This window comes from Malania oleifera, chromosome 1, assembly GCF_029873635.1.
Source record: "Malania oleifera isolate guangnan ecotype guangnan chromosome 1, ASM2987363v1, whole genome shotgun sequence".
NCBI classification, from domain to species: Eukaryota; Viridiplantae; Streptophyta; class Magnoliopsida; order Santalales; family Ximeniaceae; genus Malania; species Malania oleifera.
The window spans coordinates 40,773,107-40,831,196 of NC_080417.1; the positions used below are offsets into that span (position 1 = coordinate 40,773,107).

Below are 58,090 nucleotides of genomic sequence, written 5' to 3' on the forward strand. Positions count from 1 at the left end.
CTGAATATCTAGTGATACAAAGATTGTTTGATTGATACTCTCACGCACTTATTACACTGATAGTAAACATATATATCTGAGAGTTGAAATACAAGGCCACACTGAGCTTACATATTATATCATTTGTGGTGCATGTAATTGCGCGTATCTGGGTACATATTTGCTTTACTTGAAAGTACATTCATTGTACCATTTGGTTGTATTTTAAATATTGTTGTATTTCCAGGCACAGGCCTGAAGAGGGAGACTAGCCCTGAAATAGTTCCGGATTGGCTTAAACCCGGTTAGGAAAGTTAGGTGCGCCATTCTGTTAAGGCATGTAGGTTAAGATCAACTCCACTAATTGACCTGGTCAAGGTTGAGGTCAGCCCTGTGCTAGTTGACCTGATTGTAATCGGTGCCGCTCCACCCTTAAGTGAGCTATTAGTGGAATCCTCGGGCTTACTGCTAGAGGCGGGGACGTAGGCACAGTTGGTCGAACCTTGATAACATATCATGTGTTTGTTTATATTTCTGCATTTTATATTTACCGCACATGTATGTTATGGGTGAATGATGCGTACGACTTAATTTCCACATTATATTTAACTATGCATTTGAAAATTGCACAGTCTGACCCTAGGTTGTGTATATATTGTTGTTGGATATATTAACCTATGAGAAAAAGTTTTAAATTCCAATTCACCCCCCTTCTTGGGAATACACCAATTCTAACCATGATTTTAGATTACCAAATGGGTGTGGTTTGTTTGATTATATGAGCATGCATGTATGTGTGATTTGTTGAAATTCTAGTAGGAACGCGGTTCCAAATTGTTTCATGTACTGAGAGTGTCCGGCTCTATATCCGAGGGCGTATGAAATCGCTGGCCATAGATTGGCAGAGTGTCCAGCTCTATATCCGAGGGTGTGAGCCTATCCCGGCAGATCAGGCCAAAGGGTGTGGATCCACTAGTTAGCGCCGGTACGATGCCATAGGAGTCGGGGACTTACCATATATCAGTAGCCCCGTGTTACGCAGGTTGGCTACAAGCCAACGCCATATGTCGCGGGCCGGCTTCGGGCTGAAGGGTGTGACAACACCGGGATTGCTGATCATGTGTGTGTGTGCTTGTAGGCACTATTGTGAAATTAGTACTGTACTGCATTTAACTGCGTGTATGTTGCATCATGATAACACTCAAATGTCACACGCTGATATAACTTGTGTTTTTCCTTACTGAGAGGTGTCTCACCCCTACTGTACGTACATTTTTACAGGTCCTTCGAGTAACTGAAACTAGCGTCTTGATGTAGGGAGGGTAGTGGCCGATGTACTTCGGTTAGCACTTAGGTAAGTGCTAGGACTATGTTTTGGTGGGTTGCCATTTTGGGATGTGTTGGGCACCCAGTTGTACATTGTATGATAGAGCCTGTTTCTGCTCTTATATAGACTCTGGTATGGTACTGCATATATATAGAATGACTTTTTTCCGCTGCGTATATGATTGTGTTTGGATGTGTTAAGGGTGCTTGGGAACCCCACGGGGTTGGACCCTCATCCTTTGTACTGTATCTTTGGATGATTTATAGGATACAAGAACTAGTTGGTTTACATTTTCACCCCTGGGTCCCATTTCCGGGTTCGGGGCATGACAGTTAATCCCACCACCAACAGGAATTATGAGGATGCTTTAGTGGCTGAACTTACTAAAGAAGAGGAAGATTTCAATTTGGTTGAACATAAAGAATGTGAAATCTCCTTTTCGGCCAAACTCAAGAATTATGGAGACTCCTTAATAGCCACTATATTCACGAGGAAAATAATTCTAACTCAACCAAACATGAAAAATTCAAGAATTCCTTTTCGACCAAGGACTTAAAGCTTGCTGAAGGACAAAACAAACTTGAGAACAAGAATGACCTCAAGTTTGACTTAGACTTTGGAAAACTTGTCAAGAAAAATTTTGAGTTAGGCAAGGATCATCCCTTAGTCTTGCCTAGATCTAGTATCAAGTGATTGTATTTTATTTCCCATCATTAACCTGGCCAAATATTCTTTAACAAGCTTGGAACATCATTAAAAAATAATTGATTGATCAGGAAATTGTTCGGCCTAAGAAAATAAAAACACGCTTCAGCCCGAAAAGAAAGGAAGAAAATTACTGTTGCTTATTTATAAGCTTTAAAAGTATATAAATGGAGTGCCTGTGAGGGATCATTGTTTGTATCATCATTGTTCACCCCCTTGGAATGTGATGGTGATCACTTATACAAAGTAATCGCTTGAGAAACTGAAATGGAGGTTGCCTAGGCAAGGTATAGGCGGTTCGCTTAGGCAAGGAAAATCAAGCGTTACCTAGTCACCCTAGTGATTAAGTGGAGAATTACCTAGACGAGACATAAGACAAATATCACCCAAGTGACGCAGAAGTCAAGTAAGGGATTAAAATATTGAATCATTTGTTGCCTCAGCAACTAAGGAATCACAAGTCGCCATCCAAGTAATAAAAATCATATAGCCATCAAGTGACGATGGTCACCCAATCATTTGGGAGATTGCCTAGTCATCAAATGACAAGGAGGATAAACATTGGATAAGCATGTCAACTGTAATGAAGTTTTTGTCAACTATAACAATTGGACCTTTAATGTTTAGAAATGGTCCTAATTTATAATTAGGATTTTAATGTATACAAATAGACTAAATTTATGATTAAGATTAATGCCCTGAAATTATTATTTATAACTTTAGAATTGATGAAGATTTGACCTCAAAAGACTAAAAATAGGTGTACAACATGTATTGTAAAATACTTTCAACACATTCAACTCAATTCATGCAATATGGCAAACAATTATCACTTTGGTATTTGTGCCACTTTATTCCTCTATTTTTATCTTTTATTCCCTTCACTTTGTTAACTCTATCCCCTTTTCTCTCCCTCTCCTTATCTCTTGTAAGCTAGTTTTGGCAACCTTCCTCATTTTCTTTCCCCTTTTTCATGATTTTTATGACTTCTATGATTTTGTCTTTGTCCCTATCCTTGTACCTCTTATGCAGGCTACCAAAACAAGTTCATTCACAACCAATCCATCACCTCCCACTACAAAAAAGAAGGCTTTTAGTGACGGTTTCAAACTGTCCCTAATAATAGCAAACCATCACTAATACTTATTAGTCACGGTTTAGTGACGCATACAAAGTGGTGACTATAATGGAGGTCTCAGCTAACTATTAGTGATAGTTTATAAAACCGTCACTAATAATTGAGTATTAAAAGCTGCTTTAAATCAGTCACTAAAAGTCTAAGACCGTCACTAAAATTGGTACATTTTCTCAACTGAAAATCGTCAGTGAAGGCATACTATTAGTGACGGTTTTCTAAACTGTTACTAAAAGTCATACTATTAGTGACGATTTCAAAATTATCACTAAAAAAGTCACTATTAGTGACAGTTCTAAAATTGTCACTAATAATATGACTTTTAGTGAAGACTCAAAAAATTATCACTAAATGATATATTTATAGGTCATGGCTGATTGGAGCAAGTGTTGCTTGGCTAAGACCGAAAATTCAACTAGAAAGAGTCGAGAGAAAAATGTTGGTGGCAGTTTAATTTGGTAGTTTAAAGAGACAGCAACTATGGAAATACATTCATTATTCTTAGGTATTCAATGTGAAAAAATACATCTTTGGTTGTTTAATTTTTTTACTTTAAAATAAAATACTAAGGAAACACCCAATGTGAAAAATAATACCTTTTCTCAGGCATCCCAATATTAAAACACACCCTTTCTTTGTCTTTTTATAAGTTTTTAAATTTAGTTTTTAATTAAAAATAAAATACAAAGGATACATCTAATGTGAAAAATAAAAATTTCTTAGGCACCTCAATGTGAAAACGCACAACCTTTCTTTGCCTTTTTATAAGTAGTATATATATATCCTCTCTATCTAAGGGATGGAAGGACAGTTTTTATTTTTTTTCATATTATTGGAAAGTTGAACAATGAAAATAGATGGTGAATACCTAATTGAATTGACCGGATCATGTAAGAACAAGGTTCGAGTCTACCAATATATTATAATGCCCGCATACATCCCTATGTGCACTTCTGCTTGACACGTCATACACACATATATAAATATGTGTGTGTGTTGTCCCTCCACATGCTTTAAATGTTACCTACAGTGAAATCAAAGTCAATAATTATGGGCCATCGCTCACTGTGGATGGGCAAGGATGAACCAAACCATCTATGAACAAAGGGTAGGGCTAACCATGGTACATCTAAGCTCACTCTTCTATTTACTAGCAAAAAAATTAACTCTTCTATTTGCGGGGCATTTAATTTCGGTAACTATAAACTTGAGATTATGAATAGAATGCCCTTTCTATGAAAATGTAAATTTTTAAAGAGAAAAAAAAAAATGAGAGTATTATTGGCATAATAAGTTTTCAAGAGTTCTCTAATGCATATCATGTGGCTAGGATTTTCAAAATAAGTATGTAGTGGATTCTCAAATCTCATTTAGAGCAATCCTCAAACATTTTATTATGTTTTATTGACTTAATTTAAAAAAGAAAAAAGAAATAAAGAAAGTAATATATATATATATATATATATATATATATATATATAAACACCACTATTAAATTTTATAGCTACACTAACCTTATGTTTAGGAGTTTAGATTTTACACCTTACATTTGAATGTATATAAATTTCAATAGAACATAATTAAAAATATACTGAATTTCTTTAAAATTCATATTTTCAAACACAACTTTTAAAAAACATTCCTCATTTTTTTGGACAAAAACAAAATAGGTAAACTCTCTTTTGAAATCTCTAAAATTTTGAAAATTTTGCACTTATAGAAAAATCATGTTTGAGAAAGTGTTCGTTGGTGTGTGTGTGTGTGTGTACACGGATATATTTGTTGAAGTCAAAAATCAAACTTGATATCCACATTCATAAAACCTGAGAACTATCTACAACCAAGAGAAAAATAAGAAGCTTGTGAAATTTCTGGTGACCTCTTTGAGTTGTTTTCTAATATATTAATGTATGTCCAGTCTCACATTATTTCTGTGAGTAGTTTCAAAGTCAGTTCTCTTAACCCTCCCTTCTTAATACCTAGGTTTTGAGGATGAACTATCTAACATGGTATCACAGTTAAGCCTTGGGCTGCTTGGCTCCTCCATGGATTGGACTTCTCCTCACCTCATTTCCTCCATGGGCTCGAGGGGGAGTATTAATATACGTCGGTTCCAAAACCACTATAAGATCATTTTAGCCCTCTCTCCTTAATACCTAAGTTTTGAGAATGAGCTCTCTAACATCTAATGTTCGAGTCGATATTAAATATACTATGCATAAGTAATGTAATCATTGTCTTCTTATAAAAAAAATTTTAAAGGTGTCCCTCATTGTGTGATCCCTAGGTCTTTTTTATATGCTTGAATAAATATCTCAACTAAATGTGAAATGAACCTTGAGATTGTGGGGTTACACTTTCATAATTTCACAAATTAATGGACAGATAAATGGCAGTTGTTAAATGGTCTTCCTACACTTTTCTCTTTTAATTTATAGGACCAGCCTTAACTTTGCCTCCATCAAATGATCCTCTTCTAATTTTTTTCTTGATTGCAAATGGACACAATGATTTATGGATGCGAGAAGGCAGTCAGATTTTTGGCGCCGACCAATATTTTTGCTTCCAGACACTGATTTTGTTCTACCCCAGTGATTGTGTGTGTGTGTGTGTGTGTGTGTGTGTGTGTGTGTGGGAGAGAGAGAGAGAGAGGACAGGCTTGGTGAGATATGGATATGGTAGGACTGGGTGTAGGTAGCTAGGTGGGATGAGGGGGACACGAGGCCTTTCTCCAGATTTCAAGCCCTTCCATTATGATGGTGGAGAAGCCCAAACGGCCCCTCCAGATATATTTACTAATTAACAAAAAGATTTTTAAAAGAAAATAATTGGTGGGGGGCATGGTGGTACCGGGTTGCAATTGGGGAATGGCCCAGTACAGATACAAAGATCTGGGCCTTCTTTGATGTTGAGTTTCCATAACATTAGCAGTTGCGCCATAGATGTCCCATGGCTGGCCTGTAGTTCTCTCCACGAAGCTGATGAGAATGATAATGATGATGGCTGATAGATTGATGGCATGGCGATGGGTAATGGTTATATGGACTGGGACCTTAATTAATATTGCATTTCAACCAGACCCATTAATACTCCTTTCAAGAGCAGCTGGCATTTTGGTTGGACCAAATTAATGCTGAACTACCCACACCCCCCTCCCATCCCATCCCATCCCATCCCATCTCATCTCACCTTTCTTTTCAATCGCACTCCTTCATTCTGTTTTTCTTATTTTTCACGTTCCAAGAATTTCATCTCTCACATCTTCTGTCAAATTTTGCATTTTCTGTTGTCTTTTATGTTTCATACCATTAATTTTAAGTTTGAAATTTTTAATTGGTGAAAAAAAAAAACGGGTATAAAGGTGTCCGAAGCTCTCTTGATACTTAACTAATCTACCAAAACAATGAATCTCAAATGACAAGCTGAAGCCTCCAAACCTAAACTCTAACATTTTAATCACAAGAGTCTTAAGTTTAATTTATTAACGCATACATTTCATTGAATTTAAATAATAAATTCCTTTGCACACTTGAACCTACAAGTAGTTTTTTTTTTCTTTTTCTTTGGAGTATATGCTCATTACATTAAGCAAGCCATATGATAACCCCATCAACATTAGCACTCAAGCTGCATTCTAAATTAAAACAATTATCCATATAATTTAAGGGGTTGTTTGTATCATTGTCAAAAATTATAGAAGTGAAAGCTAAAGATGAAACCAAAAATCACATAATATTATAAATATATAATTAAATTTATAAAATTACAAAATAATATACATTTAAAAAAATACTATAATGAAAATAAAAATTATTATAAATGTTTTGCTTAATTGTTATAATTTCATATTTTACTTTACGATAAAAATTTTATTGGACATTATAACTAAGAAATAGTAAAAATATTTTGTAATTGAATTTATTATTACTATTTAAAAATTTATGTATATTTTCATTTTAATCATATTTAAATTTATTTGATCGTTTTATTTAATTTAATTTTTAAGTGTATAAAATGGAAGATTCAATCAAAAAAATATTTCTGAATATTAAAATCCCTAACAACAGGTTGCTAGAACAGTTGAAAATCATAAAATCTGATTTTTCAGTTTTTTCACAAATAGCCAAAAATCAATAACAAAAATAGAAAACTAACAACATACATAAATATAATTTTATAATGTGTTTCTTGACTCTCTAGAAACAAAAAATTAAAAATAGAAAACAACAGCGATACTAAATAAATCCTAAATTTTGGATAATCTGGTTTTCAATAAAAGTAATATTTTAGCAACTGCTTTTTAACAAATTTTTAGTGACTCTTTGGCTTAATATTCATTTGTGCAAAATTAATAAAAGTCATACCATTCAATAATATTGCATCCTAAGAGAACAGTCAAAGTTGAACTGGTACTTGTCAATCCATGAGCTCAGCCTCAAGAGCAATTGGCTTAAATTTTCCTTAAAAGAGGGTTAGATCTCTTTGATTCAACCTAATTGAGTGTTCATCTTTTTATCCCACTTTCCTTGTTACTTCTATACATTTGAACATTTCACGACACTGAATCCGTTATATCAAATCCCTATTTGTGTTTTGCCCAATAGATAATAGAGGCATCCACGTTACAATGAGAGAAATAAGGGACTAAAATTTCATAGGAAATGTCATTTTCTTTATGCTATCTTTAAATGAGACCGCTAACCATTTCATACATATATGCTTGACCTTTCTCGATGCTTTTTTTGGGTGACTCACCAACCAACCCAGCAGTGATCGATGACAGAATGGTGGTATACAAAATTTACCTAAAAATAAAAAATTGATCCGAAACCGAACTGAAATAAGTTTCGATTCGATCTTATAGCATTGTGCCTAATAATAAGAATGAACTCAGAAGAGTTATGTGTCAAGGGGACGGAGGAGATGGTGGTGGTGGCTATTTATAGCTGGGGAAGTATGAGATAGGCTGTTCATTTTGGTTTGGTTAAGTGTGAAGGTCTTATTCTTCTTCTTCTTCTTCTTGTATTTTTTTGTGAAACCCAATGAGACCCAGTATTTATAATTTTCAAGATTTGATCAAGGAAATTGACCAAGACATGAAGACTGCAAAACAGCAGGGAGAATTGCTATCCTTTAATGAGAGGTTTTACTTTGTTCCTGTGAGAACACTTTGCAGCTCTGCAATTTTCAAGAACTCTGGTTATCTTGGATCAATTACTACTAATTTACTGTTACGTTTAATATGCAAATTCAAATCTCTGTTTAGGTGCATTCTTTAGTGTTGGAGTTATCCCACATCGGTTGTGAAAGGGGTCAATGGTCAGTAATTCAAGTGTGAGGGAAAGTCTTACCTCCATGAGCTAGCTTTTGGGATTGAGAAGGTCCTGAATCGCTCATCCCTAGTATTAGAGCCCTGATTTAACATTCTTCCCGGCATGTTAAGTATATTGTGCTGCCGATTTGGACCCCGTTGTGTGAGGGAGAAATTATTGAGGTTATCCAACATCGGTTGTGAAAGGAGCTAATGGTCAGTTATTAAATGTGAGGAAAAGTCTAATCTCATGAACTAGTTTTTAGGTTTGAGAAAGCCTTGAATCGTCCACCATTTAGTTCATTATTAATAGACGCAGTCCAATGCAAGCTTCAGGAAAGGGTGATATGTAAAATGATTTTTGGTCCTCAAAAGAAAAAACACTAAAATGCATGCTTTTATTCTTTTCTGCATTTTCCTCAATTTCATTTCTTCCCACTTCCCTACCTGCCAGTGCTGAGCGAAATCTCAATCTCACCTCTTTGCATTTAGTTCTTTTTGAATATTTATACGTTTTACCAACCTAATAAATCCTCACTTGCTTCCGACTTTGCAATTTGAAATTCCTCCCCCAGCTATTAATAGAGGTTCTCCCCATGAAACCGAATGGAAGAAAATCGAGTACACACGTACCATGAGGTGCCGTAGTGCATTTCAGATAAATTAACAAGCAAAGATTGGAACTGTTCCAATTATAACTTAGTATATCCCTATCAAATAAATTTTTTCATTTCAGAGATATTTTATTTTAGGAGCCAACAGTAACTTATTATTAATTGGCATCAAATGCACGACTGCTGTACTACTTGGCATCAAGTCAATCACTGCTGTTCTCTCTCTCTCTCTCTCTCTCTCTCTGCCTGCCAAAAGGTGTTCAACTAGCTAAAAAGTTCAGCATTATTACAAAAAAAGGGGACAAAGAACTGCCCTTGCAATGACAAGTGATTGGTTTCCATAAATTGGGGAGACCAATATGCAAGGACAACTATACAACTAATTACTAAAAGCATCCAGATTAAATGGTACCTTGAATTTCACAGGGCTGCAATGTCAAACTATACATCGGCTAGTTTTGATAAGCTATAGAATGCGTGTGAAGTGCTTTTATTAAATCGAACAATGACAATGAGTACAAATTGGTACTTGCAAAAGTATGGCCTCAAACCCACTGAGATCCTCAGGGTGCAAAAACAATCAAGGCTGACCTAATGAGGTTTATTCGGGGTGCTTTCTTGAGCCAAACAAAAACTGGCCCAATTTTTCTTTCCCCCTGGAGCAACGAACAGCTTCAAAAAAAAACCATGAAGCTGAATGCTGTTTAAACTTATGGGCTATGCCACCATTGGTTTTGTGTTGCAAAGCTCCTACATCAGAATGCGAACTACAGCTATACCGACAGCAGAAATGGAAACCAGGCTACCTATGCAGTATTTGATCACATCATATTTTGCTGCTTCCAACTGAGCCCTTAGTGTATGGATTTCCTGCAGATTCAAAACCATCCCATAATGTAAAATGAAAATGAAATGCAACACCATAAAAAGTATAGCAAGTCCAATCAACCAAAACAAAACCATAACTCAGAATCTTTAACACTCACCCGGTCAAGTTTGTTTGTTAGGTTATTGGTCTCTACATTCTGACTCGCTAGATAATCCCGTATTCTCCTGCACTAGTCGTGAAAATTGAAACAGTAAGGAGTTGTGATTATGCGGAACAGTTCATTTTCCATTTCCGGCTTTCTAAAGAACTACAAAAAATGACAACTTTCCAGGTTTTATATGAATTTGAAAAACACTAAGATTTTTGCCAACTTTCCCACACAAATATTGGAGAAAATGGTGGCAGTTTTGTAATCATTGAACCTGAAAATGGAAAATGAAACTGTTTTCTACAACCAAACAGGCCCTAAGATTGACATAATGGAGATGTTTAACTAACAAAGAAGGGCACTGCTTGAGATTACCAATAACAAGAAATTGCATATTTTTCACTTCCTTACCCCCTTTCAAGATTAAGATCCAGACGCTGTCCAGAAGTTACTTTGTCAATTTCATACCTGGTCAATCATCAATATATTTGCACAATGAAATACACAATGAAACTGCAAATTCGCACATGGAAACATGCAGAAATATGTGCATAGTAGATCTAAAATCAGACCTCAATTCACTGCGCATCTTCTCCATATCATTTCGAAGTTTTTCAGTCTCATGTTGCAGCAAAGAGAAATGATGTTCCTGCATCATAATTTGTTCATACATGTAAACAGCACAGCTAGTCATGGAAACTACAATTATAATATAATGTCATTACTCAACATCTCAAAAAATTGTTCAGAATGTTCATACAAAAAAAAACCACCATAAACTCTATTGCAACTTCTAATTAGTTTTCAATGAAATTAAAATGAGTAGGGAAAAATTATTAAAATAAAGAAACATAGTCTCAAGTCCTCAACTACATTCAGGTTTATCTCATGTTAGCTGGGTGGAGCTTTTGGCATTTAGAAAACATGTCTCCTAAAATATACTGTTCCATTGCTGACTAGTAGTCAATGTGTCAATCCGGAACACCACACTCTACAAATTCCAATCTCAATAAAGACAGGCAAAATCAAAGAACTCATCTCTCCCAAGCATGCAAGCATTTCACATACACAAAACTTGACCAGCCCAAAAACAAAAAGATAAATGGAAAAAAAAAAGATATCATTTTAGATATTCGCCCCTTCTTTTGGAACCATGGATGTTTTTTTCAAGTACACTTCTATAAAAATGCACAAAATTTCAATAAGAGATTCAAAAGAGTAATACCCACAGTATGTCTATACAGGAGGAGACTTTAAGATGGCAGGTGAATAGTGCTGGCAAAGCCACCATGGCACCACCTCACCTACCCGAGGCCCCAACTTCACCAAAACTTTACTGGTTGTATGCATGTAACCAACTTGGTAAAGATTATCATTAATATATTCGAAGCAGTCAAAGTAAACCACATAAAAAATTGTTCCATGAATAAAGTAAATTTTACACTTTCATTAGTGTTCTAATTAAACAAAACTAGTTATTTTTAGTTGGTGTTTAGAGTAATCAAATTTTAATAAAGTCATATAGACACTTGTCGGACAAGCCAACCTTACTGACATGGATTTAGGAGACTGCTGATTCTTGCCATTGATGGGCTGTAATACCCACTATATAAGTAATGCTACTCAATTTGAACATATACAGTAAGGTTGCCCAACCAGCTACTGCGCATGGAGGCAAATCAATATTTCGAGTACCAAAACTAGCACCCTCCTCCTTTCTTTCTCTGGAGGGACATTTGGTGTGCAGAATCTTTCCAAATTCCTAGGAATGTGATGTTCGGATCTGACAGTGGTAACTCTCACATTCCTATAGAATAAAGGATTCCCACAAAACGTAGAATCTCACTCCCATATTCACAATTGGTAAGCTCATTCCTATGCAAATTCTATTTTTGGGAACAATCGCACTCACTATATTGTCTGGTTGGACATTAATGCCTCCATAATAAGGTATTATTACATGCTGTTATTTATAATAAGAAAAATAAAAATCAATAAAAATGGAAATATTATTACTTATGAGAATATATATATATATATATATATATATACATATTGATTGAAATTTTGAGACCAAATTGGCCCCAATTATTTTGTTTAATTAGTCTATTAATTGTTGAATTTTTCAAATTTATGAAGTTGAAATTTTAGGGCATGGATATAATTAGACACATACTCTTTGTAGGTTTCTGTACTTGAAATATGATTATTGTTCATATATTACTTATATGTAGCCATACAGGACAAGGATATCATAATCATCTTCTTAAAATACCCACTCTTATGTTTAACCAAAACTTTATTTGAGCACCCCATGTGCACTCTTGGAATCTTACAAAGCAAACCAAACTAAAAATATTTGCAAGAGGCAAACATCCTATTCTCAAGAATTCAAAATGTCATTACATGAGAATATTTTTTACTATGCAAACAAACACCTCCTAAGAAATTTCTACTTAGGCCACATTGTGTTCACTTAATAGCCCTTAAATAAAGGCTAGGCTCTAACTTGTTCATAACTCAATGAACCAGCCTTATGTGGTAAGCCTCTCCGTTGATGTTGAATTATCTTCAACTAAACAAGAAATCTTCAAATTATTTATTTGCTAAAAAGTTCATTTAGAGGCTTCATCAAACATTTTTGCACAAAAATATACAATTCTACAATGCTCCACATCTCTTATAAAACATCTCATCATCTTCCAAATCCTATCTCAGACACATTTAAAGGTTAGTTACCTAGTGACAAATAATTCAACACTTAGATTTTTTAGATGTTGTTTCAATTATATTCAAAACTTGATTTATATGTTTATTTAGTACCGATTACTTAAATCCCCCTCAGTAATGAAAGCAAGTAGATTCTCTAAAAGCAATTGTGAGACACGGTTGTCATTACGGCTAGACCATTAAAAGGAGGGGTTGAAGGCCTTGACCATAGGCACTATGCCACAAAGTGACCACTAGGGATGTAAATGAATTCAAGTTAGTGGATATCCCACCCTGATCCACAATTATAGGGGCATATTTGGTAGTTCCTAAGAGAATTAAGGGTAGTACTAGGGATGAAATTTGTGACCCGCAGTAGATTTGGAGCAATAAATGGGAAATGTAGTTTCTACGCCCTGAATCTGCCCCACCCTAAATATCGCTGTTCTTAACCAAAATGCACCCAAAATCTGCCCCGAATATGAACAAATCAACATATGTGTGTGTGTGTGTGTGTGTAAAAGAGGTATCAGGAGCACGCCACGCGCACCCCCATTCCTGCACTCCAGTGTGTGCGGAAAAAAAAAGAATAAAAAATAAAAATAAAATAAAGAGGTATCAGGAGCATGCCATGCACGCTCCCATTCTTATATGCCACCATCTTGACCTTCCATTTCCTTAAAATATCGGCCATCCACTGAAGTTGTAGAAATCCTTTCCTGCTCCCAAGCATTTGCTTCTCTAAAAACCCATCTGATTAATGAGATTGTCTCTGCTCAGCAGTCGTCATCACCAAGTTCAACCCCCTACTCTTACTGGTGCCTAAATCCATGACAAATTCATCCTTGCGACAACTCAAATCTTGATATGCATCCATAAAATATATCTGGAAACCACCAGAGCAATTGGCGTTCTTCACTGTAATCAATGGCAATATGACGTCGGTATGGAGGCTACAAGATGGGTCTTCGGAGAAGCAAATGTCTGGCGCAGGAATGGGACTTATGCAACTTCAGTGGATGACTAAGATTTTAAGAAAATGGACTGCCAAGATGCTCATGCCCAGGAAAGGGAGTGTGCGGGATGCACTCCTAATACCTCTTGTGCATGTGTGTGTGCGTACATGTATGCATAAATATAGTATTTTTGCTCACTTGTTCATAGCTTCTCTATGTATTATTTATGTTTAACTTTACACTATTCTACTATGTTATCTTCAGCTATATTAAAATAAGAAGTTATGTTGTTTTAATAATATAAAGACATTGAAATTGTTTTGTTTTCAAAATTTTGTATGTTCTTTTTATAGTTGAGGAGGCGGATTTGAATCCCAGGCAGGAGGCGGATTTCCTTATGAGGCAGGGATAGGGATATAAATAATGTTCCTAGGCGGATTCGGAGCAGTAGGTGGGGCAAACAATTCTTAGCTAGGTAGATTCGGGTTCTGCCCTCCCGCTCCAAACCCACCCTGTTTACATCCCTAGTGACCAAATACGTTTTCGACATATGGTTCACAAGGCAACAATGAATATAAATTTTGAATATACAGATATACATTTCCCTTCACAAGTTAAAATAGAAGCAAGGCATTGATATGTCCATACTTTTGCCAAGGCCTTGATATATCATTCTATGCTTTGATGTTCAAACCACATTATGGTTTGTAAATTTTAACCATCACATTTCACTACAGCAACAATAAAATTGCCACTGAAGAGCTTTTAAATAGAATGCATGCCACAAAAAAATGACAAATTGAAAAACATGCCTTGCATTAAGCAAGAGCAGGGCAGCCCATAAGACAAAATGACAAAAGAGAATGACATTAACGGTAATAGAGCTTGGATGGTAAAATTGATGTACCTCGTCTTTACAGCAACTAAGATTTGTAGGCTTATGAAGCAAGTGAAAGGAAGAAAAGGCAGAAAGTAACATTACTAAGAAACTTATTGTGGTTGACAAAAAAACCAATATTCTACATTCACATTTTTGGCAGAGCACTACATGCTTTATAGCAATTTTCATCAATTTGGATGATAAATTCCATTAACTCCGCCTGTGATGCACTTAATGTCCTACTTTTTTCACACCCAGCCGGTCCCAAGCCCAGATTAAGGAGGAGGGTTGCATTAGGTAGCTAACAGTTAGCGTAAAATTTGTTAGATCAATATGATATAAATTTTTACCGAATATTTGTTGGGACATCCCCTACGAGCGACACATTGCACTTGAACCACCCGGATGTAGCAAAAAGTGGGCGAGAGTGGGCTAGGTCGTCGCCCCGAAGCGACACGCTGTGTCGGTGCCCGGGTACGGTGTCAAATATGTGAGGGTTCCTGCATCATTCTGGACGTGGGCAAGTAAAGACATTAGTTCAAGAAACTATGATTAGATTAGCAACTTGGAATATAGGGACACTTACGGGTAAAAGCATGGAAATTGTGGATACAATGATTAGAAGAAGAAATAATATAATTTGCCTTCAAGAAACTAAGTGGGTGGGGGAGAAAGCTAGAGAAATCGATAAATCAGGATTTAAACTTTAGTACACTAGAAAAGAAAAACATAAGAATGGAGTAGGGATTATTATATAGATGTAACTAAAGTAAGGGATAGAATTATAAAAATCAGGATGGTATTAGGACAAGAGATAATAAATAACATTAATGCTTATGCTCCTCAAGTTGGCTTAACAGAAAATCTTAAAAGACAATTTTGGGAAGATATGGATAGTATTATACAAGGCATACCAATTGAGAAAATATTTATAGGAGGGGATCTGAATCGACACGTTGGAAGAGATAATAAAAATTATGAGAGGATATATAGAGGATATGGATATGGAGACAAATTATGAGAGGATATATAGAGGATATGGATATGGAGACAAAAATGAGGCTGGGGAGATGATCTTAGACTTTGCTATGTCATATGATTTTAGTATAATGAATACTTGCTTTAAGAAGAGAGAAAAACACTTAATAACCTTTAAAAGTGGACAAAATAGAAGTCAAATAGATTTTTTTTTAACTAGGAGGGTAGATCGTTTATCATGCAAGGATTGTAAAGTTATTCCAGGTGAAAGCCTAACCACACAATATAGAGTCTTAGTGTTAGATATATGTATTAAAAAATGGAAGAAAAATGATAAAATAAACCAGTATAGGAGAACTAGATGGTGGAACCTAAAAGGAGAAAATATAATAAAATTTAAACATAAAATGATCAAAGATGGGGATTGGACCTTAGAGGATGGGATAGATACAAATACTCTTTGGAATAGATTAGCTAGCTCTATTAAAAAAATAGCAAAAGAGATATTAGGTGAGGGGAAGATTCTCGAATAGCAAAGAGAGTTGATGGTGGGTTAAAGATGTACAAAAAATAATAAAGACAAAAAGACTTTGGTATAAAACGTGGCAAAAATGTAGAAACAGAAATAACTTTGAAAAATATAAGGAGGCAATAAAGGATGCAAAAGGAGTCGTTAGTGAAGCTAAATATAGATCATTCAATAGTTTGTATGATAGATTAGGTACAAAAGAAGGGGAAAGAGATATATTTAAACTTACTAAAGCTAGAGAAAGGAAGAGCAAGGACTTAGGAAATGTAAAATGTATAAAAAGTGAGGATGATATTGTCTTGGTTAAGGACGAAGATATTAAAGAAAGATGGTGAAATCACTTTAGTAAGTTGTTTAACGAAAACCAAATAGAAGACTAAAAATATAAGATTTATTCGCAAAATTAGAGTTAATGAAGTTAAGTTTGCATTAAAAAAGATGAAAAATGGGAAAGCTATGGGACCAGATAACATCCCAATTGAAGTTTGGAAATGCTTGGGTGATAACGGAATTATATGGTTAACTAATTTATTTAATACAATTGTAAATATTAAGAAAATGTCAGATGAATGGAGGAAAAGCACTTTAATATACAAAAATAAAAAAGATATTCAAAATTGTAATAACTATCGTGGAATTAAACTTATGAGTCATACGATGAAACTATGGGAAAGGGTAGTTGAACAAAGATTAATGTTAGAAACGAAGATCTCGGAAAATCAATTTGGTTTTATGCCTGAGAGATCTCCCACAGAAGCTATTTATCTTTTAAGAAGATTAATGGAAAAGTTTAGGGAAAAGAAGAGGAACTTGCATATGATATTTATTGACCTTGAGAAAGCATATGATAGGATACTTAGGGAAGTTCTATGGTGGATTTTAGAAAAAAAGGGTATACGTTGTAGGTATACCGATATCATTAAGGATATGTATGATGGAGTAATGACTAGTGTAAGGACCATAGATGGAGAAACTAGAGAATTTTCAATTACCATAGGTGTACATCAAGGATCTGCTTTGAGTTCTTATCTTTTTGCTTTAATGATGGACCAATTGACTAAGAGTATTCAAAAGAAAGTTCCATGGTGTATGTTGTTTGCAGATGATATTATATTAATTGACGAAACTAGGGACGGAGTGGAGGCTAAGTTAGAATTATGGAGAGAATCTTTGGAATCTAGAGGTTTTAGGATAAGTAGAAATAAAACAGAATATATGAAATGTAATTTTAGTAATGATAGGAGGAATATTGGAGACAAAATTAAACTTGATGATGAAGAAATAAATAGCACTTGTAGATTTCAATACCTTGGATCTATTATGCAAGTTGAATGAGAAATTGAAAATGATGTAATACATAGAGTTAAAGCAGGTTGGGTAAAATGGAGAAGTGTTTCAAGTGTGTTATGTGATCGTAGAATACCCTTAAAATTGAAAGGAAAGTTTTATAAGACAGCTATAAGACCAGCTATTCTATATGGATCGGAATGTTGGGCGATGAAGAAACATAATATCCAAAAAGTAAAAGTTGATGAGATGAAAATGTTTAAATGGATGAGTGGTATAACATTGAAAGATAAATTAAGGAATGAACATATTCGTGGTAAGTTAGGTGTAACTCCTATAGAAGATAAGATAAGGGAGGGACAACTCGGATGATATGGACACTTGCAACGTAGGCCTTAATAGTGTACTGTGAGATAGAATAACTCAATTACTGTGGGGGGCAATAGAAGGGGTAGGGATAGATCTAAAATAACTTGAGAGGAAATAGTAAGTAAGGATTTAATATCCTTGAATCTATCAAAAGAAATAGTCCATGATCGCATAAATTGGCGGAAAACGATTCATATAACCGACCCCACTTAGTGGGACTAAGGTTTGGTTTTATTGTTGTTGTTGTTGTTGGATGATAATTTCCATTAGTTCATACACTGACAACACCTGTCACTATTAAGAACAGCATTATATCATATATCATAAGTGTTGATAGTTCTGATACGGCTGTTCATCAGTCAATCGTTCTCTACCCATCTCAAACAGATGTTTGCAATCCAAAATTTTCTGTTTTAAGGTTTCAAATCATCACAAAAGATGTTTTGTATTAATGAGAACATGGGAAAATCCTAACAGTACCAGATCAATGGAAATTCATATTAACAAGGGTAGACAGACCGTGGAAACCCACATTATACCCAGACAACTAAATATACATAAAATAAAAAGCTCCAGGCTCACAGACTAAGATTTCAAATAGATGAGCAGAATAAGTCAGAACCTGCGAGCTTTGAACTTCAGATTTAAATTTGGACAAATTGGATTCTTGAATCGTTTCAACCTACATATGGATAACGAATACACAATTAGATAAACGCAGAGGAAAAAAAAAAAACTTTCCTATTAGATGTCGACTAGAACAGAACAAAGCAAAATATAACAATAAACAAAAAAATCCTGTTTACTTTCTGCATCTCAACCGTTGAAACAAAAGACTGAGCCACATTTTCCAAGCTGTGATTCAAGACTTCGGTAGTGGCAGCTGTTATCGCCTCGGCTTGGTTCGAGGGCACGCCTTGCGCTTCCAATCTCCTAACCTATGAATGGTTAGAACACGGAGTTAACACTATAAAAACAAATTCAAAAAAGATAAATGAATAAATTTTAAGGAGAAGATTCGGAGACAAATTTTACCAGTGCCAAAGTGTCGATGACGAACAAACGCCTTCCATTGGATTTCACCGGCTGAGAGCCCTCTCTACAGTGGAAGTGGGAAATTCGCAAACCAGAATAGGCCAACGAAGCAGATGGACGAATCATGAACGCGTTATATGAAGCCCTTTCCACTTTCGGAACACTAAAGTCTCTGATGTTGGCCAATCTGAAACCCGAATTCGAGCCGAATCGCCCCACCCGCTTGCAAGCTGCGGAAGCGGCCATTATAAATCCTGCCACCAATTAACAGCGTTATCCAAAAATTTTGTAAACTTCAAGCCCTAGCATTCCGAATAAATCAGCCGAAGAAGAACCATGCACGTGGTGAGAAAAGAAATAATCAGAAGAGGCAAATCTCAAAGTCCAGGAGATGAAGCAACAGAGAGGAGATTATCGCTTCAGATGCGAATGACTAGGAATGCAGGTGAAGATATAGCAGATTGAGCTTGCAGCAACTGTTGAAGACGGCGATGGTGTTCGGGAGCATCAACAGCCATTGCTGGAGCTTGCGAAGAGAGGGAGGAATAGGATGAGGAGAATTGAGTGGACTTCTTCTGGTTATGACAAAGAGAGGAGAAAAGGGGAAAAGGTTGCTTGCTCGAGAAACGGAGGGATGGCCGGAGGCGACGCAGCCTCCCTGCGACGCACATTTTTTATTTACGGCTTTCTGCTCGCGGCTTCGCTCATTGAACGTACGGCTTTCAGCGCTTCTCACTCGCCGCAACGCAATGCACGTTTCCCTCCGATTTTCGGTTGGAAAATGCATGAGCCACGTGGCAGGATGATGGCAGTTCCTTATTTTATATATTGTGAAATTGAATAAAATTCATATAAACGTTGCGACTTTGGTTAGCTGCATCGCTTCAGATATGAAATTCTAAAATTAAAGATTCAGTATTTTTCAATTTACCGAAGTATAAGATTCTAAAATTAAAGATTCGGTATATGTTATTTTTTTTTTCTCTTACTTTGTATTCTTTTAACCATAGTCAAATTAATTTAAGATTTAAATTTAATTCTTACACTTGATCTATTAAAATACACTAGCAATGCCATTAGGTTGCTGAACACCTGAGTGACATAATTGTATAGCAAATACAAGATGTAAGATAATTGATTATTGTTTAGTTTAAAAGCAAAAATAGACATACATTAAATCAAATTTTAACCGTGTTGATTTTAGCACTAACCAAACACCCCTTTTCAGTTCTTAATTTTTTTTCTTTTTAGTAGTGAGACAAACAGCATATCATAATATATAAAGGGGCTGTGGGCCAGCCTGAGTGAAGAGTCCAAGCGCTCGCACTCCAATGCACCGAGAGGATGATATGGGTCAAGGTGAGAAAATGTTGCATGGCAACCCTCTGTAAAAATCATTTTGTAACTTTGATGATTCCAAGATCACGAATTTGATTCTCCTTTGAGAGTTTATTCGATAAATTACCAAGGATTTGTAACAAACAGCCCGCTTTCACCTCCCTAAATTTGGTGTCATCTAAAATGACACCATAGTCACTAGAGTCCCTAAGTTATTAAAAAAAAAATTGGACAATAAGGTGCTTGAGTTTGTGTCCTGGCTAAATCACTGCACTTGGAAAAGTAAAATTCTGACTTCAATTTTGAATGCAACTTTAGAGAAATTATAATATGATATGATCTTAAATTTTTTTCAAAATCATATAAATTTAAATTCAAAAATCCAGAAATCCAATTCTCAAATATTACCTAAATTTACATTTAGTATAAAGGTGAATAACAAATAGGCTGACCAAAGAAAGCCCTAGCCCTAAAATTCCCTAATGAGAAATTTGAATTGCTTTCTTACTTTTTGTATTATATTATTTTTTTTTTTTTTTTTCATTAAAGATATTTTGAGTAAACTGCAATCTAGTCAACCTTTGCTTCTGAAACAATCTCATCATAATTGCCCGCTCCAGGCTACCCAAGCTTCGTCACACCTCGGCTCTAGATATATCGTTCACATCCGGCCACACAAAAGCTCCCAAACAGAGTTTAGATAATTTGGGCAAGGTAACCCCCAGGCTTATGGCTACATTTTTTATTCCCCTCGTCCTTTGGGAAGCTAGGGTTTTGTCAAAATATATTATAATATTTTAAATTTATGTAAGGCTATGATAATAAATATTGTGTTTTCAAAAATCAGAATATAAAATAAAATGTAGGTCAAAGGAGAAATCTGCATAAAATAGGAATCAACCATTTGGATTCTGATTCCTAGAATTAATTTTCAATTACCGAACACCACCTTACAGCATTCACGGTACATAAAATAAGAAAGGAAATCTGGCAATCACAGGTGTACCATATTTCACCCCAAAAAGGGGAAAAACATGCATTCAATTTAGAATGATAACAGAAGAGTATAAATACAACAGATGTCGACCAGCAAATAATGCACATAACTGAATAAAAGACATAAAACCCCAAAAACTTCTTTAATAGACCTATACTTATTGCTCAAATAAAAAAAGAGGGGCTTAATAGAAGAATAAACGAAAGAGCATTGGAAGGTGGATAGGAAGCTAGTTCCCACTGCCTCCTTTTAAGAAAGGCAAGAAAATTGGAAAGGGCAAAAAAAAATTACATCAGTATCTGCAGTCTTACTTTGGTCGCCTTCGGTATGGATAAAGAATGTCGTCAACATTTTCTTTTATGTAGTTGCCAACTCTACGCATGTTCCGGGCCACCCCTGACGCAACCAGGTTTGCATTCCTTGTAAACCTGCAGTATCGCACAAAATACAAAATTTTAACCTCATCTGTACGAAGTTCTGGAAAATAAGGTGTCAACAATCATATCCAAGGAGGAAGCATGTTGTTGGCTTGCCTGGTCAGGAACTCATTCCCTCCCGAATGTACTGGTTTATGTGTTCTCGTCTGAGGATATCCATGACCATCTTCCAAAAACCAAAAGTACCATAAATCAGTTGGACAATAATGAGGAAAACATGCACAGAAAGAAGTCAAGGCACCAATTTAATTGGGAAGCATACAAATATGTTCCTCATAGCATATGGCCTCAAAGTGCCACTAACTTCAATTATCATTTCAATCATAAAGAACTTGCACTCTCTACGGTTTTAATTCAGCATCACGAGTTGCTCCAAAAATAAATAAATAAATAACATCAGGGATTAAAATTATTATCGGTGGTTGAATTCTTTGTTACCGCATACTATAGTTGAAAGCATGAAGAACTAAGGTTCAAACTATGTTCATGATCCAGGATGCAACTCCCAATTGTCTGGAAAGGTTAAAGTCCAAGATTTTGGAGATTCAATTATATTAGTGCATCTCTTAATCTTTCATATATACATCTGACTAGCTTTTGCCAAGCTTAGTTTACTAACAAACTTTGACTTTAAATTCACAAATTCCAAATGGGAAGCCTCAAACAAAAAGCCCAAACAACCTACATTTTGCACTAATACGTCACCCTTAGTGCATTGTGTGTTTGCCTTTGAAGAGTTTGGTAATTTTTTAGACTGCCACAGGCATTTTAGGCAAGCTTCATCTCGAGACGAGCCTTTGTTGTGCCTTTCAAACATTGATGTGTTCATTGATTATGTTATTGATTTAGAATTTCATTACATGTTTTCTTGGCTTGAAAAGATATTCTTTTGTTTCATTTATCTTAATTTTATGATTTTTAAGCATTTGAAATTGTTTGGATCAAATTAAAATGAGCAGTATTATAAGGTCGTCAGAAGTCCAAAGATTGGGTTGATGTAGTCCAGAACTTGTCGATGGAGGAAAAAGGCATGCTAGACCAAATTTTATCAAGCCTTAAGAACTTTTCTTGGGAGTGACAACCTCTATCATACTAGTTTTGAAATGCAGGGGCTGACCTCTATCATACTGTTTTCGAAATGCATGGAATATAACACTAATTTCAAAATATCAGGGGCATTAATAAAAAATTTTAAGTCTAATAGTAAGCATTAGACAATGTAAATGTGAATCCAAGGGGTCAAGTGCCCCTGCTGCCGATACACAAGCCTTGTGCCTGCACCCAAGTGTGCCTCAGCCACACTTTTAACGATGGCGGACAATTGCTTAAGAAAATCAAAAGCTTAGGTCCTGATTTATCAAAAAAAAGAAAACTTAGATTCCAGGAAAATGGGTTAAGCACAAATATCAAAAGGCACCCAAATTCTCAGCATGATCTACAGGCTACGCATATATGACAATGAGAAATCAGGCTATAAATTACCTAGAGTTGAGATTTAACATGTAATAAAAAATAAGAATTATAAGGAAAAAAAAAACTACTTCTAACGCTGAATATAAATTGATCTCTTACCTTCTCTGTTATGGACATGAGCAGAAGCATGGTCTGCACTAGCAACTCTTTTGTCAACTAAAAGCTGCAGCAAAGGTAAGACGATGCTAGAAAGATTACATTTTTGAATGATTAGAGCCCCAGAAGAAACCAAACACTTAACGTGCATGGAAAGATCACATCTTATTGGCCAAAGTCAAATTCTAAGCACAAAAGCAAGAATTTAAAGATCCCACACTCCCACATCACCCAGAATTTGTAACTTCCAAAAATAAAATTAGTTCATGTCCATAATATGATATAGCATCAAGAGGGAAGAAATGAGGAGGAATGAAAGAAATACACGAGGAAAAGACGAGTCAGCTTCTCAATTCAAAATCACATTAACCACCTATAAAAATATTTACAGGAAAACTTTAAAAAAGGGGGGGGGGGGGGGGGAGCCCGATGCACAAAGCTCCTGTTACTAATTAAATTAAAAAATCATAAAATACATAAATTTTAAAAGAAAGAAAAAGAAGAAAAAAATAAACACCTACATAAACATAATCTTAATTAAGTACCCTTAAATTTATTGGGCTGATGACCATTAATTTCTTAACTCAGTTCTAGAACCATCCTCCAACAAGGGTTCGTGGTCGGGCTTCTTATTCTGCATCAAATCTCCCCCAAACAAGGGGGGTGGGGATGGGAATCAGCCTTCAATTTCGAAATGGAGGATCAAAAACAAGAAGAAATGAACTTTGATTCTTCGAAGGCTAGCGATTGAGTGACGCAAGAAACCTTGTTCCTTTTGTAGACCCAAAGAAAGAAAAGGAATTAATTGAGGATTGGCATCAATAAAGACATCATGAATGACAAGCTCAACAATACTAATGTTTTGAGGACTTTAGATGTCTTCAAGGCTTCGAGCACATGCATGCCCTTGCTTATAATGTCTTCTTGTTGAGTTACTTTGACATGATCCAAATTGTGGTTGGTTGGTTGAGCAGGTTTCAAAATAATCTTCTTATTAATTACTATAGAAAGAGTTTTCATGCCCTTGAGTCACAACCAAATCATCCAACCATGGAGAAAAAAGAGCAGATGGCCAATATCCATGGGTATGATATCACATCAAAGTATTATCAAAATAGTCACCCATTTGGGGAGGAACTGAACACTCTTCACAGAGATGTAAACTCGTGTTATAAGCTGAGTATGGGGTTCAGGATCAAGCAGCAAACGATATACACCATTTCTAGAAACCGCATTTACAGGGCATCTTCCATCAAATAATGATTTTATAAACATTTTCTCCAAACTGAAGTGTGACAAAGCTTGAAATTGTGCCCAAAGGATGACAAAAGGCATTCTCCTTTTCCAATAATTTGTCAGCATGTCTACTTTTTAAATAACAATATGCAAAGGGAACCTGGTTCGAATCAGCAACCAAGTCATGGCAGTTTACTGGCAGGTCAGCGCTTATGTGTTTGAACTTTGATGATGTGGCTGAAGAAGGCACTTGTGGCAGCTTAGGTAAATTGTGGACTCCATACAAAACGCGAAAAAGAGAGGCTGGGTCATTTGATATTAAAAATAGTGGAGCATGGTTTTTTAAATGAAAGAGGCCTGAGGCTTCTTCTTTTGGGTGTCGGTGTGTGGCTGAGTAGGGGTTCTATTATAAGAGCACAAAATAGCCCTACCTGAATAAAATGTTAAGGAGATGAGAGATGGACTTTTCTCTCAGGTCATTTTCAAAAATAAATAAACAAAATTGGGTTGAAAAAAAAAAAATCAGGCACTGTTCAAAAGTGAAGCCATGTCTGTTACAGTATATAGGTGGCAGAAAAAGATTTTGGGAAGGGGGGGGGGGGGTGTGGGGTTGGGTGGGAATTGAACCTGCTTCACAAGACCACAAGCAGCAGCATGTGTGACAACCTGTACATTATTTTCCAGGGACTTCTGGCAATAATTTTTGGTATTATGGGAGATCAGAGGATGGGGAGTTTGATGGTGTCAGTGGCATGTCTAGAGAACTCCATCAAAATGACCAACCAAGAAGAGCAGCCGCAGGTGGAGTATATGGCAGCATGTGGTGGTGCGTCAGCCAGCCAGTGGCACTTCAGATTCTGGCCAATCAGCAATCTCTAATCATGAGGTCACAGCAGATTTTGTGCAACTGGTTTGAGAAGATGAGCAACAAAAAAGAACTGCAACAAGCTTTTTTTTTTCTTTTCTTTATTTGACAATTTGCGGAGACTGAAATTTGAGGACAGAGAGAAATGGGTGAAAGATCAGAGTTTGAAAATTTGGAACTTTTTTGGACCCAAAATTTACAGCAGTGAGAGGATGACTGATTTTAGTTGAACTAAAGGAACTGCAACAATAGTTTCAACTGATTTTTTTCCAGTGGGGGGCAGGGAGGGGAGGAGGAGGGAGGGAGAGGGTGGTTTAATAATTTGACCCTGCTCTAGTTTTGGTTATGGAAGGAAGAATATCGGAGATTAACACGAAGGAAAGAAGAGAAACAAAAGATTAAAGGAGAAAACAAGTGGGTCAAAAGTGGATGAAAGAGAGATTGAACTGGGCCCCAACACCAAATGACATAGCATCAAGAGGGAAGAAAGGAAGAGAGAGAGGAAGAAAAAGGAAGAAGAGAGGAATATTAACTACCTAAAACAATACAACCTACTATTATATATAAGAAAAGTAAAATAAATAAAATTGCAAATGAAACCCTTAGTAATTAAATTTATCAAAAAAAAAAAAACTTGAGACACATAAATTCGGAAAAAAAAACCCCCCACAAAAACATAATTCTAATTAATTACTCCTAAATTTATTCATTCAAGGACTCAATAATTTTTTAGATTGAATTCTATTGGGTCCAGCTTATTGTGCTGCATCACAATGCTTCATAGAACTGACAATAAAATAGAGTTTGTGAGTCCACTTAGGGATGTTGTGCATGTGCACACATTTACCTATCCAAATATTTTAATTTTATTAAACCAACAATTATTTACAGATTGTACTTGTACTCTTTTTGCCTTCCCAAATTGAACCAAAACATAATTTTCCACCTGCTATTTATATTTGCTCATAAAAGTAATTTGAGAAATAATATTAGATTTGTTCAAATTTTCAAACCTCTTATCCCACAAATGGCATCTCTGTCAATCTACAGGGACAGTTTACATTGCTGCATGTATGAGTGCGGCACCACTTTCTGAAAAGCGTTTTGACTAAGTATGTATGATATGGAATTATATTGAAAAATCAATTATACATTAAATGAATGCTTTTCATGATCAAAATCATGATTCAATTTTAAATGAATGTTTTTGATAATCAATCATGATCATAATATTCCTCACACATTAAGCATACTACGCTCTTCCATTATAGCAGCAAATAAAATTCAATAATGAAAAAGGAAATTCTTCCATTAACAAATATCCTTCTTCCTCACTCCCCACCCCAACAATAATAAAAATAAATAAATAAATAAATAAGATAATAACCTCAATGCCAACACAGACTGGCAATTCTGCTTGTGTCTCTTGCATATTTGCTGATGGATCTTTTCCATCCTTGTACACTGAGTAACCGACACATGCATACTTGAAATCTGTAAGACTCCGACCCTCTTTGGAAGCTTCTATTTCCGATTCTCCAACAACATACCTAGGTACTAGTAATCAAACAGAAAAAAGAATCAATCATGTGTAAGAACATAAATTTCAAAAGTAAAATTAATACTTATACTAAATGACCATGTCCCAAGAATATGAGTTACATCAGGCCTGTTACATTAGAAAATGCATCTTCTCAAATTACATGCAAGAGATGCAAAATTTCCTGCTTTTCATGGACTTAGACTGAAGACTGCTTGGTTCTTAAAAGAAATGATGATCTATGAGCAAATGAACTTAGGTACCATTTGTAATTGGGAATCAACTCTAGGAATCCGAATCACAACTGTTAATTCCGATTCCTAGTGTTTGGTTTGCAGTAATCTCATTCCGATTCCTATTCCATCCAAGAATGAGATTCCCCTTTTAGCCCATTTTTTATTCCTGCCTCTTAGCCAATAATCAAATTCCAATTCCAATTCCAATTCCTGAAAACACAATATACATTGCCTTACTCACCATAATGCATACATATTGTAATATAATAATTTTTATATATAAAATATATATTTTTTATAGCAAAAGAAAATCATTAGAAAGAATAAGAATGTACAATCAGGAGAAGAGACATCTCCTAAACAAAGTCTAGGAAACCCTAGGAAAAAAAAAATAAGAAAACCAAGAAGTGTAAAAAACAGCCCAAGGAAATCAGCACAGCCAAAGAAGTCAACAGAGTGCCAATCCTGCTGAATATCTGAGAAGCATATCCCCTTGAAATTACCATTACCCATGCACCACAGAGAAGCCAAAAAATGAATCTTCTCCCACACCAACAAAAATGCTAATTTCTTCCTCGAAAAATATACGTGAGTTTCGTTCCTTCCACAACCCCCAAAATACTGCAAATAAAGCACTAATCCATAGCTCTTCTCCTTCCTTCTTCCTACTAAACCCAACAAAAACTCCTCCACTATCCCTGGACAAACTTAACTTTCTCCAAAATAACTAAATAACTTGTTCCAAACCTTCCAATGAAAATTACAATGCAACTAGGGGTGTGCAAAATTTACCAAAAAACCAAAAACGCACCAAGATCACACCAAAATCACAAGTAGTTAGGTTTTTTGGTATTCGGTTTCGATTTTGATTTTTAATTTCAAAAAATTTCAGTTTCAGTTTCAGTTTCAGTTTTAGGATATAACTGAACCGAAAAACCGACTTAAATATAAATTATATACATCAATTAATGAAATAAATGTGTTAGAATATTATTGGTCCATGTCCCAGCTTTAGTAGGGGGTGAAACAATGGAATCTGAACCAATATAAATTTCCAAAACTCATTTCTCACTTCTCACTTCTCACTTCTCATATCTGATTCATCTGAAGGCCTAAGGGAGTTAGGGACTAAGGTTTCTCACTTTCTCAAATCTCACATCACAGTGCGAGTCACACTGTGCAAGTGGCGTCCACTGTACAGACCCACCGCTGCTGCCTGCCACATCAAGTCATCAATGCAGGTTGCAAGTTGCGAGCATCATGCGAGTCGCGAGTATCACGCGAGTCGCGAGCATCATGCGAGTCACGAGCATAGCAGCTCCGCGCCGCGCCGCCGCATCCCTTCATCGCCACCTGTAAGTCCAGACCTGTCACAGTGCAGCAGGACCATCATGGCGCCATCAGCCCTCAAGGTCGCCTAGCTGCCTCAAGGTTTGCTGCTCAATGCTCATCTTTGGAGTTCCATTGCTTGGATCTTCCTGTTTTTGTTTTTGGTTTGATCGATTTGAGCTCTTCGATGAATTGATCCGGAGTCTTTTGGAAAATGGAGCTTCATCATTACAAATGAAGAGATGAAAGAGAGGGAACTTGATAAAGTTCTCCAGTAGATCAGTTTTTGCTATGGATAAGCCATGCTAGCTAAGAACACTGACTAGGCTTTGACTTTTTCTTATTCAGAATATTCATCAAACACATTACACATGCTCCGTGAAAGCAAGTCTTCCTATTATTTACTATTTCTTTCCCCCTTTCCTTTGAATAAAATTTAAAGTATAATCTTGAAAGTTGACAGCTGTTGTTGAGGACTCAAATGTCATTGAGGACTCAGATTAAAGCTGTTATTTTAAAATCCATTACAAGTCTGCTTTGTTGGGTGAAGCTGCTGGCTGAATATCGATTTAGTCTTCAAATGTTTCGATAAATTAGTCATTTTCTTTTGAAGTAATGGTAGGGGCCTTACATTTAAACTTGAAGGCTATGGTTGAAATAGTAAAGATGTTACATTCAAACTTGAAGATCACAGGTTCAAATCACTAACAATCTGTTCAAGCGACCAAGTTGGACTCTTAATTAGTTTAAACTTTAATAATTCAAATTCTAAATAAACCTACACAGAAAATATTTTGCATTAAAATTGACATGTGTGGTGCTAGAGGAAACAAATCCACATAATTTTTGAAACCATAGACAACTAAGGGCAATAAATAATACACCAGTTGGTTAGAGGTCAGTATTTCTCAAAAGTGATCACTGAATAAGATCACTTGTACTCTTTCAACTAGACAAATACATAACACACGCCCGCACGCGCACCCACACACACATACATTTCCATGAATTACAGGACCAAGGGATCTCCTACAATAAATTTTCATCTACACACACACACACACACACATACATATATATTTTCTTTAGCCTTATAAGCTCATGTAGATCACTTCTTAACATGTTTTAATTTTCTTCATTATATTTCTCAGTAAACTAAACTGCAGTCTGGGTTTCTAGAAAAACATTGAATAAAACCATTTGCTCCAATTGGGGTAGCCTCACACCCTTTGTCACTCCCCTTTCAACTGTTCCCAGTTAAGCTACAAAATGAGGGCAATGACATGCCCACAAGGCAATGGTGTGTGTTTTCTCAAAACTTGTGAATAAGCTTCATTCCTCCGTTTACTTATCTTTATATTCATCAGTGTTTGAAAAGGCATTCTTGAGGTGCATCTTGATGCGTTTTCAGCATAAAACGCCCTAAGGCGTAACGGGAAAGGCGTAAAGCCTAAAATGCGTATGCATCAGGGGAAAAGGTGTATGTCTCAAGAAGAAAAACACACATTTCACGCCTCAATTGGGAATGCGTACGCATTTCTGGAGCGTCAAAACCCCTCAACGAAGCTTCTTTCCTCCCTCTCTCAACGAAACTTCCGTAGGTCTCCCACGATTCCTCTAGCTCCTTCTCCCTTTTCGACGACTCAACGAAGCTTCTATAGCTTTCCTCCAGCTCCTTCTCCCTCTCCGACAAGTCGAAGAAGCGTCCGTAGCTTTCCTCCAGCTCCTTCTCCCTCACCAACGACTCGACAAAGCTTTCTTAGCTTTCCTCCAGCTCCTTGTCCCTCTCCAACGACTCGACAAAGCTTCCTAGCTTTCCTCTAGCTCCTTCTCCCTCTCTGACGATTCCTCCAAGCTTCTCATCTCTCTCCGATGAGTCATGGATCCCTTCCAATTTGATCTGCCTCTAAACTTTGGTCATTTAGTTTTATATTGAAATTAGTGGAGGATGCTTTAATTTGGTTTTTCTCTTCTTTTAGTAATGTGGCCCATGCTTATATTTTAACATGTGTTATTTGTGTTCATAATGTAAAATTGGCTTATATGATATTTAAAAATTATATTTTATTTTTTTTCTCCATTACTCTAATTTTTTTCTCATTTTTTTACTATATATAAATTGATATTATTTATTAATTATTTTATAAAAAAGAATACAGTCCCAAAATGCTTACGCCTCAACACCTTGAGGCTTAAGCCTCGCCTTACGCCTTTGCCTTTTAAAACACTGATATTCATCATCACCAAGCTTAGGGCTGTGTCGGTTTGTTTGTCTTCACACAATCCACTTCTTGCTTTTCATTTGAAGATATGATTTGAACTCTCTAAATATTTCATCAAGTTACCAAAAAGGCATCATACATGCTGGATCTATAATTTTATTTGCTAGATTTCATCCTGCACAGAAGCATTATTAAAATGGTCCCTTGCACATATTGTGACAGATTATGCTGGTCTAGTGTGTGCCTGTGCATGTGTTGTATATGCATGGTACAAATCATGGTTGCAATATATGCTTTTCATGGAAAATGAAAGGCACAGGGAAAATGAAGATTTCTCAAAAAACACTAGCTTCCAAAATTTGCAGTGATGCAGTAAAGGCGACATAATTTAGTAAAAAGAAGCCAAGCCATCAAAATCTGGGTAAATGATGCCATTGCTGGAGGTAGATGAGCAGTACAGTCTAATTATGTTAATTTATTCTGGGAATTGAATATCAAAGATTTTTTATGAGCTTCAAGATACTTTCTGTCAAGCCATGTCAAAATTTGACTCTTTTTTTTTATTATAAATGAATTATGTTCCCCAGTATGAAGGCTTCAAGTTTGATGTTTTAGAAGGGATGGTAGAAAATAGATTAATTCTCAATGTGCAGAGAGTGTAGTTTTTGATTGACCATAAATTTTAATGAAGTGTTCCAATTCTAGTTTATGTTCAAATCTAACGAATTAGCAATTATACATGACTTTTATAGCTGTCTGAAAGTGGAGACAACGCAAGTGTCAATACAACTCCTTGTTCGAGCCCAAACCCAAGTCCAAGCCCAAACACAAATGCAGAATGTGGAGATAATCTTGCTACTTCAGAAACAAAGTTGGGTGATAAGAGAAAGTTTAAATCAAGATCAGAGGTATGGGACCATTTTATTAGATTGTGTGTTGATGATACTCAAGAGGTAAAAGCTAAATGTAAATATTGTCCGAAAGCATTTTGTGCTGATTCAAGAAGAAATGGAACAAGAGTTTTGTGGAATCACTTGAATACATGTGCCAAGTATCCCTATAGGAGACCCCATAATCGTAATCAATCAAATTAACTTCAAACTAGAAACAAAAATGGGGGGAAAAACAATTACCATGCCAAAAATATGATGCAGATGTTCTTGGAAAGGCCATGGCATATATGGTGATAGTGAATGAACTAACTTTTAGATTTGTGGAGGGGCAGTTTAAATATTTTTGTAACCTCATGGAACCTAGATTTAAGGTTCCATCATGAGCAACAGTGTCTAGGGATCGTCTTCTTTTATATGGGGAAGAGAGAGAGAGAGAGAGAGAGAGATAAAAAATAATATACTAAGAAAATTTTTTGGACATAATTGTCAACGAGTTTGCTTCACAACAGACACTTGGACTTCTTTACAGATGTTAGTTACATGTGTTTGACTGTGCATTTTGTTGACAATGAATGGAGGTTACAAAAAAAATTGGTCCGGTTCCTAATCACCAAGGGGAAGTGTTGGGTTTTGCTATTGAGAAAGCTTTGTTAGATTGGGGAATAGATAAATTTTTTACCATTAATGTGGACAATGCTTGCTATAATAGTACAACCATTAGTTACTTAAAGAGGGCAAACAATTGGAAGGGGAGTGTGCCCAATGGCGAGTTCTTGGACACGAGGTGTGTTGCACATATCATCAAATTAGTTGTGCAAGATGGATTGAAACTTGTGGGAGGTTAGGTACTTCGAATTAGGCAAGCAGTGAAATATATTAGGCAATCACCAAGTAGAACTGCATAATTTAAAGTGTGTGCAGATGAGGAGAAGGTTAATTGTAAAAAACTTTTGTGTTTGGATGTGCCTGCTAGACGGAATTCGACATACATGATGTTGGGTACTGCTAAAAAATTTCAAAAATTTTTTGATAGATTTGATGAAAAAGATCAGGACTTTGCGCTTGATCTTTCGAAAGATAGTGGAAAAGGAAAGCCAATGGAAAATGATTGGGATACTGCGACGAGGATGGTGCAATTCTTAGAATATTTCTATGAATCACTTTGCTTGTTTCTAGTTCTAATTATGTGACTTCTAATACCTTTTTCAATCAGATTTTCATGGTTAATGCTTTCTTGAAAGATTGGTGCAATATTGATGATTTTGAATTAAGTGAAATGGCATTCAAAATGAAACATATATATGATGATTATTAGGGGAATCCAAAAACTGAACATCATGGTGTTTGTTGCCACCATTCTTGATCCTCAATATAAGTTGGAGTATGTGGAGTGGGGCCTTTCTCAATTGTTTTCTCCTCCTACATCTTCAATTTTGAGTAAAAAAGTGAAAGATGTTATTTTTGCTATTTTGATGAGTACAAAAATGGGGGTAGGCAATGGATCTGATGGTAAAACTTCTAAAATTGGCTCTAGTTCTTCTAGTGGTGTGGTAAAATATTGAGCAACCATCAATGAAGATAAGGATGCTTATGGTGGATAAATTCAAGAGGCATAGGTCAGAAAAAGAAGGTGGGGAAGGCAAGAATGATCTTGATAGGTATCTTTCTGAGGACGTTGAAGAGGCTAGTCATGAATTTGATATTTTAGGATGATGGAAGATAAATAATCCGAAATTTCCTATCTTTTCACAAGTAGCACGTGACGTTTTTGGCTGTCCCTATATCTATTGTTGCCTCCGAGTTTGCATTTAGTACAGGAGGTCGTGTTCTTGATTCTTTCAGGACATCGTTGACTCTCAAGATTGTGGAGGCTCTTATATTTTCTCAAGATTGGTTGCGGAATTCATCACTACCAATAAACTATGAAGAAAGCCTTAAGAAACTTGATAAACTTGAATAAGGTAAAAGATAATCTTACTGTTTATCTTTTTTACATTTCCTATTTGTTTTATTCTAATTACTGTTTTGTATTTATTTTCTCTAATTTATTAATTTTTTCCTTTTTAATTCAATTCAGAATTTGATAAACTTGGCCCAAATTCTTCTAGCATTGACACCGTTAATGATTTGTTGGTAAGATTATATATTCATTTCTTTTATGAACATTGATTATCAAATTAATTTTGTTTTCTTATAACTTTCATCTGTTTTATTTTATTAGGAAGAATGAGTGATGCTTGTATGGATATCGGAGAATTGAAGCCGCAATTTTGAATATTGAAGAATGTAGATGACTTTAATTCTCTCAAAGTTCTAAATATTGATTTTTTTTTATTTTTTTTTTTTTGGGTGAACAATTTTAATGTCTGTTGTTTGGTTTTTAAATTGGGGTATTTCTTATTTTCTTGTTTATTTTGAATGTTTGTTTATTTTGGGCAATTAGGAGGCAGAATGACTTTAACTACTAAAGTTCCCAAGAATTTTCTTGCTCGTTTTGTGCAATTAGAAATGAGGAGACTTAATTATTAAAATGCGATTGAGACATTTTGGTTAATTGATATGTAATTTCAACTATGATGATTTGCCGAAAGTGTTCGACAAAAAAAGCTAATAACTAGGAAAAAAAAAAAGAAAAGAATATATGTTTTCATATTTTTACATCAATTACTTTTTTAAAATTTTCCCGTAGGACTAGCAGGTAGCATGTTCTCAATTATTTTTCCATAATTCGTATGTTCTTAAAGTGTATAGTAAGTCCAATTCAATTAAAATTATGAAACATTATGAAAAATCAAGAGGTCCACTAGGTTCTCAACAACCATTGTACTAAAAAAAAAAAATCATTGTATATTAAGAAAATCGGTTAAAAGCCGAAAAACCGCAACCGAACCGCCAAAATTTTGGTTCTCCACATAATAGAAAATATGGTTCGGTTTTTGGTTTTCCCCATAACTGAATCGAAATGAACCAAGTTCACCCCTAAATGAAACAAAAGATCCGGAGCAGATTCTGAGTAGTTAAAACAAAGCACGCATAATATCTAGATAGAAAGCCTTTAGAGGCATCCTAATTTGCAGCAAGTTATTTGAATTTATCCTAAAAGCACAACCAACCAAATAAAAGCTTTGATTTTAGGGAGTGATTTTGGCCTTCCAAATAGTTTTGTAGAGTGGGAAGGAAAAGTTGGTTCTAACCAAGAATTCACCAAAAAAAAAATTACGAGAATAGACTAGACCCCTGATGGATCCAACAACCAAGATTGGCTACTAGGTTTCGAGGACACCTGACAATTATTCAATAGGACCAACAATGAAGACAACTCATTGGTTTCCCTATTGTTCAAGGATCCCCTAAAATGAAATTCCAAGAAGGTAAAGGACCATCCAAATCAACAAGGAAAGATGAAATGGAATCATTTTGTCCTGAGCTCAATCAAAATAGGTAAGGAAAAGAGGTGGATAAGACAATATTCCCCAACCAAAGGTCTTTTCCAAAGACAGATAATACACCCCTTACCCAACACAAATTTAGTATATGGAATAATGAGAGGGTAAATCTGAGAAATAGCTTTCCAAGGACTTTCCAAAGAACATCTAAAATCCAAATTGGCATCCTACCCATTCCCATCAAGTCCAAGCTTGCTTTTAATAACTTTATGCCACAAATAAAAATCCTCTAAAGGAACCGCCAAAGCCATTTGACCTAACGAGTCATGTCTTTAGACAAAAAATTTCCAAAACCCATATCACCCTCCTATTTAGACTCATATACGACCTCCCAACTCACCAAATGATCCCTAGAACCCCTTACTCCTAACCAAAGAAAATCTCTAATAATTCTCCTGATCTTGCTAACAACACGGTGGAACTCTAAAAATAAAAAGAAAAGACAATGTAATACCAAAAAGACAAGTCTGGATTAGAGTAATCCTACCTCCCAAGGAAAAGAAAGCTCCCTTCAACCCATCCACACGCTTGGACACTTTCTCAACTACTATGTCCCAAAAGCTAATGGACGTTCGATTACCCTCCAAAGGAACCCCTAGATAGGACAACGACCACTCCAACTCGACGCACCTTATCTCCAAAGATGACCCTCTAACACGCTCTGCAAGCACATTAATTGCCACGATACCACTCTTTCCCATATTAATCTTAAGCCTTGGAATCCTTTCAAAAATATAATGAAGTCCCAAAACATTCAAAAAAGAAGGCATGTGATCCTCCAAGAAAAAATATGGTATCGTCAACAAATTGAAGGATTGAGATCGTAATCTCCTCCCTCCCCACTTCCAAACATTTTACAAAACCTCTATCCCCCGCCCTATCAACCAACCTACTCAAAACATCCGCCACTAAAACAGACAAAAGCGGGAAATAGGATCGCCTTGTCTAATCCCCCTTGTGGCCCTAAACCAAGATTTAGGTTCGCCATTTCTCCAAACCCCTGCCCCATAAAAATCTTATTAGAAAGCTCCAAATTACTCTGTCATAAGCCTTTTCAAAATCAAGCTTAAAGATGAAGCCCTCCCTTGTCCCCCTCCTAATGTCCTCAGCAGCTTCATCCACAACCAAAATGGCATCCACAATTTGTCCCCACCCTCCCCCCCCCCCCCCCCCCCCCCCCCCCCCCCCCCCCCCCAAAAAAAAAAAAAAGCACTTTAATCCTTGGAAATAGTCTTGTGAAGCACCACTTAACCTATTAGCTAGTACTTTGGTGATTATTTTATAAGCACTGGATACTAAACTAATAAGCCTATAATAGTATAATCAAAAATCTTAATCAATCTACTTTTCTTCGGCACCGAAGTAGTGAAGATAGAATTCATACTCTTACTCCCCTCCATTTGGAAGCACTTAAAAGAAGTGCTTATAGCAGTTATCACTCAAAACATGCACTTTTACAAAATAATAATAATAATAATAATAATAATAATAATAATAATGGTGTTTGGTTGCATTATAACAAGAGTGCTTTCCCAAAACCACTTTTTTGATAACTTTTTAAGTGAATTTTGAGAAGTACTAAAAGACAACCTTTTGGCCACTTACAGGTGGTACTATTCATAGGCGGGGTTAGTTCTATAAAAAAAGAAATTTTTGTAGTTATTTTTCAATTTAAAAAATATATTAGAAGATAATAATATTTTATTTTATTATGTATTAAAACATATTAATTATTTATGAAACATAATTCAACTTCGGAATGAATAAGAAGAACCATCTACTAATTTAATTTAATGTTAAAAAATTTTAAATACTAATTATATGAATAATATTATTTTAGCATAAATTAATACGATAATCATATGTTATTGATATACATTAAGAACAAGATTATTGTTAATTAAAAAATAATATATTATATTATTCTCACTTAATAACAATATTTAAATGTTAGTTAAAAATAACAATTAAAATTAATGTGATAATTATTCGTTATAAATATACAATACTAGCATGATTATTGTTAGTTAAAAAATAATAATATTATATTATTTTAACCAGTAGAAAATAATTAAATTTGATCATAAAAATTAATATAATTATCAATTAAACTATAGAATATTAATATTTTTACCTAAAATATATTAAAAATAATCATATATTATTTTACTATGTATTATGACATATTAGTTATTAATAAAATATAATTCAATTTTGGAACAAAGAAGAACCATCTACTAATTTAAATTAACATTAAATAATTAATTTTTTTAATTCAATTAATAATATTATTTTTATCATAAATATGAGTCATATGTTATAAAGATACATTAATAACAAGATTATTTTTAATTAAAAATAATAATATAATATTATTTTGTTTAATAAAAAATTTAAATGTCAATTAAAAACACTTAAAATAATTATTACTAAAATTGTTAATTCAATAATATTAATTTTTAATTTAAATATATTTAAAATAATCATGTAGCACCCTGTAATAAAAGTTAGTATCTAAATACCATTTAATTTAAACATAACCAAACACCACTCATAACTTTCAGCATTTTGCTAGTTCAGCACTTTTTCTGAAACACACTTCTATATAAGTGGTTCCAAACGACCCCTCAACAGTTTTATTCCTTTCCATTCCAAAAACCATAGATCTAACTCCCTCTTCCTTAGAAGGTCTCTCTAACTATGCCATCTTGTCAACAAACAAAAGATCCCACTCCAACCCTTCCACCGTCGGTCTACTCTCATCCTCTTCAAAAAGATAGAAATCAGTGATCTCAGAGGCAATCCAGGTAGTATCTGAGACAATCACCCCCCTGAACACCTCCAACTCCCTAATTAAATTCTTTCTCAAGTTTCCATTGACTATCCTATGAAAACATCTAGAATTATAATCATCCTCTCTTACCCATTTAAAATTCATCTTCTGCCTCTAGCTTCTCATTTCCTTGAAAATAAAATCTTCCAACTTCAAAGAAACCCCACCTTCTAGCCTCCTCCGCCCTCGAAAGAATAATGCTTTCTTCCTTTCTATCTATCTCTTCCAATTCACCTAAAATGCTAGTCTTTTTAATCCTAATATCTCCGAACACCTCCTTATTCCATTCTTTTGGTTTTTCTTTCAAATTCTTCAGCTTCTTTATAAATCTAAACCCCTCCCCAACCCCTTTCCACAACCTCAGACCAAGAATCCCTCACCAAAATCTAAAAGAGCCATGATCCCACCACATATTTTTTAACCTAAAAGGAATGGGACCCCAAGGCTCTTTCCTTGATTCCAATAAGATGGGAAAAATGATCATAGGTGGGCCTAGATAACACAAGAGAGATTAGGGAACACGCCCTCCCACTCATTTGTACACAAGAACCTGTCAATTCTAATAGCCACCTCCCAAGGTCCCCCCACCGACCATGTAAAAATTAGCATTGCCCAACAAAAGGTCCCTCAAGCCACTCTCCCTAATAACCAAATCAAACTTCTGCATGGTGCCAGTAACCTTTCCACCCCCTCCCCTTCTTCTCCCACAAGAACCTCACCATATTAAAATCAGGACCATGATTCACCTATGAGAACAAAATATGGAGATAAAATAGAACTCATCCCAAGAACCCCTAAGAGTCGATCTAGAAGGGCCCATACACAAAGGAAACCCACCATTGACCCTTGTCTCTAACTTCTAGTAGGACAGAGAGAAAAAAATCTCACTACACTATCCATTCTGATAATAGAACAAGTATCTCACAACACAAGTATGACTCTCGCAGACCCCCAAGAGGGTACATAAACCCAAACCTTACTGCATTCTTCCCAAATCTCTCTCGCAGACCCCCAAGAGGGTACATAAACCCAAACCTTACTGCATTCTTCCCAAATCTCTCTAGCAAACTCCCCGTTGACTAAGTCAAGCTTAGTCTCCTGGATTAACACAATACTGGGACTCAGTAGAACTCCTAAGCGAAACCTCCTAACCATACTTATCTTCATAATATTATATAATATATTATACATGTCACATAAATTAAAAAATAATAATATTGATATTATGAAATCATTAAATATATTATATTAATATTCATTATTATAGGGATAATATAATAATATTATAACATGTCAAAAATAAAGGAATAATATTAAATAATTAAATACTATGATATAATTGTGGTATAATTACTGATTTATTATATTATTATTTATAATCTTAGAATAAAATAAAATATGAATTATTACTATTATTAATTATGAATAAATTAATTTATAATGATATAATATACAACAACAACAACAAGAAGCCTAAGTCCCACTAGTTGGGATCGGCTACATGAATCCTTTGCCACCAATTCACCCGACCAAGAGATTTTCCTCTATCAGATTAAGAGCTATTTAATCCTTCCTCACTACCTCTTTCCAAGTTATTTTAGGCATACCCCTAATATAATTCTATTATTAAACCATAATAATTATATAATATATAAAAGAAATATATAATACTATTGTATGATAAAATATAATTCCATGATTATTATTTTATATTAACTAATAATTATATTATAAGAATATAATATCTGGTATTACTATTAAAATTTAATAAATTACATATTAATAAAATAGAACAATTATAAAATACACAATAAAATGTAATATTAATAATATAATTAAAATAAAATATTATAATAACAAAAATTATTATAAAATATTATCCACAAAGTATAATCAAGCGCATGATTATAATGATATTATTATAAAAACTAATTATTATACAATTTAATATAATAATTATATATATTTATATATTATTATTTTGAATTTTAATTGAAAACGTTTTTATACTATATACTTGCATAATTTATAAATTACACTCATTCTAATTTTTATGTCCACATATACCAAACACTAATAAAATTCCAATTCCGATTCTACTTCAAACAAAACATGAAAGGCAAATCTAACACTCCATTTCCAATTCAAATTCAGATTCCAATTCCAATTATGAACCAAAGACCGCCTAAGAAGTAAGGACAAATGGGTGTTTGGTTCTAGATGTAAAACTCAGCCTCTGTTTAGAAGTTTAATAGGAGATGGAGCCAATACTTCTCTTTCTTATACTTGGCATCCTGGGCCTCTTATTGTGAATGGGAGAAACATCAATAAAGACCAGTTAGCCCTATTATTGTATTATTCATCTTATAGGCTAAGTAGAGTGTATGAGCCCAAAATCCTTATATTATATTATATATATATATATATATATAGGGTTTATTATTATTCCTGATGAGCAGGAAAAGAAAAAGAAAAATAGCAGTATGCTATTTTCTTCTATGAAAACCCCAAAGACCCGTTTCTCATTCCTAGAGCAAGAGAGAGCAAGCTTAAATCATGATTCTACAATTCTCTCTGTGTCTTTGAACTGAGGTTAGTAGAAAATCTGTGTTTTATTGAAAAGCTTTCTCAGTTTTCAATTCTGGATTGAAAGGATTGGAGTCATGGAAGTTCGATAGGATTTTTGGGATTGTGGATTTCTGAAGGATAAATTCTTTCTCCCTATCAAATTTATTGTTGTAAGATTGTTAATCATAATCTAAACAAGGCCTAACAATGGTTATTAAAGGAGAATAAGGGCAGGATCAATTAAAGCTAGAGAATGCAGAAAATTTGGTTGTTATTTGGGGTGTTGGGTGTCAATCACACATCTGATCTGACTTGTAATCTGGATCTGACAACTGAAACTTTGGCATGGTTATAACTGAGACTAATTTCATAACTGAGACTAATTTCTAATGCCACAAACAGCACCTAAATCTGATTTTTCTAAAATGAGTTATTGTTGGAGAACCACCAGAAAACTTTGTGTTTATATTGCTGGTGGGATTTTTATTTTAGTTTTTATAATTTTTTGTTAGTTTAGAAATTTAATTAATGTAGGCTTATATTTGTGTATTTTAACTTCTAAATACCTTGGGGTTATTTTGTAATTATTTTCTTTATTTGGGGCTATTTTGTAAATATTTTTTTAACTGTAATGTTAGTTGCATAAGTATTTCATTAGTAATGTATGGAACAGTTATCAGTTTTGAATTCCAAATTTCCATACTGTTTTCTCTCTTCCTCTCTCTCTCAGCCTCTCCCTCTCCTCTCTTTCTTCCTTCTTTCTTCCTCCTCTCTTCTTCTTCCTTCTTCCCTTCTTCTGCTCTTTCTCTGTTCTGCCTGACAGCCTCTTTTCATCTCCCGTCTCCTCTTTCTTCTTCGACTCTGTTCCCACTCATGGAGATAAAGCTATTACAACATTTTAGAACTCAAGGTTGTGTTATCTCTAACAAGGGGGGTTTGATGGAGAACTACCAATGGAGAACTTTAGATGTTTATATTGTAGCTAGGATATTAGTTTGGGGAAAAATCTGGTTATTTAGAAGTTAAGTTAATTTAGAATTATTTCGTATTTTTTTGTATTTTAATTACTTTGAGGTTATTTTGTAATTTCTTGTTTTACTTGGGTTATTTGCAAACATTTTTTTAGTTGTAATATTAGATGTACGAGTACTTTGGTTGTAATGTATGAAACAGTTATCAGATTTGAATTCCAGATATCCAGACTGTTTTCCCTCTCTCTATCTTGCAGTCTCTCCCTCTCCTCCCTTTCTTCCTCCCTCCTTCCTCCTTCCTCCTTCCTCCTTTTTTCTTCCCTTCTCCTATTGTTCTGTCTTTGTTCTGTTTTGTTCTCTGCTGTCTTAATTCTCTGTTCTGTCCAGCAGCCTCTTTTCTTCTCCCCTCTTCTCTTTTCCTCTTCTCCTCCTCTTCTTCTCTTCTTCATTTACTGGATAAGTACAACCAATCTATTCTAACTATCAAAATCTATCAAAATAGAAAATTTTTCATCAAATCAAAAGAAGATCTTTCCTTTAAGGCTCGGGGATAAAGATAATTTTTTTTTATTTATTGTGAAAAAAAAAATTATTTTAAATTAAAGTTAAATTAAGAAATGAAATAAATATATTATTAATAAATATATTATTAATGAAATAAATATATTATCTCTCCCATAATTCTCTCTCTCTCTCTCCCTCTCTCTCCAATTTTCTACCTGAATCTCTCTCTCTCTCTCTGTTTCCAATTTTCTACCTGAACTACATCGGTTATGCCTAAATATTTGTGTGGTGCGCAAGCTGCCTGACAGCCTCGCCAGTGGCGGTTTCAAGATACGTTAAAAAATTCTGTACTGATTAACGGGATGCGACATATATGGTAGGAAAGATGGTAAGTATTGTTTCTAATGCAACAAAGAGATTATAATTTCAGGTTTTTTAGGCTGTGTTAAGACTGTTTTACCTAAGTGTGCACGGTTCAGCAGATTCCTGCCTAAACCTTAGATCCAAGCCCAATTTTATCTAACACTCTTGTTTAGGTTTCTAAGCAGGTTTATTGGACGATTCTGGTTATTTGGAGCTAGGGAGATAAGTAGAATCTTACACACACTATTTAATTTGAAAACAAAAAAAAAAAAAATTTAATGACATTCAACATGTTTCGACAAGGATGGTTTCTTTTGCATAAAAATTTCGATGAGGAATTTCTTTATGAAACTTATCGTGAATGATAATTATTTATCTACTAAAACAGGGTCAGGCACATGATATTCATAAATGAATCTTTCAATTTATCTATACTCAAGTCATAAAAATTTTTTTATGAGAATGTTTGCAAATAAATGTTTATGAAGTTCACCTGTTTTAGGAATTTGTGTATGAACTACCAAGTGTTCTCTCTATAAAACTCTCAAATAGCTATGAACGAATTAATGGTCCCTAGTTTGGTCTTTCACAAAATGGATGGGATGCTTTTGCAAGAATTAACATCACTTATTCAAGTCCATGGAAATTTGTGTCTCAAATTATCAGTCTTCCTCTCCTAACATTCATTATATTGTAGGTAATGGAGAGAGAATCTGTTTCTAGGAGGACGATTGGATTGAGATGTGCCCTTGTCCATTGGTTTCCCTCACTTGTTTCATCTTTCTAATCTTCATTAGTTTCCTATTGCAATCTTTCTCATTTCCAAAGAGGGGGGGCTCTCATGGGATTTTCACATTGGGAGAAACCTCAATGATAGAGAAACTAACGAGCTTGGTTCTTTGACTATTGTACTGGACTCCTTTCACGTCCAAGTGGGGAGTGATATATGTGTTTGGAATCTTGATTCCTTCAGGGATTTCTCATGCAAATTTTTTTCTCTCATGTAATCCATGACCCTAATATCAAATCTTTTGGCCTCTATTCTCTAGTTTGGAAAGCTAATGTTCCTTCAAAGATCAAGGCCTTTTCTTAAACTGCTACTTGAGAGAATAAATACTGAATCAATACTAATGATCTACTTCAAAAGTGAAGACCCAACAAGGCCTTATCTCCCAATATTGTTTTCTCTGCTACAGGAACGGGGACGCCTGCTCTCATTTGTTTCTAAATTGTCCCTTCACCTGGGGACTTTGGAATAATTTGGGATATTTGAGGAAAATTGGGTTTGCCCAGCTTCTTTGGATTGCTTTCGCACTACTACATTTGGAGGTTTTGGTAAGAGAAAGGAGAGGAAAGTTTTATGGAGGTGTACCGTCTTGGCTCTTATTTGGTGCATTTAGATGGAAAGAAATGCCAGAAGTTTTGAAGGGAGTGCCACTTCCAATAGGATGCTTTGAAGCAGAGTGGCCTTCTTGGTCTCTTTGGTGTTCGGCTAGTGGATTCTTCCGACATGTTTCTTTGGAAGATGTGCAGCAGGATTCTATTGCCTTCAATTGCTGTTTCTACCTTCCGTATTTACTTCTTGTTTAGTTGCTTCCTCATTGTGAAGGAAGGATATCTTGTCCTCCCTATTTTTTATTTTTTTCATTTTCTGTTTTCTTAATTGTATTCCATCTCTCTTTCTTTAATATAGTTCTTTGTTTATCCAAAAATAAATAAAAAATTATTGATCCCTAGTGAGCGGGATAATCAACACCTAAAACTAGATCTGAGAGTGTATAAAATTGGTACACGAATCATGAAATTGTCAATATGGCCTATGTCACTGGTATAAAAAATGTATATATCATGGTTTTTATCTGTGGTTAAGAATTGAGAAGGATTAAGAAAGGAAAGAAAAAAAGGGAAGAATGTTTAAAAGTTTGATTATGAATTGATTAAAGAGATTTACACATACTCTTTGATTTATGAATTTGTCTGCATTGGATATCTAGTGTTAGAATTCATAACTATGGATATGAGTACAATATATAATATATGAAACTGTGCTTGATCCAGTAGTGTGCATGAGGTTGTACTTTCTAAGCATTTGTACCTATGCCCCCTTCTCCCCACACATGTTTGAAGCAATGAAAGGAACGTGTGTGACTTGCAATCTTGTCAATATATGTCACGATAGAGATACTTATAATTGGATTGGAAGTTCTTGTTTAATTCTAGTTATCTTAGGGTTCTTGTTAAACTGGTTTGAGATGACACAAATTTATTTTTGATTTTGAGGACTTGTATTTAAAGTCTTTGAAGTTTAGTATCTAAGATTTTATTTAAGGATTGATTGACCCCATATGGTATATTTATTGAAATATCTTGGAGATTGCTATTTATGAAGATGTGGAAAATCGTTATTGCGATGCAATGATGGCTTCCTGTTACTTAGAGGTTGTTTTCTAGATGATGTGGGCATGCATGTCCCAAACATGGGGCATGAAATACTACATGACAGTGTTCCAAGAATATGGATTATATCAAGCCCAATATACTAGAAAATGCATCATCTGTAATTACATGCAAGAGATGCAAGAATTCATGCTTTTCACGGTCTTAGTTTGAAGGCTACTCAGTTCTCAGGAGAAATGACAATCTATGAGCAAATGAACTTAGAAGGAACGAGTATCGGGTTCTAGATTTAAAGCCCAACATCTGTTCAGAAGTTTGACAGGAGATGAAGCTAGCACTTCTCTCTCTTTTTTTAGACTGGGCATCCTAGGCCTCTTATTGTGAAATATTGGGGAAACATCAATAAGGATTTCTCTTAGCCTTTGAGTGCTAAAATCAGTAATATAATTAGAAACGGTAGTTGGCATCGGCCCAGAAGAATATATGATTCTGTCTCTGAAATCAAATATACACTGAACTTCAATCCTTGTCCCCACAAAAGAGATAGTCCCGTTCTTGCTACTAATCTCTCCAACTCCATAAATTTGCATAAGGCTTAGGATCTTGTTGAGGTCAAAAGCCAACAGGTTCCTTGGGCAGGTTTATTTGGTTTAATGGTCATGTTGCAAGGCATGCCTTTATTTCCTAATTGGCAACTTGGAATAGATTCAAGACCTTGCATAGAATCTCAAGATGGGAAAGTTTTGCTTCTCCTTTATTTTGTTTCTGCTATAATGATCCTGAATATAGGGACCATCTCTTTTTTGAGATCAGCTTCACCAGCACAGTTTACAAAAAACAAATCGACCATCTTGCAGTTACTTCTCCTATTCCCTATTGAGATGAAGAAATTGGAAGGCTCAAAGGCCAAGACAGGACCTGCTACCGACATTAGCAAATTTACCTTTGCAGCCTACATCTACAATATTTGGAGAGCTAGAAAAAAGATGATTTTTGAAAGCTTCCCCACTCGCATTAAGATGTTGGCGACCAGCATAGGTAAGGACATCAAATGTTTCATCACTGGGACTAGAAGTTTCAGAAGATGAGCTGTGCAGTTTTTTTCTGTCTTCCTTCTGCCGCTAGATCTTTTGTTGTAGTTTGGTTATTACTCTTGTGAATTGTGATCTGCTGTTCCCTCTTCGGCTAGTTTTCCTTTGTTGTTCCTTTTTCCTGCTTGCTATTTTTCTGCTTCTCTAATGGTTTGTTGTTGTTGATCCCCAATGCTTAATATATTTTGTTCGCCTGGGTGAGCATCTAGAGGGAGGGTGAATAGACGTCTTTCACAGATATAAAACTTTTTCTACAATCACAAAAATAACTTGACAAGATGCAAGAGTATTATATCACAATTTATATTTAAAGCAAATAATAACAAGCAAACAATATAAAAGAGGAAGGATAAGAAAAACTTAACACGGTGATATTAACGTGATTCGGCACCAAGCCTACGTCCATGCCTTAAGACCAACTCAAGAATTCCCCAAATCCACTAAGCAATCCTCCTTCACCGGCGGAAAAGCCTTCACAATCCAGCTGCTCTCACCAAGAGCTACAACAAGGTGCTCACCAAGAGTCACCTCACAAAGGCTCACAAAGAATCCTTCAACACAATGAATCAAAACAATACAATAAAACTTCAATTGCTGCTTTTTGAGCTGATATTACAAGTCAAAACCTCACACTACTCTCTTTGTGAATGATATCTAAGACAAGAGTAAAGAGCAAGAGAGTATGAGCAAGAATAAAAACACTAGAAATGAATGCACACGACTCATATTTAAAGGACAAAGGGACGAGCAACGCGCTGGAAAGTCGTTGGGCATTAATGGAGATAAGACAATTTGAAAACTAGCCGTTAATACGCATTAAATGCTGCCAGCAGCACGACATTCGTCGACGATTTCATTGCCTTTGTCGACGATTCTTACACATGCCTTCGTCGACGATCCTTCTCTACTAAATTCAGATAGGTCTCATTTTCTTTTCGTTGACGAGTCCCCTGTGTACGTCGACGAGCCACCACTGTTCCTTCGTCACTAAATCCTCTATATTTGTCGACGAACCCGCTTTGAGATTTTAGGTGGTCTCGGTATCTTTAAGTCGACAATTCCCCTATGTACGTCAATGAATCACTTCATTCGTTCGTCGACAAATCCCCTGTATTCGTCGACGAGCTCCCTTGTTTTACTTATATAAGAACCTACATGAATGTGGACAAGTTCAAAGTTGGTTTTCGTTCAAGTAAAAGTTTCATCTTGTCCAGAATTAATTTTTACCAATTTCATGATGTCTTGGTTTGATAAAATACGTTTGAAAGCATTTAACATCTTATGCAATTTAAGTGACTTGACATGCATGTGTGAACTCGGAATCATGTTCTAACCTATTATGAACTATATGCATGTGTGATTTGCTCGTCTCTTGCAACATACTCTTGAACATACCATCTGCATAGGAGTTACAATATCAATCTTACACACACAACCCAACACATACATGCAATGTAAAAATTATAAGTGCTTTGCTTGAGTGGTTGAGTTCCGGATGTGTCATATGTTGGACTTTGTTGATGGTCATTTGCTCTTTGCTTGTTTGATACATGTTTGACCCTTATGCTTGCCTTGGAGTTTTCCTGTATATCTAAATTGAGCTTGAGGAAAAATGTTAGCATACTTTAAGAACTACTAATGGGTTGTTGTCATCAAAACAAGGTGGAATGAAAACCTTTAGCCACTAGGGCTAACATTCTCCCCCTTTTTGATGATGGCAAACCATTGGTGTTCTTTTGAAAAATATTTCTTAAAAATACTCCCCCTCAAAATATGCATACATGTTTAAAAGTTTTTAAGATTTTCTCCCCCCTAATGTATGTACTTTAGGACCCTTTTTATGTTTGGAAAATCAATAGAAATTTTGGCAACATGCCGACTGTAAAAAGAACATTTTTCCATATTTTAAAACTTGAACCAATTCAATATTTCGTTCAACATAAGCAGTTACGCAAGCAGTTCAATAGTTCCACAAACAGTTCAGTATTTTACAATAGTCTATTCAATCACAGGCAGTTCAGTATTTTATTAGAAGCATCAATAAAGCATTCAATCACAATCAGTTCAGAATTAGTCCATTCATGATTGTTTGTCATTACAAAAGTAAGGTATATAAAGGGTACAAGGTAATTTGCATCAAGACACCAAAATTGATGCAAACTAAGCAATATGCTTAACAAAAGATCATCTAAAGACAAACAAGACCATCAATCATCCTATTGTCCTCACGAGCATCCATATACATCTCCCCCTTTGCCATTATCAAAAACAGGGGGGTTTCTACCCAAAAGCTACTACTGTGGGCGATCCAATTTGGCTAAGATGGCAACTAGAGCAACGTCTATGGAGTCAAAGCGGGCACGATTTTGATTATCCTGTTGCGGCATGGCCGCATCAAGAGAGTCGAAACGGGCACGATTGTATTGATCCGATTGTGCCACGGCGAACTGTATGCCATCCAAGCTTTCTAGGACGGGATCAACTGAAGGTTCCTCGGCCTCCTCATCCTCTTCCATGGCAGCTTGCACCTCGTCCACTAGTGTCCTGCCCAATTCATTGGCTTTCACCCAAGTATTGGTGTCCTCATTCTTCTCAAAATGCATCCTACGAAGAGTAGCCTTAGTGTACGTATCTTCCGGAGAGGGTCCAATACTAGGCATGTCAGCGCGGATAAGACCGAAATGATCAAAGAATGTAGTGAGCAAGCGGTTGTACGGCAGACACCCCCATTGTTTTTTCAAATTTTCTTCCATATGCTGAATAATAACTGTTGGCAAGTATTGTCTATGGAATGGCAAAGGGATTTACTTGCCAACAGTTATTATTCAGCATATGGAGGAAAATTTGAAAAGACAACGGGGGTGTCTGCCGTACGGCTACTTGCTCACTACATTCTTTGATCACTTCGGTCTTATTCGCGCTGCCATGCCTAGTATTGGACCCTTTCCGAAAGATACGTACACTGAGGCTACTCTTCGTTCATTTTGAGAAGAACGAGGACATCAATACCTGGGTGAAAGCCAATGAATTGGGCAGGGCACCAGTGGACAAGGTGCAAGCTGCCATGGAAGCTGAAGAACCTTCAGTTGATCCCATCGTGGCACAATCAGATCAACGCAACTGTGCCCGTTTTGACTCTCTTGATGCGGCCATGCCACAGCAGGATAATCAAAATCGTGCCCACTTTGACTCCATAGACGCTGCTCTAGCCGCCATCTTAGCCAAATTGGATCGCCCACGGTAGTAGCTTTTGGGTAGAAACCCTCTTGTTTTTTATAATGGCAAAGGGGGAGGAGATGTATATGGATGTATATGGATGCTAGTGAGGATAGTAGGATGATCGATGGTCCTGTTTGTCTTTAGATGATCTTTTGTTAAGCATATTGCTGAGTTTGCATCAATTTTGGTGTCTTGATGCAAATTACCTTGCACCCTTTATTTACCTTACTTTTGTAATGACAAACAATCATATGAATGGACTAATTCTGAACTGATTGTGATTGAATGTTTTACTGATGCTTCTAATGACATACTTAACTGCCTATGATTGAATGGATTATTGTAAAATATTGAACTGTTTGTGGAACTATTGAACTGCTTGCGTTAAATGAAATATTAATACTGAACTGTTTGTGGAACTACTGAACTGCTTGCGTAACTGCTTGCGTTGAATGAAATATTGAATTGGTTCAGGTTTAAAAATATGGAAAAATGTTCTTCTTGCAGACGGCATGCTGCCAAAATTTCTATTAGTTTTCCAAACATAAAAAGGATCCTAAAGTACATACATTAAGGGGGAGAAAATGTTAAAACCTTTTAAACTCAAAAAGGGGGAGAATGTTAGCCCTAATGGCTAAGGGTCTTCATTCCAACTTGTTTTGATAACAAAACTCATTAGTAGTTCTTAAAGTATACTAACATTTTTCCTCAAGCTCAATTCAGATATACAAGAAAACTCCAAGGCAAGCATAAGGGTCAAACATGTATCGAACAAACAAAGAGCAAATGACCATCAACAAAGTCCAACATATGGCACATCCGGAACTCAACCACTCAAACAAAGCACTTATGATTTTTACATTGCATATATGTGTTGGGTTGTGTGTGTAAGATTGATATTGTAACTCCTGTGCATATGGTATGTTCAAGAGTATCTTGCGTGAGACGAGCAAATCACGCATGCATATAGTTCATAATAGGTTAGAACATGATTCCGAGTTCACACATGCATATCAAGTCACTTAAACTGCATAAGATGTCAAAATGGATTTCAAACGTATTTTATCAAACCAAGACATCTTGAAATTGGTAAAAATTAATTCTGGACAAGATGGAACTTGTACTTGAGCGAAAACCAACTTTGAACTTGTCCATATTCATGTAGGTTCTTATATAAGTAAAACAAAGGGACTCGTCGACGAATACAGGGGATTCGTCGACGAACGAATAAAGTGATTCGTCGACATACACAGGGGAATCGTCGACGAAAAGATACCGAGACCACCTAAAATCTCAGAGCGGGTTCGTCGACCAATACAGGGGATTCAGTGACGAAGGAACAGTGGTGGCTTGTCGATGTACACAGAGGACTCATCGATGAAAATAAACCGAGACCTATCTGAATTCAGTAAAGAAGGATCGTCGACGAACACAGGGTTTCGTCAACAAAGGCATGTGTAAGAATCATTGACGAATGCATGTGTAAGAATCGTCGATGAAGGCATGAAATCGTCGACGAATGTCGGGCTGCTAGCAGCATTTAATGCATATTAATAGCTAGTTTTCAAATTGTCTTATCTCCATTAATGTCCAACGGCTCTCCAGCGCGTTGCTCGTCCCTTTGCCCTTTAATATGAGTCTTGTCAATTCATTTCTATCTAGTTGAGTACTTTGTGGTTAAGCACATTGAATGAGCATTCATTTCCAGGGTTTTCATTTTTACTCATACTCTCTTGCTCTTTACTCGTCTTACATACCATTCACAAAGAGAATAGTGCGAGGTTTTGACTTGTAATATCAGCTCAAAAAGGAGCAATTGAAGTTGTATCTTATTGTTTCGATTCATTGTGTTGAAGGGTTCTTTGTGAGCCTTTGTGAGGTAACTCTTGGTGAGCACCTTGTTGTAGCTCTTGGTGAGCACCTTGTTGTAGCTCTTGGTGAGCAGCTGGATTGTAAAGACTTCTCTTCTGGTGAAGGAGGATTGCTTAGTGGATTTGGGGAATCCTTGAGTTGGTCTCAAGGTGTGGACGTAGGCTTGGTGCCAAACCACGTTAATATCATCATGTTAATCTTTTCTTATCCTTCCTCTTTCATATTGTTTGTTTGTTATTATTTGCCTTAAATATAAATTGTGATATAATACTCTTACATCTTGTCAAGTTATTTTTGTGATTGTAGAAAAAGTTTTATATCCGCGAAAGACGTTTATTCACCACCCCTCTTTTTACCTGGGCCAACATATTTTGCTTACCTTCTTCTTAAAAAAAATTGTTTGCTTCTGTTGATCCGCGTGCAAAAAATATTCTACTTACCTTCTTCTAAGGGAGGAAAAAACAGAACTTTAGGAGAAAAAACAAAAACTCACACAACATCAGGTAACAAACCCTTTCAAGCTAGGGAAAGTGAAAAGAGAAGATAAATGAAACAAAATATCAACCTTCGATAAGCTAGCATTTACAAATAAACTATGCTAAAGGTACACAAGCATGGGAATTGGACGTGCTTGTCTCAAGGACAAAGGGGACAGGAAAATCATCAGTCTATTTTTTCATCCTGAATACCCCCAACTAATGTGTCAATTTGGCAAAGCCTCCTAATATAAGTAATCACTATATTTGGCAGGAAAGAGCTGAAAGATGCAGGAAAGACTTAGCTTACATTTGGTTCACTGGAATGTCTATTCCTAGAAATAGGGTGGTTGCAATAGAAGAATTTGATAATTTACACAAAAGAAAAATACCATCACCATAAAGCAAATAAGAATGCAGACTTTTTTTCTTGAGTTCATGACATGGAACAAACAAGGAATAACTATTCCAAAATTTTACCATAGGAATTTATATTCCCATCCTATTCCATGTTGGATAGAACAAAACAAAATTTTGCATGGATAACTTCCTTTAAAATTGCTAATCGCTATATAATTTTTATTTATTACACTTCTGTTGTTGTCCAATCTATTCAGATATTCCGCAAACCAAACTGAACATTAGTCCCAAATTCCTCTCGCCATTTTTTCAATTTGAAGAGAGAAGATTTTGAACGCTATCTTTACATGTTTGAAAAGAAAGACGGTCCCAACCACTTTGTTCCTTTTTGCAAAGGAGGGCTCCTATCCTAATTGCAAAATCATGGATTTTGTTTACAACAATTTATTAGGAAAGGAGAGTTCATTTTATGTAATTGCAACAACATTGCAAAATTTCTTGGTGATTCTTCCTTTAATTTTTGTGCGTATTTTTAGACTCTGTTAGCGTATAAACTTCCAACGGATCGAAAGTTAAGGACCAAACCCATAGAACTGTTCTGAAAAGTGAAAACAAGAAAACTAACAACACAGATAGACGAAATCTGATAAATCGCATGATCGCGCGAACATTACGACCAGTATGGAAGGAACCGGACGAACGGACGACTGAAAATAAAAGCAAATAGTACGTATAATACATAGTATCATTCAAGCATGCTCTATTCAAAACCCTAAGCGATGAGATGAGGGGTAAAAAATTTAAAGAAAGGGAGAGGAAACCTTGAGGAAGGGATCGACTGATGCCAACGCAAAGAGGGTTACGAGAATTGGATTTGAGAACGGATGAGTAGTAGAGGCATCCCTTGCATGATTTGCCCTTTGAGCCTCTTCGTTGGGTTTCGTTCAGGTTCTTGTGTGCCCCCTCACCTCCCACCTCCTCCTCCTCCGCCATAGCTGGTCCCCTCTCTCTCTCTCTCCCCCTCCCTCTCGCTCGCTCGCTCGTATTAGGCTTTGTAGCCTACAATTCGCATCAATACTGTTCCCGCGGTGACTACAGCCCTACGGGGTGCGCACCGTGCGGTTCGGTCAGCAAGACACTTCTATCCTGACCGTGGGAGTTTTTTCCCGTTTTATTATTAAATATAAATAAAATATAAAGTAACACTTTGACTGGAAAAAATTTTTTCAAAATAATACTCACGTAATCTCGCAGCTTCTCGCAGCTTCATGCCGCGAAATTTAAAGTGATGGGTCACTCTACCTTCGACGCGTGACGACACTGGACCAAATCTCGCAGCTTGGAGCTGCGAGATTTCATGAGAGCATCCAGCTAGAACGTGACGCGTGGCAGAAATCTCGCAAGACTAAGTTACGAGATTTACCCCTGAAATCCATTCGCGTTGTGACACGTAGTAAATCTCGCAGGACCAAGCTGCGAGATTTTCTCCGTCTGCTCATAATAAAAAATAATTGCTAAAGTAATATATATAAAAACTCAACCCGAGTTTTATTAGTAATAATGATACAATTTTTTTAAGAAATACTGTATAATATATATAATTTTTTTTTTAATTTCTCAATATAATATATGAATTAATTTAAGGTATTCTTTAAAAATTAATGGGTGCTTAATCAATTTAAGATTAGGAGTTTAAGTTATTGGACTCTTTTCCTGTTTAAAGTGTAGCAGTCAAAACATTTTTCTTATTTATTATTTCTATTTAAAATTTTTCAATTTTCAAGGGTAACTTGTGTCATGTGTGAAATGAATAAGCAAGCTCTTCTGGACTATGTTCAAATGGAACAACATTGTACCACTGTTGTACTGATTTATAATTAATTAAAAAATGTTACCTAATTAAGTCAAGTTCAAAAATTATTTTATTAGGGAATTATATTGGGATTGATAAAAAATAATCAATTATTATATGCATGTGGACTATTGCGTAAAAACAATTTTAATAGAAATTCAATTTACAACCCCCCAATCATCAAGGATGGGACTGTCAAAAAATATTTGAAAATCGATTTTAAATATAATTAAAGCGTGACATAATAATTTCTTGCATGTAGTGGTAAATCAAGTTAGAAATTTTTGAACGATGGAGGGGAAGAGAATATTATTATGAGACCCAACAAAACAAAGTACTAATCTATTGAAATTTAACTGAGAAATGATTAAAATTATACGAAAATTACCTTAGGATACTATCAAATGGGTAGGTAGATTATTCTTATTTAATTTATTATTTTGAGATAAGGTATAAAATTGTTTTATTAAAAAGTTATTTATTAATACAATAAATAGTCTTAAACACCTATGACACTAGTTTCCACGCACACTTAAATGTCTAATTTGTTTTCATGGTTTTGGAAAATTATACGAAAATTATCTTAAAAAATATTCAAGCTATTTTTTTTTAATACACAAGTAATCCTACTTTGACTGCCCACGACACTAAATACACCGCGAAAAGTAAAATCCATTAACCAAATACCATACAAATTTTAGCGATACGAATTTTGCAGTAAAAGACAATTAAATTTAAGGAATTAACTTGACTAGGCATGCAAATTTTAGCGATACGAATTATGTGTCATTTTTTATATTTGGCAGTATTTAATTCTTTAGAGATACAAATTATTAAATGATATATACAAAAGAATAAAAAAAATAATCAATTATATACAAATGAAATCAAAACAATCAATGATATACATACAAATAAAGTGCAATTAAAATAATGCTAAACTACTCCGTGCCGCAGCGAGGTCGTCTCCGGGGTCGTGGTGGCTGCCGTCTGCGTCTACCCTCTCCTTGCTGGTCAGCATCATCAGGTGTCCTGTCCCGTCGTCCAGGATGTGGATCCTCTCCCTCAAGAGGTGCTACATAATCATCATCATCCACGCGGAGCGCACGCGGTGAGAAATGATACGATGTCTCGGGACAAGAACGAGGCGGCATAGGGGGTGCATCGACCTCCACGCCATCGAAAAATCGTCTAGTAAAAATGATATCGATGGGGTAACAGCAGAGTCGAATGGGGCATCAGTTGGTCTACTCGACGGTCCAACAATATTAGCTGCAGTGGAAGGCGCATAAGGCACTGACGGGCCGAACAAGTACTCGGCTTGTACGATCGGTGGGGAGGACATGGGAGTCCCTGGACGACTAGAGGAGGCATGTTGTCCTCCTCGTACTGGTGCTGCTCGACCTCCTCGTTCTGGGATCCGTCGACCGTCCTCATGGACGAGGTCCAGTGCAACACTCATCAATCGGTGGATCGCAGGATCCGACGAAATCTGGTCTGCCTCAATGACTATGATTTATACCTCATGCTCTTGGTGCATGTCCAACTCGAACCTGTACCAGGGCAATGTGTGAAGCGCAACCATCGATGCCCTCAAGTCGTCCCTCCATCTGTATAAGATGAAACGTAAGTTCCCAAATGCAAGACTACTACGTATTATGAATTAGTATTCGTAATAGTTATAAAGTGAATGAGGAGGGATAGATAAAATTTGTACTAATCGGTATACGAGTGGGAGAGGATCAACTGGACGACCGTCCTGACCCCTCTCAATCTGCAGGAAACCTCACCGCGTAGACGCGAATGAAGGAAATCTTTCCCAAGCCCAAACCTAGAGTAAGCGAAGGGGGCCCGCAATCTGTGTCTTCGAGTGGCGCGCGCGGCGCGACACATCTCCCTGTACAACCACGCCAAAGTGGCGGACCTCCAACTGTACGAGTGACATGCTCCGAAGTCCTCAAGGAGTGGAAGGAACATCAGATGCGCATAACTGCCGAAAACATCAGAGAAGATCACCCCACAAATCAAATGCAACAAGTGGGCTGGTGCGTGGCATGCTATCGTCTAAAAATCTGCATCTATCGGGAGCTCACGAAACACATCCCCCTCGAGGAACCACATACGGATGCGTGCACCAATCAACTCGCTGTCAGGTGGAACAACACCTAACAAACGCTCACACATAGTACGCAGGGCGAGTCGATCCTGACGGTCTGTAGGTCCCTCCACTGGTCCGGCAGTGCGACTAGTGACGACTCGCCCATCAATCGGCAACCCGAACAAAACAGCTACGTCCTGTAATGTGACAGTGGCCTCGCCATGAGGTAGGTGGAACGTGTGCGTCTCGGGTCTCCATCCTCCACCAATACTGTGACGAGATGCCAATCAAGCTAGATATGAGCAATCCGATAAATGCCATAAAACCCCGCATCCCGTATCAGCTGGACGATGCAGGGGTCTGCCTCTAACCAACGCTCCGCAAACTGCGTGCCCCCTCGGCATAATAGGGGCTCCGTATGCCCATCAGCCCACGCTCGGCTAGCCTTGTGATGATCGCCCATTGTCAAGACGCTCGGATCAGACGGCCCTGGATCAATCCTGTAAAATGCATCGTCGCATCAGAATAGTTATATACAAAAAAAGAAGGGTGTGAATGAGTCTCAAACTGCATACGACATCAACGCGACGATCCAGCTGCATCGCCTGAGTGGGTGCTTCTCGGATACCTTGTGCGATTATGTCCTTCTTGATGACATATACTGCACGTGCTCCTCTTCCTACCTTCCCTAGCGTCCATCTCATTATGTATACGAGAGCTCCTAAGATGACCTTTATGTCGAGCATAAGCTGGATTTGCCTGTATAGTCGGCAACGATGATGCTGGCTAGTACGCCTCATGCAATATCGGCTAAAAATCCACCGCATATGTCGCATAATGTTCGGCGGTGCTCCAACAGGGCTCAACGTACTGCATGGTGTTCAGTCGTGTCTCCGCACATGCAATGAGAAGGTGGGAGCATTGAAAGTGCAAGGCTTGCCACTTCGCACACGAGCAGAAGTGCAAATCCTGAATGCGCAGGGTTTGCACGTTGTTTCCTTTATAAGGTCCCAACTACGCAGTCGTGATACTAAAAGTACCTCTAGACCGATTGAATGTCGTCACGCGATGTCTGGTCGCCTTCAACTTCCTTCTTTCTATCGCAAGCAATATATAAGGAGTTAATGCATTTCCTCCTGATATTGTATTACGATCAGGCTCCCATCGGCTGTTGAAATAATGTGCAACGCAATAAAATGTCAGTTGCACAAGGGCAGTGATTGGGAGGCTACGAGCGCCCTTTAGGACGACGTTGAAACATTGGACGAGGTTTGTCGTCATGTTCCCATACCTTCTGCTACCATCGTGGCACTGAGTCCACATATGAGGAGGGATCTAATCAAAGAACATCTTCGCGGGTTCCCCACCCTCATCGAAGATCCTCTCCTTCCACATGTTAAAGTTTCTGACCTGATACTCCCTTCTCGCTCGCTCAGCCATTCGCTTAAGATTGACATTGTGCACTTTTGTGCTGAAGTTGCTTACAACGTGTCGAAGGCAGAATTGGTGGTGCGCACGCGGTGGCTGCCAATAGGGATTGTGAGACACTGCAGCGATGATCCCTAGATGCCTATCTGATATAAGGCAAATGTCGTCCCTGTTGGTAATGGAACGAAGACAACACAGAAACCAATTCCATGTGTCCAAACTTTCCTCTTGCACAATAGCAAATGCAAGGGAAAATATTTGCCTGTTTGCATCCGGACACGTCGCAATAAGGAGTTTTCCCTTGTACTTACCGTACAAGTGTGTCCCATCTATAAATATCATAGAAGGACAGTGGGGAAAACCCTGAATAGATGCTACGAATGCCCAAAAGACTGATACAAATGTTACGGTCTGATCGCTGCCTGGTATAGGGTTCCATCTCCACTTGACAACACTACCAGGATTATAAGTGCACATTGCTTCCATCCACCTAGGCAAAGTCTGATAAGACTTCTCCCAATCGCCGAATACTTGGGCAATTGCCTTCTGTTTGCCCAACCAAATCTTCTTATATGATATGGAATAGCCTAAACAACGATCTATGAATTCTTTCAATGTAGCGATTGAGGTCGACGCATCACCCCTTATCATATTCACAATCTTCCTAATAATAAGGGATGACGTGATTTGGCTATGGTCTTGCGAGATGAGTTCATTCAAGCATATGTGCGGACCACCATATTGAGTGATTTCGAAAAATCGATGTTTCTGACGATACATCGCACGCAGTCTCCAACAGCATTCAGAGTTCTTACACCTAACAACCCATAATAGTGGGGTCGACTGCAGGACGTGGAAGTCATGGTGCGTTCGAGCGTGGTATATTCGCACAGTAGCTATCAATTGATCTTTCGACCCGAATAGCATCCATTTACTCAGTTCTGATGATTCATTCCAACGAGTTACCCGTATAGGAAGCTCGTCACCATGGGACAAATCTGCAGCATCTACGTCAATTACACCATACATAGGAGGTTCGTCCATGAAATCTGTCGTATACATCGCATCGTTCGATTCATGGGGGGGAGGGTCGACATCATTGGGGAACTCGTTCGTCCCTTCACCAATTTCCTCCTCGTACGTGTCATCTTGTAAATGA

The 58,090-nt window shown here is 36.2% G+C and overlaps 2 protein-coding genes across 3 annotated transcripts; both read right to left on the minus strand.

Annotated features, from left to right (window-relative positions):
- Positions 1–9,535: 9,535 nt before the first annotated feature.
- Positions 9,536–20,284, minus strand: LOC131157641 (protein FMP32, mitochondrial). Of its 2 annotated transcripts, XM_058111958.1 has the most exons (8): positions 19,127–19,524; positions 18,792–19,045; positions 18,563–18,694; positions 18,379–18,438; positions 10,621–10,697; positions 10,460–10,516; positions 10,058–10,124; positions 9,536–9,941 (listed from the first exon to the last, which is right to left on the minus strand). In XM_058111958.1, exons 2-8 carry the CDS (start codon positions 19,035–19,037, stop codon positions 9,822–9,824), a joined length of 759 nt encoding a protein of 252 aa, XP_057967941.1. In that variant the 5' UTR covers positions 19,038–19,045; positions 19,127–19,524; the 3' UTR covers positions 9,536–9,821. The 2 variants fall into 2 exon arrangements, with proteins under 2 accessions (XP_057967941.1, XP_057967932.1); XM_058111949.1 differs by having other exon boundaries at positions 18,792–20,284.
- An 855-nt stretch (positions 20,285–21,139) lies between these two features.
- Positions 21,140–52,710, minus strand: LOC131157654 (uncharacterized). Its single transcript, XM_058111970.1, has 5 exons — positions 52,375–52,710; positions 26,621–26,790; positions 23,136–23,199; positions 21,660–21,729; positions 21,140–21,554 (listed from the first exon to the last, which is right to left on the minus strand). Exons 1-5 carry the CDS (start codon positions 52,544–52,546, stop codon positions 21,434–21,436), a joined length of 597 nt encoding a protein of 198 aa, XP_057967953.1. The 5' UTR covers positions 52,547–52,710; the 3' UTR covers positions 21,140–21,433.
- Between the last annotated feature and the right edge of the window lie 5,380 nt (positions 52,711–58,090).

Coding starts and splice junctions, on each gene's coding strand:
- LOC131157641 (XM_058111949.1), bottom strand. CDS start 19,037: ATGGCCGCTTCCGCAGCTTGCAAGCGGGTGGGGCGATTCGGCTCGAAT. Junction 18,695..18,791: donor TCATCGACACTTTGGCACTG/GTAAAATTTGTC, acceptor AACCATTCATAG/GTTAGGAGATTGGAAGCGCA. Junction 10,517..10,620: donor AAGATGCGCAGTGAATTGAG/GTCTGATTTTAG, acceptor ATGATTGACCAG/GTATGAAATTGACAAAGTAA.
- LOC131157654 (XM_058111970.1), bottom strand. CDS start 52,546: ATGGCGGAGGAGGAGGAGGTGGGAGGTGAGGGGGCACACAAGAACCTG. Junction 23,200..26,620: donor CAGTCTGTGTTGGCATTGAG/GTTATTATCTTA, acceptor CCTTTGCTGCAG/CTTTTAGTTGACAAAAGAGT. Junction 21,555..21,659: donor GGGAATGAGTTCCTGACCAG/GCAAGCCAACAA, acceptor GCGATACTGCAG/GTTTACAAGGAATGCAAACC.